This window comes from Microtus pennsylvanicus, chromosome X (genome assembly GCF_037038515.1).
Source record: "Microtus pennsylvanicus isolate mMicPen1 chromosome X, mMicPen1.hap1, whole genome shotgun sequence".
NCBI classification, from domain to species: Eukaryota; Metazoa; Chordata; class Mammalia; order Rodentia; family Cricetidae; genus Microtus; species Microtus pennsylvanicus.
Genome location: NC_134601.1, coordinates 141,040,501 through 141,112,589, shown reverse-complemented (window position 1 = coordinate 141,112,589; position 72,089 = coordinate 141,040,501). Strand labels below are relative to the sequence as shown.

The window sequence follows — 72,089 nt, the reverse complement described above, 5'->3', positions numbered from 1 at the left end:
GAATTATTTTCTCACCTATTTGAAAAGAAAAAGAACTGACAGTTGGTTATTTTAAAAAGCAAGATTTAGTTTAACTAAACTGAATGTCTCCAAGCCATTTAATGCTTATTTTTATACTATATATAAAGCAAATACAGTAATATGCTCAAAAACCTGTGTTATATGCTTTAATGAGAAAATGTAATTTACTTTACTTGTTGAGTGATCAGTTTGATAGGTAAGAGAGTCATGAGTGATATCTACTCCGAAGTCAACGTATGGTGGATATTTGCTGTTCACAAATAAGCATTTCAGGGATTTGCTGAGAGGGATACTTTTTTTTCTGTGAGTTAGAGGACACAGTCACAGTTGAGCTAAGTTCCTGTTCATCTCAGAGTTGCATAACAGCCTTGTAGAATAATAAAAAAAGAGCACAGATTGAAATAAGATAGGGAATCCTCAATTACAGAACGAGGTAGCACAAATAGTGAAGTGTGTGCGCTTGTCTGTTGATTAATAGCGCGTATTTATTTATTTATTTTTCTGCTTATCTATTATGCTGAGGGCCTGGCCAAGGGCCTTGTACAGGACAGACAATGGTTCTTTCACTACATCACTGGCTTCAAAGAATGAGCACTTGTTTTTCAGAGGAGCTTCCAGGTACAAACTTCCATTCATGTACAATCATGGGTCATCACAGTCTTTCTGATTGCTTTCCTTAGGCTGAGAGCTGCTCTGGTAACATTCATTCAACAGAACCAGGTAATAACAAAGATTTTTTAAAACCCCTTAAAGTGGGAGCTCTTAGAAAGGGAAAAAGGTAAATTCTAAGAACAGGTGCTATGAAACATACTCTTATTAAAATTAAAAATAAGTTCTCCACCTGCCTCAGGATTGAAAACAAAATTTCATGCATGTCTGGCTCTACTGTAGAGCTGTAAATAAAGAATAAATATTCCAGTCAATAAATGGGCGAATGAAAGTAACAGATACTTTTTCAGCAGATGGAGTAACTGGGCTGGAAAGTGGTTTGGTGGTTAGGTGAATGTACTGCTCTCTCAGAGAATCCAAGTTCAATTCTCATGATCCACTTGCTAATTTTAGCTCTATGGGATCCAATGCCACCATCTGGATTATAAGGGTACTTTCATTCATGTGCAAATACTTTTACACAAACACACACACACAATTGAAAACAATGAAAATAAATCTTTTAAAAAGATGAAGTACAAATGGTCATCACCAGACTCTGGGTTCATGTACTTGTGGCTGAAGACACGCACACGCACACACACACACACACACACACACACACACACACACACACAATGAGAAGGAGAAATCAAGTTTATGGTGAGTGACTGAGTCCACATTCTATACTAAGGACTCAGAGCCTTTAATTGTATCTGCTCCAGTACAATCTATAGAAGAGTCAGGATGTGTTTGGACGTGTGACAACTTCAGAGGACCCCCAGAGCATCTTAGAGGAACCACTTAGGTTCATTTGGCTCTTTATTTCTAGAACTAGCTGGATTCTTCCTAACCCTAGATTTCCAAGTCTCTGGGTTTTTTTTTAAAAAAATGCTGTTAAAACTCAATCTTCATGTTTCATCTATAACTGTCCTTCATTCCCAGAAACATTTCCTGAATTCCCATCACTCAGGATGCAGAGGCAGGTGAATCTTTGTGAGTTCGAGGCCAACTTGATCTACAAGAACTAGCTCCAGGACAGGCTCCAAAGCTACAGAGAAACCCTGTCTCAAAAAACAAACAAACAAAAAGAAAATACCACAGATAATTTATTTTCTCAGAGTTCCAAAAGCTAGAAGATGAAGTTGAAAAATATGGAAGCTGACTCTTTCCTAGGCTTGTCTTCTTGGTTTGCAAATGTCCAACTTCTCTTAATATGGTCTCTGAACATTTGTTTCTGGGTTCAAATTTCTTCTTTTAATAAAGACAGCAATTATAGGAGATCAGGACCTACACTTATTTTCTCATTGTAAGTTAATTATCCATATAAAGATCCTATTCCCAAATACAGGATCATTCTGAAGTTCTGAGGTTTAAAATGTCAACAAACAAATTTGAAAAAGGGACATAAGGAATTGTGTAATTTTCTCATTGCCCACCTCAGCACCTACAACAATGTCCATCATACAATAGCTTCTTAACAATTGTTAATAAAGAAGAAAGAATCTATTCTTTCCAAATGACCCAGAACAGACCTTCTTTTGTGGTTCTTGCATGCTGGGAAATTCTTATTCTTCCACGTTTATTCTCTGCACTTTGACCAGTTCTGAGTTTCTGCATTAACTGCTATCTACTGAGTGAAGAAACTTCTCCAATAGGTCTGAGAGCTGCACCAATAAATAAATAGGTGCAAAAAGAGTACTTTATATTATGTCCATTTAGCAAAATAATAATAGCAGATATACATATTACTTTACACATATATCCTTATAAATACATATATTGTAACCTTCCCAAGAAAGACAGGTTGACTTACTGAAATATACAAAATACACAATCATGGATTTTAAAATGGAACAGAGCTGGGGGTGTACTTCACTGGTAGAGTGATGCTTCTGCCTATGTTAAGCCATCTCTAGTGCTGAAAGAGAAGTGGGTAGAGAAAAAGAGGAAGGAAAGAAGGAAGGAAGGAATGGGGGTGAAAGGGAGGAAAGGAAGGAGGGAGGGAGGAAGGAAGGGAGGGAGGAAGATAGGAAGGAAGAAAATAACTTCAAATTTGAAGATTTTTAAAGAAGTAGGTCACTAATTTTCCATATAAAATGTGTACTCTAGACAGCTCCGTTTAATAGTACTCAGTGCTTGCACATTTACCAACACTTGGACAACCTTGTTTAATTTTTGTCAGTTTGATACACAAAATGTGACAGATACTTCATCTTCATTCTCATCTATGTTTTATTACTAAAGAAGTTAAGCTGTATTAAAAACTGTTAATATCACAATCTTGATTTGTATTGTTTTCATTTTGTTATATATTTAATATAATATTTTTATTAATCTTTGAGAATTTCATATATCTATACATGTATTTTTATTGTATTTGCTACCCACTCTTAAGTCCTCCCAGATACAACTCCCATACCAACGTTTTGTCCTCTGATTTTGCAATACAGTACACTGATCCCAATTTGTGCCTGCTCATATTCATGAGTGTGGGGCCATCCACTGGAGGGTGATAGACCTTGCAGGGGCCACACCCAGTTTTTACTCCTCCAGAAACCCTAAAGTGTCAATAGCTCCTCAGCTAGGGGTAGATACTCAGGAACACTTCCCCTTCCATGCTGGAATCTTAACTGACTTGATCTTGTGCAGTTCTTATACAGGCAAGCACACTTGCTATGAGTTCTTCCACATAGTAGTCCTGTCATGCACAATAGGCACTGCTTCCCAGTCCTCACATCAAATGTCTGAATCTTAAAATCTTCCTGCTCCATCTTCTGTGAAGATCCCTGGACCTCACAGGGAGGAAGTGCAATATAGGTGTTCCATTTTGAAGTTTAGCACTTTGTATTAATACTCTGAAGCTTAGTTCAGATGTAATTTTTTTTGTTAACTACCATCTACTACATGAAACAACAAGAACAAGAGCAACAATAAAAGAAAAAACAGAAACCTTCTCAGATACAACTGAAAGCAATAGTGATCTATGCTGGCTTTGGCAGCACATGCACTTAAAAATGGAATAAGAGCTGTAGTAATCCATAGGTATAGAGATAAAAATTTAGAGGGCAGTTTTTGCTATTCCATTTAGCAAACTAATAGCAAATTTACCTCAGAGGCTATGAATTCCCCAACCATATAAATAAATATTGGCCAGATTTATTTTGCTAAGCATGTATTTCACTCTATTAAGTGGGCACTAAATCCAATCTTAAAGCAGTTGGCTGCTCCTATAATATTTGTGCCAGAATTGGACTCATGAGCATATCCTACAACCTTGGTCATTACTGTAGTATACAGGGTTCACAGCTCTTTAAGGCTGTTGATGACAGTCCTACTCAGGAGCCTACACAGCACCTTCTAGTAGATGAAAATAGCCAGTAGGAGTGTAGATTTCTGCTCAGTACCATCTTGAATTCTCTATGTTCTGTGACAAAAGTGTATGGTATTTTCAGCAAAAGGGTCTTTCCCATCAAGTTCTTGTGGACAGACAAGAATGATGTCAAAAGTCTATATTATTTTGGAGCAGGGTCTCCAGGATACTTTTGAGCAGGTAGAATTTATTTGGAATATAATAATGTCAAATTGATTTCTCCACAATCTTTTAGCCATATTATATAATAAATTTGTTTTCTTGAGTAAGGAATGGGGCCTGAAGATCACCTTACCTATCTATGCTGAGCTACTTTCTGGTTCGCTCTTATACAGACCATGTGCAGGTAAACACATGTGCTGGAAGATATGTATGTAGAATAGTCATGTCATATTCAGAAGATATCATTTTACATCAAACCTTCCCATTCTCTGGCTCTTCCATTATTCCTACCTCCTCTTCTGTGATGTTCCCTTAGCCTTGCTGGTGGTACTAGTGGTTGATGTAGATGCTCTGTTTGAGTCTGAGCGCTCAATATTGTATTCTCAGCACTTTTAGTAGCTATCCATCTCTTCATTGAGTTTTCCTCACTGCATAAACAAATTTCTCTGACCAAGGTTGAGAGCAACTCAGGTCTATGGTTATTAATACAAATATTTAGAAGGTCCTTTGACTTATACCATGCGTATATTTCCCATTCTCTAGTGGATGATCCCATATCACATATACTTATAGATAGCACTAACTAGATGGACCTAACAGATTGTCCCCACAAAAAGAAAGTATAAATAGAAAGACATGAAATTGTAAGGGAAGTGTGTTAGAGAGGACATGGGAGAAGTTGGAGAGAGGTAAATATCATAGTTCAATGTATACATGTATGAAAGTCTTAAAAATAAAGAAAAACATAAGTAAGTGGGGTTTTAAATGCCACAACTATAATGCAGTGAATTCTTAAACATCTTTGTCACTAAAAAGTATGTTCTGAATTTTTAATTTTTGATGATTTGTTTATAAGGTTCTGTATTGCTAGCATTATTATGACCTTATGGTGCATTTTATCACTTGGTTTCAAGCCTCTTCTCATTTTTTTCTAAAAATCTGTGTCTTCCTGTATGTTCATTCTTTTTTGATAAACTTTAAAAGCATTTTAACAAGTTGAACAGTATTTATGTGATATTAGATGAGATCAGAAATATACTACATTCATAAGCAAACTAGAAAAATAGTAATAATCATGGGGACTTTGTACCAAGAAATATCTATGTCTACAATGCTTTTTGTACATTATTGGCCTTTTCTTAAAATCATTGATAAACACGGTATTTTTACTTATTTTGTAAATTAAATAATTGCTTTATTGTGAGTGTATATTAACTGTATAAAATAATGGGATTCATTGTGATATTTAAATACAGTACTTTGATCATATTCACCTCTTGTTAGCATTCTGTATCCCACACCCTCCATTCTCTTCTTTTCCATGGTAATCTCCCCTTTTACTTTAATGTTTGTATTTTCCAGATTTTATGTGTAAGAATACTTGTCTTTCTGAACCTGGCTTATACTTTAAAAGTGAGTGTGTGTGTGTGTGTGTGTGTGTGTGTGTGTATACACCATTGTGCACACATGAAGGTCAAAGGACAACTTTGTGGAATCATTTGTGTCCTTCCACTTCTACCTCATGTGGTAGCTGATTTTGGTTATCAACTGATTCTAGAATCATCTAAAAACTGCAACCTGTTAAGCCTTCTCATGAAAGACTTTTCTTTGTTTCAGACAGGGTCTCACAATGTAGCACTGTTTAGACTGGAACTTCCTATGTAAAATAGGCTGGCCCTGAACTAACAGAAATCTTCCTGCCTCCATCTTCTGAGTACCCAACCACACAAGGAATTTTGAAATTTAATTGTGTGTGTGCGAGTCTGTGTACATTAAGTGCAGGTACCTGCAAAGGTCAGAGGCATCATAACTCCTTGGAGATGGAGTTACAGGTGGTTATGACCCAACATGGGTTCTGGAAACCGAATTCATGTCCTTTGCATGAGTGGTACATGCTCTTAACTGTTGTGTCTTAGGAACTTGATCAGATTATTTGAAGGCACCTACTTGCCTTTAGTTTTGCTGGCAAGTTCATCTATGCTGTTGTCACTGCATTCCTTCACTGATATTAAAACCAGCTCCTCTTGGGTTTCAATGCAGACTGAATACCATCAGCCCTCTAGGAATCCTCCAGATCTTCAGGGCCATAATGGGACTGCTGAGATATTCATATTGGTGGACTGAACAACTATACAATCTTTTGCCTCTCCAATATAGGAAAGTCACTGTTGAAGTACCAACACCATATCCTATAAACCAATCTAACAAATATTCTTTTAATATATGCATTCATTCTCTAAGTTCTGTTTCTTTAGACAATCCTGATTTATACACAGAGGCTCCAGACTTGCACAGCAAGTGCTTCTACAGTGATGGGGTGAGTGACAAAATTCTCAACTGAATTAGTTTTAGCAGGATAAGTAAATTTTCTCTTATTTGGCTTCTCTGAAAATAACCTTGATATTCTTCATGTGACTCAGCTTTGCTTCTGTATTGTTCTGTTTCTTTAGTTTCCAGTATAGAAAAACCCAAGACTGTGCCATCACCCAGTGAGAGCTTCTATATTATTTTGTAGAATTAGAAGCTATCTTGATTTATGAATTGCAGTTAAAAGACAGTTGAAATTATAACTAACTTAGTCATATTTTTGCCATTTAAGATGAATAAATTACATCTTGATTTTTCCTGACTTGGGGCAAAGTCCTGTGTTTTACTGTCCTGTACCCATGCATTGTTGTCTAAGAATTGTAAAGTCAGTGGTGTGGTAGAGGTGAGCTTAACCCCCTGGTACTTTCTGTCCTAATGCCTGTGAGCAAAGTGGCCCTTATAGCCTTTAGTCAACTCTCCCTAAAACAGCTGCAGAAGTCGGGATGGGTTCGTGCTGATAAAGGAGATCTTAAGAGTCCTGAGCAGAGTAATAACAGTACTCAAGTTGGATTCTCTAACTGTTAAGTCATCTTTTCCAATGGTGTTTGTTTTGGGTAAACACTAAATTAAAAAGAAAAACAAAGAAATTAGGGTTCCAGAATTTTTCAAATTACTCCGTCTGATAGCCTATAACAACAATTAGTTCACCTATGCTGGAATGCTTTGGTAGAAGACCATGGTGATCTAGGGCTAGGGTTGGCATCTTTTTTTGAAAAGCAAAAAGCCACCTAGCAAGGTACATATACCATATGTATTTTGAGTTGAAGCTTGGGAAAATGATGGGTAAGATTAAGTTTCTCTGAACATTATTTTTCATTTGCATTGTATAGACATGAGAAAAATAAAATCTGAAATTATTCATTATGTAATAGGTTTGGAATACCCTTTGCTTAGGAGTTTGCAAAGTTTTTATCAATAAAACTAACTCAGTAGAAGACCCAAAGTAAGTTATCTCCAATAATAACAGATAATGCAGTAAAATAATTTATGTGGAAATTATCTATATAACTAAAATGTAAGTTGAAGAAAGCCTCCTAAAACAAGGCTTTAATTCTAACAAAGCTTATTAATGCTTCCGTTTTCACTCAATTTTAACTAGAGCTTCAGTAATATGTTCAAAATATAATATACATACATGCTAAAGTGTTTTGTATTGTGATCTCCATAGTAAGAGAGTATTCATTTACCCTGTCCAAACATTGTATCATAACCTTAAGAAGCAAATTACCCATTCATAATGTAACAGATTGAAATTTTCAAAGATGACTGAATATATTGCCCCATCCTCTTTGAGATGATGTCTCATGTAAGCCAGGGTGGACTTAAATTGTTATGTAGCTCAGGATGAATTCGACTTTCTGAACCTCTTTTGCCTCCACCTTCCAATAATTAAGAATATAGCCATAAGCCAATATGTTCAAACTTCATGATTTTCTTATAGTATGATATGTTGACAGTTCTCCATTAAGAGATAGCATCTGATTTCTTCTCTTCAACCTAGGTGGACTTCTGTAACTGCTTTAATTGACAGAATATGCTTAAATGTTACTGTGTGACTTCTGGTCACAAATGGCTCCCTAGAACTAACTGACTAACCAACTCTCAAGCCTAGTCACCGTGTTGTGAGGATGTCAAGAATTTGTAGAAGCCACATAGGTATATTCCAGGTGATGTTCCATAGAAGTACTCCTTAGATGGTATGTGAGTGGACAAACATTCTTAGAATTTCAGCCTCCCGTCTTTTTCTGTCCTAGATGAGACCTAGGCATTATTGTATAACTACCACCTGTATATAGTGTGCTCTCTGTGAGGTCCTAACCCACAGAAGCCACAAGTACACTTAAGTTATTGTTATTTTGAAAATTAGGTTAGTGGTTAATTTCCCGAGACATGTACTAGTGATCCATTGTTCTTTATTGGTTTAAGACTTGATTGTCATATACTAGCCTTCCAAATACACACAGGTCTGTTTAGGGACCCATTTATGTTTCATCAATATATTTAATAGTATCTATTGAGTAATGAACACTTCTCCTTGTATTATTATATAGTCTATTGAGTATACCCATGTACGTCCAAGGTAACCAATCAAAAATGGACCAAATATATGACAATTGTTCCATAAAATAATACCACAGAATGACACAGTGGTTATCACAGTTTGTTGTAATTATATTTTGCATAAAGAGTAAGTCACCTAATGAAACAGTTCTCACAATATATCTCCATTGTTAAGCACTCCAATACTGTGATAGTATATATGGAGTCAATGTATAGAAAAAAAGATCCCAAGTCTTTCTTGCAACAAAGGCTTACTTCACATACACACTAACTCCACTGTGGATCACTCCTCTCTCCAGATAATTAGGTTCCACATAGAGATTCAGTGATTTAGGCTGCTTTCATGTTGTGATGCCACAATCCTCATATTAAGCCTCCAATTTACCCAAGTATGATAAGAGGCAGCCAGAATTTGTGCTTGGGATCTTATACATTTTCATCTGAAAGTGACATCTTTCCTACCAAATGGCAAGATTTAGTTATATTGTCCCATTAACAATGAAGTGAACTAAGCAACATAGAAGAACATATGGATACTGAGTGAACAGATTATTCATTTTTTTCCAGAAATTTCATAGACAATTCTCATCCATATATCACTCCTGACAGATTTTAGGATCTGATATATTGAATTTTAGGTTTTTTTTTATTTTTAGTTTTAAAAAAGGAAGTTTCAGGTGACCATGGTGGTGCTTTCTTGTAATCTTAGCACTTGAGAAATGGAAGCAGGAGGATGAGGAGTTCAATGTCATCATTGTCTACAGAGTGAGCTAAGGTAACCTGAGCTACATGAGACTTTGTCTCTAAAATCAAAACAAACTCAGAATAGTTTTTATTGGTGCAGGGAATAAGTTAAAACATAGAGGGACCTAAACTCTTCCCTACTTAATTAAATTGATTAGTTTCTCTATTTATTTATTTTGCACCTAGTAAGAAAAAGCTTTACCACTCAGGAAATCCTGCTGAAGAGAGGTAGGAAGGGTTGCAGGAGCCAGAGGGGTCAAGGTCATCACAAGAAAACCCACAGAAACAACCAACCTGGGCTCATAGGAGTCTGTGTGGGACCTACCTAGGCCTCTAAATATGTGTGACAGTTGTGTAGCTTGATCTACTTGCAGAAATCCTAACAGTGGGAGCAGGGCCTGTCGCTAATGCTCTGGCTGGCTTTTGGAAACCTATTCCTCATAATCTTGCCCAGCCTTAATACAGGGTAGGAGCTTAGTCTGACTGCAACTTAATATGCCATGTTTTGCGACACACACGGTAGGCATGCTTCACCATGAACAGAAACACAGAAGGAGCGGGGTGGATGGGAGGAAGGGGGAAGGAATGGGAGGAGAGGAGGAAGGGGAAACTGCGGTAGGGGTGTAAAATAAGTGAATCATTTTTTGAAAAAGAATGAACTCTTCTATCATTGAACTGTTCTCCCAAGCCCTCAAGTTTCTTATTCTATACAGTGAGAAGTTTATATTTGTTATGTCACGATTCCTGCTGATCAATAATTTGTAGGTCTTGATGAGGTATCATGAATCGTTATTTAATATTTACTTCATTTAGCTTAGTATATAACAAATTCTTAGATCTATACCCTAAAACTAATGATGTTTTCAAATTTCCTTAGGGGTTCTCCTCTCACAGTTATTGCTTCCTCACTGAAGTACTAGTCAGAGAAACTGATCTGAAGCAGAAAATATAGCACATGATGGGGAGTTCTCAATAATTTAAGAGTTCTTTGGCTTTAAAAGAATAAAAGATAGCTCTATGAAAGATAAGATAAAACGCTGCTTTAAATAAGGAGCTTCACTCAAAAAAGCTTTGGAATGATTACATAATTTTATTTGGAATGTCTAAAACAGTAAGCAAAGTATGGACCTTTGTCAATTTCTTCTTGAGCTGGCATACCATTCCCCTTGATGGAGGGGAGACAAACTTGTGCTTTTAATATTTATGTACTCATCATCACAGATAGACAAGACTGTAGAAATACCACACCATTGCCTAAAGGTATATGACCCTTTAGTCTTTTGTTGACCCACCTCATTTAGTATATCATTGGCATTATTGGGAGGTTACATTGTGCTTTCGTGTTTCTTTTTCCTTTTTGGAATGGATGCACACCCTACGGCTGCTCGAAACTTAAATATTAACTGACACAATCTGGGCAGAAGGCAGTTTGTGTGCCCTTTCTTTTCTATAGCTTCCCTTGATGATCCGTCTTCTCAGCTCCCACATGTTTCTGAAGCCCTCAGTTCTAGCCACTCCTTGACTTGAGTGTGTGCTAGATACTTTCTAATTAAAATCTTTTTTTGTTGTTTTTTGATTGAGTTGGGTCTTGTATGTATTCCAGGCTGGTCTTGAACTTACTACCCATGCTGCATAGCCCAGGATGGCTGTGAATTTCTAATTTTCCTGCCTCTACCTCCCAATTGCTGGGATTACAGGTGCACACTACAATGCCTGTCCTAACACAAGTCTTGATTTCACCTCCATCCCTATGACAAATGTCTTTACTTTTTCTTATTTCTCTAAATAAAAATGTGTTTCGGTTGGTTGTTTAGTAGAAAAGCCTGTACATTCTTGAATCCCCCTTTACTCCTTATGTAATACAAAGCTAACCCATTAGCAAGTTCTTCAGGAAACCTTCATTCAGAGTCTTTCCAGAATCCAACAACATTTCACCACTCCACCACTACTAACCTAATCCAAGTTTTCACTAAGAGGTAAGTGTTAATTTGTCCATGAATTATCCCATGCAGAGATGGAATTGGCCTCCTGCTAATCTCCATAGAAACTGGCCCAGGCCAGTACTTAAGGCAATCAATCTTGGTCAGCCCTGAGGCTTGGATCCCAGCCTTCTGAGCTCTGCAGCTGGGATAGGGGTTGGTACTTCTCCAGTGGTAATCACTAATATGCTAAATCCTGCTGTCAGCTCCTCTCCTCTATTGTAATTGGGGTTCTGATATATTATATAAGATTCTGATATATCATAGTGTTATTATATTCAATTCCCTCATTAAACCAGAGGGGAGATTGACAAAAATAGAAATAGAATCTGGTATTGCTGAAACATATTCCTTATTTTTCCCTGTAATTCAGGAAATGGAGTCTATTATCTCAGGGCATGCTATGCAAGCATTCTGCCCCTGAGTTATACCCCTTGCTCTCTAAGTCATAACCTATAAAATTCTGGCCCCTTATCATATCAGGAAAGATTCTTGGGTTTCCCCTAATGTTATTCAGCATAAAAGCCCTGTTTCACCAAACTTCCAATCCTTTTCACATCTGGCACCTGATATAAAGCTTCCTCCAAGTGTAAGGAACATGGAGAACTCACATAGATGCTGTGAACACAGTATCAGAATATGTGATAGCTTGGCCTTCTGAGCATCTGTCTTCACTGTACAATAGATATTCGATTATGCCCAAATCAGAGCTCTTGGCTTTGCCTCCTACATTCAATTCATTGTAGCCATATTTTAATTGTTCCTATTTTGATTCAATGGAAACACTATTTGTTCATTCTAAAATGCTAACTGCCATCTCTACTATCTCTTCTCCTAAACTGTTAATTCAGTCTACCAACAATTTCTACAAAGATCCTGCTTTCAAAATATAGCCAGAATTCTACCATATTTCATTCCATTGTCCTTCAAAACATAGAGGACTATTTACACAAAGAGCCTAAGGTAATTGTCAATATGAATTATGTCATCCTCTAGTTCACTTCTCCCCAAGGGTTTCCAATCAGACTAAAATATACTCTAACTACCCAAATGTCCATAGACTTATCTGCCCATTGATACTATTTTCTCTTGCTTTTGTTCACTTTGCTTTAGCCACATAAGTCTGTATTCACAATCTTGAATCTGCCAAGCTTCCTGGCCTTCTAAGATAGTTTCCTCTGTCCGGAATGGCCTCCTAGTCATTAAGACCTCTCTTCTGCCACCCAAGTCTCCATTCAAATACTGCTTCCTTTTGGCCAAGTGTATACGCTAATCATTTCAGCTGAAGTAATACCCCTCTTTGTTCTGTATGTTTTGGGCCTTTTTCATTTTGCTTTCCTTGCAATTATTGTCACGTGGAAGCACAGAACTTCTGTTTGTGGCTTGTGGTCTGTCCCTCTAGTGGAATGTAAGTGTCATGAAAGCAGGTGCCTTACTTGTCTTATTTGTAACTCTATCATCTCTAAGGATTAAAAACAGAGCTGACTTGCTCAAAAGGTATTTCTTGAATAACTGAATAAAAGGTGTTAAAGAAAAAAGGTTGGAAAGACATTCCTCAAATACCAAGAAAAATCAGGAGCAAATAGAAAAACATAACTATATATTAATCCAATAATAATTAGATTCTTAATGATTCTAATTGAATAAATAAACGTATGGATAGATTAAAACTGCCTTTGTGCACCACATAGAAAAACTATAGAATATCTTTATACCTATTATTTTTATTTACTAAAGCAACCAATTGTTAAAAAGATTTTTAATTGAAAAATGATAAGTTTGGGGCAGAGAAACTTCTATATATGAAAATTTTCTTTAGGGAAAAGTAAAGAAGTATCAAATATATTGAATAGCACTTTTTATATTTTTTGCTGGAATAAAATGTTTATTTGAATATTCAATAACTAATCCTCATTTCACAAACTGTCAGAATAAACCCTGAGAGTAATTTGCCTATGTGAGATTGGTCATACTGACCTTACAAATTTTTTGAGTTTCTAGTATTATAGTGATATTGAGATACAAAAGTTAATTAAAATATATTTCTAATTGAATGTCACATTTTACATTAAAAGAAGTTAATAGTTTTAGGATTTTTGAGAAATAAGGCTTGAAAACAGGTTCTTTTATTTTGAGCAAGCAGGCTAGGTGTACTTGTGCCTGCAATCACAGCACCTAAGCAATGGAGGCAGGAGGATTGGGAGAGCAAAGCCAGCTTTGGCTTTATAGTCAGTGTGAGGCCACCTGATCTACACGGGACACTGTCTCACAAAACACGCAAAAAAAAAAAAAGATGATATGAGGTGAAACTTCAAATTTGAGTATAACAGTTTTGTCTTGTTCTATGGAGGATGTCCTTTTCTCCAATGTTATGGGCCTCAGAGCACATGAGTTAAACACAGAGCAATGCAACTTGAGATCTAAATGAGTAGCAGTTCAATGTCTCAAGAAACATGCACACAAACTTCTTAAATCAATCTCCCCTATCTGTAAGACATTCTAGAATAAGTTGCCTTTTCAAAATTTTAGAGCTCCGTTGGCATTCTTAGTCTGGGGCAATTTTGGTGTGATTGAAATAAGGATGCAATACTTGGAACCTTATGAGAGAAGCAGGTGATTAGGTCAATTTGATACACCAGCGAAAGGTGCCAGTAGGATATTTAAATAGAGACTTCTTTTTTTTCTCTTTACATTTTTTTATTATTATTATTAAAATTTTCCACCTCCTCCCATTTCTTTCCCCCCTCCCCCCAGTTTCCCTCCCCCTCCCTCTCCAGTCCAAAAAGCAGTCAGGGTTCCCTGCCCTGTGGAAAGTCCAAGGTCCTCCCCCCTCCGTCCATGTCTAGGAAGGTGAGCATCCAAACAGGCTAGGCTCCCACAAAGCTAGTACATGCAGTAGGATCAAAACCCAGTGCCATTGTCCTTGGCTTCTCAGTCAGCACTCATTGTCTGCCACGTTCAGAGAGTCCGGTTTGATCCCATGCTTTTTCAGTCCCAGTCCAACTGGCCTTGGTGAGCACCCAATAGATCAGCCCCACTGTCTCAGTGGGTGGGTGCACCCCTCGTGGTCCCGACTTCTTTGCTCATGTTCTCCCTCCTTCCGCTCCTCATTTGGACCTTGGGAGCTCAGTCCAGTGCTCCAATGTGGGTCTCTGTCTCTATCTCCATCCATCGCCAGATAAAGGTTCTATGGTGATATGCAAGATATTCATCAGTATGGCTATAGGATAGGGTCATTTCAGGATCCCTCTCATCAGCTGCCCAAGGAACTAGCTAGGGACATCTCCTTAGACACCTGGGAACCCCTCTGGAGACTTCTTGAGAATAACTAAAAATTATTGTTATGAACTTCCATTGAGCTGCCTGATATTTGAAACATGAAATAGAAAAAAAAATCCCTCATTTGAGTATTAATAGAGAAGACAAGTAAGTTGCTGAAAAAAAATGAGATTTCGAGATTAGTATGGATCCTATAAGGACATGTTTACTAAGAGAAGAAAGAATTTTTCTAGAAGAGTAGCTCACACATGCTGGACATTATGGAGAAATCTCATAGGTTGAGGAATAACAGCACTGAAATAAAATGGACCCAGCAGTTGTTAAATGCTAGCAGGGAAGCCTTCAGCAGCAGAGCAGAATACTATGCTGTGACATAATTTCTCATGTAAATAAATCAGGACTAAGTTTAGAATTGTATTAAAGCAAGATGACACACATTTTTGGAGGACCTGTTTTCTTCCTAAATTTGTCCTTTTTTCCCTCAAATGTTCTTAAGACTGCCTTGAATTCTAGCATTTTAGTTCTCTGTATAAAGCTATTTATTATCTTTTGAGAATTCTTCTCAGATAATCTATTTAGAACAAGAAAGACTAGATAAAAATCTTGATTTTTCTATTATGCCAACAATATTGCTCTTTAAGCAATTTCTACAAAAGTCAAAAGGTGCATAAATTTAGAGCCCAGAGTCATTTTCCTTTCAGTATCTTTTTTATCAAAATACTGATTTATGCCTTTGATGAGATTACAGTATGTTGAAAGAAGAAATGTCTTCTCAGGGCTTTGAAGAAGCTCGTAAAATGGTAAGGAAGATGCCAAGAGAGATTATTCACTAAAATGTGTACATACCTAGTAATTTTTTAGCTCAAATGAGTGCTCTAAAGTTGTTTATTGAATTGATGGACTGAGTACATTTATAATGTCTAATGCCTGCTTTTTGGAACAACCCAAATTGCTGCTTTGTTTTCTTGAAGCAGACTCCATAGCTCAGTAATCTTAGGAGAAATGGGAGATGTGCATGTTTTGGGGTTATTGTTATTGTTTTTCATAGGGATTTTTAAAGAATAGTTTTAGATTTACAAAAAAATTGAATTGTAAGTAAAGAGAGTTCTCATATGCTACCCATAATCAGTACTATTGTGTACTGATTATCACATGTGTTACAAATGATGATTCAACAGTGATATATCATCACCCCGAGTCCACCGTTTACATTAGGATTTGTTCTTGATATTGTCCATCCTGCTGATCTAGACAAATGCACTCACTATTACACTAAGCTGTATAATGATGGCTATCTATCTCTAGACTACCACATATAGTAGGTTCCCTGATCTGAATCTCCTCTGCACTCCATCTATTCAACCTTCCCTCCCTACAACTACTGGAAACCATAGTTCTTTTTACTGTCTCCATAGTTTTGCCTTTTCTGAAATTGCATGGGATTAGAAGCACATACTATGTAGCGTTTCAGATACCTTTTACTTAGTAAGATGCATTCAAAATTTTCTATGTCCTTTAAGGTTTGATAGCTATCATGGTGAACTACAATGATACCTGCTACCTAGTGACAGTTTTAATCTCAAACATTTTATTTTCCCCATGGGAGGCCAAAAATGTTTTATTCTACAATTAAAAAATTGCCAAGTGAAACAAATATAGTTCCTGAATTTACTGGTTTACTGTAAGGCATGAAAAAGAAGAACAACCAAAAGATATACATGAATATACAGGAAAAGTATGTACATGAAAAGCACATGCACAAAGTACTGGTAGATGAATCAAGCACCATAAGGCATGGAAGCAATTGTCCATGCATAACCCAGGTCAAGGGAACACTATGACAGATGCTAATTGACAGCACCAGCTAATTAAAATAACTCTTCATTCTCACAGAGGTTCTAGTGGCCAATGCCAATCAGACCCGATACTCAGACAAGTGAGTATTCAAAATGCACTGGGATTCATATTTCCAGAAAGTGTATTAACTGAGCATTTAGATGTCAATTTTGGTACCAAAAATCTTGTTTGCACATTGGTACATAGGTGTCAGCCAACTGTCAAGGAGACTATCAACCAGTCACTTGATTGAGTTGTAACGTGTTTCAAATAAGAAAACTCAAAATGAAGTACTATTGAAGAAGAGTCCATATTAGTTCTGATTAAAGTACCAACTTACTTAGATTTGCTACAATCATAACATGGGAAAATGCACCCTGTGGCAATTGCTTATTTCTTTTCAGTGCTGACAAATAGCATGTGGATATACCATAGTTAATTCATTTAAGCATGCAGGGTGTTTAATTGAATTCAATTTTTGACAATTACAAATAAAGCTGTTATGAACATCTGTAGATAGGTTTTGTGTCCTAAATTTTTATTCATTTGATCAATATCAATCAAGGAGTGTGACTGTTGGGCCACTCAGTAAAACTGTATCTAGTTTTGTATGAAATTACTAAACTATCTACAAAAGGCCTGTACTAATGAATGAGAGCCCATGTTGGTTTTAGTACTTGGTGTTGCATTGTTGTCAATGACTTGTATTTTTGGTTATTTAATAATATGTAAGTAGTATCTTATTTTCACTGTGGCTTTCTTTTTGTCTTTTTCTTTTTCCTCCTTTTTATGTGGTGATAGATATAGGATTGCAACTTTTGGCTTTGCAGGCAGCTGTCCCACCACTGTGCTGTATTACTTAGCCCTCTCATTGCCATTTCCATTGGGAATTCTAGAACATACGATGTAGATCATTTTCTAATGTTATTATCTGCTCTCTATGTGTGTACTTTGCTGGGATGTCTATTCATATAGTTAGCTTTACTTTTATTTTATTTTATTTTTTACTTTTTCAAGACATGTCACGGCACTGGCTGTCCTGGAACTCCCTCTTTAGACCTCAAACTCACAGAGATCCACCTGCCTCTGCCTTTCGAGTGCTGGGATAAAACGTGCACCACCACCGTGTAGTCCAGTTAGCTACTTTTTTATAGCAAGTTATTATTAATTTTTGTTGATTAATTTAATTGTTATACAAACATACATCAGATGCATCTTTTACAAATATTTCTTCCCAGTGTATGGCTTTTCTTCTCAATTCTCTTAATATAGTCTTTCTTTGAGCAGAGCTTTTCAATTTTAATGAAGTCCAACTTCTTAATGAGTAATGCTATTAGTATTACGAGAGGGATTTTTTTTTAGGAAAAAAGCACAATCCTTGGTACTTTCATATATGCCAGTAATCTCAGTGCTATGAAGGGGTTGCTGGAGGTTTATCATGAGTTAGAGGCCAGCCTGTGCTATGTAGCATGACCTTGTCTCAAAGAAAACTGGGGTAAAGGGACGTGTTAATAATGTTAACCGAGCATAAGGATGTATGGAACAGCTATATAGAAATCCACTGGTTTATAAGCTAGTTAAAATATAATTAAAAACAGACAAACAAACAAAGAAAAATAAACAACTATTTCCAGTTCCTACCCCCTACAAACTGTTTAAATGATCCTGGATGAAGTATGAACATCAGCAGTGTCAAAGCTCTCTTCTCAACTCTGAAGTTAGGAAGCACAGATCTAAAGCCACAGATTCTGTACCTTTTGTCTGGTTTCAGGCAACAGCTTTCTAAGATTAAAATACAAAACCAGTCCTGGAGAGGTGGCTTGGTTGTTCTTGCAGAGGACTTGAATTCAGTTCCAAATACACACTTCAGATGGTTTACAGCCACCTATCACATTGGCACATTGGCTCTAGGTCATCTGACACCCTTTTCTGGTTATAACCTCTCCCCCTGACTCTCTTTCTCTCTTTGACCTCTTCCTTTTGATCCCAGCATGGCTGTCCAGCCTTCCCTCCAGATCCCCACCCTTCCCTTGGTGGCATCCTTTCTTTATCAAGGTGATCTCCATCAGCCACATTGTTTTAAATGCCATTTCTAGGTTTATAGTCTGCAAATGCATAGCTCCAGCTCTGAAGTAGTTCCTGAAAAATCAGTCTTGAATATCAAGCCATCCTCTCTACATTTTAATTTCTTTGTCCTTGAAGAAAGTCACGCAGAGCCTGTTCTGAACTGAATAATGATTTCAATGCTATACTCTCACTCTGTACTTCTTCCACTGCACTATGAGGCATGACTCATCCCTGAAGCTTCTTTTTTTAAAATCTAATCCAAATTAGAACCTAGTTTTCTGCATTCTATCCCCAAAACATATCTGAAATCTGTCCCTTTCACCCTGTCTTTAATAATTCAGCTTTAATGAAAACCACTACCTTATTTTGACTGGGAGACTTCAATGGCCTCTCCCTGTAACTCCTCCCTCCCTACCATTCTGTCCATGATTCATATCCACCCAGGATTGACATTGAGCTTCTGGAGACACAAATCATTGTTTTCAGCCCACAAAAGAATGTCCTTCCAATTGCAAACAAACAAACAAACAAAAATATAATCATTTTCTAGGGCTGCTATATCAAAGTATCACCAAATGGGTGGTTTCAATCAATGGAAATGGAATGTCTTACAGTTCGGGAGGCTGAAGTCACTGTGCCAACAGAGCTATGTTGACTTTGGAACTCTAAGGGAGATCCTCCCTAATCGATTCCCGTTTCTGATGGTTGCTGGCAATCATTGGCATTCCAAGGCTTGTGGATACATCACCCCACTTACATGACAATTAAGCCCCTATGTGTCTTCACATCACTTCCCCTCTATTTCTGTATCTTCATCTAATATTTTCTTCTTTTTATAATAAAGACATTAGTCATAATATACTAATATTTTATTTGATTACCTTTACAAATTCTCTATTTTCAAATAAGGTCACACTCTGAGATGTAAGGGTTAATATGTCAGCATATCTTCTTGTGGAGAAACACAGAGCATGCCAAAACCCCAAACTTCCTATTTTGTCTTACTCAGCTTTACGATGCCTCCCTATGAACAGGTTCCACATTATCCTGCATCAAAGGTATTTAAAAAAAAATTATCAACTATACTAAATATGTGTAATATATTTTTTCTTTTTTTCCTTTTTCTTTTTTTTAGTTGTTGAAAAAAATGTGTAGTATATTGTTATCTTACCTTTATTTCATAAACAATGCAATCCAACAGTTATTTACATAACAGTACATTGTGTGGGGTATTATAAATAATGTAGAGATTATGTGAAGTATATAAAAGGATATGCATAACTTCTGTGCCAATATTATGCCATTTTATGTAAGAAATTTTAGTTAGCACCAATTGATTTTACTACCCTATATTTTCTGAAGTTCCACTATATATATAACTCCTGTATTCGTCTCTTACATTGTTCAATCAACTGCTCCCCTCATTCTGTTCAAATGTACTGGCATTTCTGCTTTTAACATTGAAACATAGATGTCACTTCTACACAGAGACCCACTCAGATCATCCTATTAACTCAGCCCTGGTAGTGACTCTCTATCTCATTATTGCTTCATTTTTCTAATTAGCATTTGCTACAATCTGAAGTCACCCTGTGCACATATTGTCATGCCCATGGTGGCAGATGCTACTAGTTATCTGCTTAGCTGTCATTTATTCTGTCTCATGGCTAAGAATATGACTAAACACCCAACCCCCAAGTCATGGACTGTGATAGGATCAGGCCAGTGATGACAACTGTGTTTACCTTTGCAGAAACTGTTGCTAGACTGGCTCAAGTCCAGGTCAATGGGATGGAAAAGAAAGACTGATGTTTCTGGAAAATTCTTCTTAAGCATGCAAAGAAGAAACTGTTCTGTTCCCCTTTGACACCTACATTTCAATGTGGTTTCTAGAGTTCTAGTAGTCATCTTGTGCCCATAAATTGATCTGCCAAGGAAAACAGAAATTACCAATGGTATGATGGGAGAGAGAGCAAAAATCTTGGGTTTTTGAGGAGCTCTCTAACCTCAATAAAACTACACACTTCGTGATAAAGCATTGTGCTGGATAGTTTTATGCTAACTTGACACACCATATAGTCATGTGAGAGAAAGGAACCTCAACTGAGAATTATGCCTCCATGAGATCTGACTGTAGGCAGGCCTGTAGAGCATTTTCTTAATTAGTGATTAATGGAGGAGGAGCCAGCCCAGTGTGGATGGTGCCACCCCTGGGCTGGTGGTCTTAGGTTCTATAAGAAAGCAGGCTGAGGAAACCATCTAGAGCAAGCCAGTAAGCAGCACCCCTCTGTGGCCTCTGCATAAACTTCTGCCTCTAGGTTCCCTCATGTGGAAGCATAAGCCAAATAAACCCTTTCTTCCTCAAGTTGTTTTTGGTCATGGTTTTCATCACAGCAATAGTAACCCTAACTAAGAGAATCATCAAAAGTGTCCTTATGTTTTAATTCATGAATACTTGACATGTTTGTCATTTACCTTTAATATTTCCTTCGGAACATACTGTTCCACCATGGTAGCAATGAGAAACCCTGGGAATGAGAACACAGGTAGCTAGCTAGGAGGCACTAAAAGAATTATTTTCTAGATATCAAATTTTATTTCCACTTACTAGGTATTGTTTCTGGACAGTGATCGTGCTTTTTGGAAATCAGTTCTCTTCATAAAAGAACAGTTGAATTTGGGTTAGATGTGGAGCTCTGTGACTGTAACTACTCGGAATATTGAGGATGCAGGGGATCCTGAACCGCATTGTGAGACCTGCTTCAAAATAAGAAGGAAGTCAAAGACTGAAAATATGTTGGTAAAGGCTTTGCCAAGGGTGCATAAAGTCCTGGGTTTTCTCCTCTGTAGCAGAAAGTGTCCCCTGTCCCCAATGCTGCTGAGTGAATGAAAGCATCTGGCTGTTTAATCTGTCTCCCTCTGCCTCCATTCTCTTATCTATATAATCTCTTCTTAGGCTCAGATTGACTTTTCACTCTACCTTCTCCTTTTGCTTTGTTTTTTCTCTGTTTGTTTTGCAACATTGGAAATTGATAACCAGACCTGGTACATAGACCAACAAGAACTCTGCTACCAAACTTTATTGCAGCTGCTTTGTTCTCCTCTTGAGCCCCATTTGGCCTCATCTTCTTAGCTTGGCTCTATGTTGTTTATCACATTTTCCTGGCTCACCTTGGCATAAATTTAGGTCAAGCAAAAATGACTGTGTATTACTGCACAAGCATATCTTGCTCCTCTGCTTCCCACTGTATGCCTTAAAACCTCAGACCCAATGGAGGATGCACATCCCCGGATGTACCACCTCTTTTGCTTTGCTCATGGCCCTGTTCACATTAAGCCAGGCAGTATCTGCAAAAGCAAACATTTCTTTGTTCCATACAATTTCATAAACACATTAAGAACTGGTCCACATCGGACTGAAATCTCAAGGTCCAAATCAGGAGCAGAAGGAGAGAGAGCACGAGCAAGGAACACAGGACCGCGAGGGGTGCACCCATACACTGAGACAATGTGGATGTTCTATGGGGAACTCACCAAGGCCAGCTAGCCTGGGTCTGTAAAAGCATGGAATAAAACTGGACTCGCTGAACATAGCAGACAATGAGGACTACTGAGAACTCAAGAACAAGGGCAATGGGTTTTTGATCCTACTGCACATACTGGCTTTGTGGGAGCCTAGGCAGTTTGGATGCTCACCTTACTAGACCAGGATGGAGGTGGGTGGTCCTTGGACTTCCCACAGGTCAGGGAACCCTGATTACTCTTCGGGCTGAAGAGGGAGGGGGACTTGATCGGGGGAGGGGGAGGGAAATGGGAGGCAGTGGCGGGAAGGAGGCAGAAATCTTTAATAAATAAATAAATAAAAAGAGAAAAAAAGAATTAAGAGCTAGCTAGAAATCTGCCTAAGCTATTGGCCAAATACTATTGTAAAAAAAAAAAGCTGGTCCACATCTTCCCTTTTTTCTTCCATTAATGGCAAGGCTGCTTAGAGAACACCTGCTGCGTGGGAGCAGCATGACATAGTGAGTGGTTATGCTTCAGCCTTTGAAAACGAGGAAGCCGAAAGTTATACCTGCCATCTGCTTGCTGTGCCAACAACAGGCAAATCACCTAACCTCTTAGAGCCTCGATTTTTTTCCACTGGTGAAATAGAGACAACAATAGTGTATATAGTTGGGTATCATTCTGAAAGAAAAGATGCTTATGGAACATTTGGCACATAGACTAGCAGAGAGTAAGCACCTATTAGGTGATTGCTATTATTATTAATGCATTTTTGAGATGAATGAATGAAAATTATGTATGGAAGGGCAAAAATGATTAGTATTCTCACAGATAAATATAAACTGTGTCTAGTACATTGTGATGGTGGTTTGAGGACTCTCTCTCTCTTTCTTACATTATTCATATAAGAATTTCCTTTATACCTAGGGTGTCATAGCAGAAACTATAGCAGTCTGAAAAGTTACTATTAATGACTTTGGTTTCTGTAAATTTGGAAAAATAGCATTAAGGACAGGACTTCTGGTTACCTATAGCTAATTAAACCAGAAAGGAATTTATTAGCAAGTACGTGGAAAGGCCAGGGTTGGGCTGTAGTTCATGGAGTCTTCAGGAAAGTTCTCCAGTCTTCAGATTCATAAATGGTGGTGAACACAGATACAGCCAAAAAAAAAAAAGATCAAACTGCTGAGATCGCCCACCCACGGACTATGTGTCCCCAAGGCCACCCACTATCACATTAATGGGCTCTGCTTTCCCTAACACTGGCCTGCTGCAGCCTCCAGGTTTTCCATTCCTGTGTAACCACAGAGAATAATTTCTGAATGTCTGTATGTACTGTTCATTCTTTCTCATCCAGTCTAGCAAACCAGACTTGATCACACTGGATTCCATCTGCTCTGAGGAAGGGAAAAGAATGACCTGATCCTTTAGTTTTGCAGTAAGGAGTTAGGTCTTGTCTCCCACTTGCCTTGGGCTTAGTCCTCCATTAGGGGTGTTTAGATGATAGGTAACTACTCACTGTTTACTAAAAACACTTAGAAACAAGAAATCAGGAACAGAAACAAGATTCAGAAATGGTCCCTTGGAGCTGAGGTGTAGTTCAGTGACAGAGTTCCTCTTTTCTATCCCCAGCACTGGGGTAGGATGCCTTTGAAGATTATCCCCCTGTGCAGCTGAGAGATGTCTTCTTCTGTAAATGTTTTCCACTCCAAATACATATGAAATAGCAGCAAAAGAATCTTCATTATTTTTCATAGATGGAAATTTAAAGAAAATCCTCTTTCTCAGCAATGTTTATCATGGCTAGTAAAGTAATTGCACGACATACTGACATTTATAAAAAGCGTGGTGAAGTGCTGGAAACAGTTTCTGTTGCCAGACACCTATTGGCAGGCTTAGAAGCAGGTCCCCTGGAGCCTGATGGACAGAGGCAAAGCCTCCCTTTTTAAAGGAGCAGCAGATGGTAGTCTTTGCCATCCTGACAGGGTAAAGCAGAAGGAATCCATGGGGCTCCCTCCATCTGGGAAAGAGTCTGTCTACTGAGGCCAAGCAGTCAATGTGTTTGCATTCTTTACACTTTCTGCAGTGCCCTTTCAGAAGGACAACTTGTAGAAGGCTGGAAAAGTCCATCCAAAAGAACCACAGCATTTCATGTTGTTTCAGAGCAGATAGGCCAACCCCGAGAACTCCCAAGCTAAAGATGGCAAGATGGAACAGTAAGAACCACCTGCAAAAGTCACTAATTGTTTCTTAGAAAAAGGAAGAGGTTGGGGACTGACAAACTCTGATACTTGAAAATGTTGGTGATCTTAGACTTTATTCTCCCTCTGAATCTGATCCACTCAGTTAAGCCAGAAAATGCATTCATGACTGTTTCCATGGCTCTTAGTTGGGGACAAGTCATTTCTGCTTGAAGATTATTCCCATTTTAAAGGTCCATTTCCCATTTGCTTGTTGAACATCTGCTTTCAAGACATTTAGCCAAATCCCTTTCCTTCAAGGTACTGAACTTGTCATTTATCCTTAATCCTCGGAAGGAAATTCTGTGACTGCTCCAAGGTAAACAGGGCTTCACTCAGAGAGCAAAAGAAAAAAAAAAAACCTCATTAAAAGGTTGAAGCAAAGCTGAACAAATTTACATCCTCGAATAAAACACCAATGACTGTTTGAAGTAGTGCTTCTGTGGGGGAAACAAAACACAATTTGATTACCAATTTATTGATCATAAATAAATGATCAGATATAGCATAATATGATGCTTTTGACATCAGAAGTTGACTGGCTGGAGCTCTCAAGAGAAATTTTTCCTTAAGGTTTATGATATATTTGCATTTTAATAAACTATCTTAGAGTGTTTTTCATTTCCTTGGTTTAAGTTTTCATCAGTATTAATAAAATAAGTTATTCTGGGTCTGAATCTGCCTGACATTAGAAAAATTATACATGGTTCTTTGTATTGTCCTCAGTTTTTCAAAATTACAGATAATTTTGTCTTTAAGCATTTTAACGGCAAGGTTTATGAAATGTTTCCCTTTTTGGTCCCAAAGCTCATAACAGGGCAGTATACAGCAGCAGGTGCTTAACCCTCACACCTTTCCCGCTTTTCTGCTAAATGTGATCTGGTGGGTTGGCCTTACCTGTTAGTCACGCCCTCACATGTCTCAAGGATTCATGGACCAAACGTTTATGCCCTTTGTTTCTAAATCTATTACAAAGTTTTGCTCTAAATTATGTCAGTGAAGGCACTTATTAAAGTGCCACAGAGAGCTGAATCGCATTTATGCTGCTAAAAATCATTTAATGGATGAACAACTTGGAAAAAAAGAACTCTCACCACCCACGCACATCACGCTAAAACAGGGCAACGTTTTTTGCACTTGCTTTCCTGCTTAGCCTGAGAAAGATTACTGATGTCCATCTTTCCCTCCCTCAGTATTTCAGCTTCGTCCTGGCCAGCTGCTGAAACGTTACGCAGTATACCGCCCTGTCTTTGTAATTCCCAAACCATGTGTCTCTATTGCCAACTGCACCGCACATCTTTACGGCAGTGACATGTTTGCAAAAGAATTAAAATCAGAATATTCATCTAGCCTCTTATTTTTTGTAAAAATACAAAAACAAAATGGGGAGGGAGGGAAAGAAAACTTCCGTGTTCTGTGCTGTTGTTCTCATGGTAAGATGCTCCATGGAAGGGAGCCCAGCAGTGGGCAGAGGCTGTGAGTCCCCGATAACGAGCGCTTAACATTTCCGTGGTATTCCCATTTGCTGGTGCACTGCAGCGGCCACAAGCCTGATTGATATATGCCTGCAATGGCACTTTTCCATTTGACTCTCTCTCTCTCTCTCTCTCTCTCTCTCTCTCTCTCTCTCTCTCTCTCTCTCTCTCTCTCTCTCTCTCTCTCTCTCTCTCTCTCTCTCTCTCTCCCTGGGTCGCTTAAACAACAGTCCTAACTTTTGTGTGTTGCAAATATAAAAGGCAAGCCATGTGACAGAGGGACAGAAGAACAAAAGCATTTGGAAGTAACAGGACCTCTTTCTAGCTCTCAGAAAAGTCTGAGAAGAAAGGAGCCCTGCGTTTCCCCCAAGGTAAGCAGGAAAACAAGCGCTGCCGGCTTGCCTAGGAAATTACTTCTTTCCAAACTCAGCCTTTCATCCTTCTTGCAGACAAAGAGACAACCTTTAAATATCACTTAAATTTGCATCACTTTAATTTGCATTAATCTGTAGCTTGCTAGCCGTGTGAGCTTTTTGTTTGTTTGTTTGTTTTAAATGAACGGGTGTGTGAAGTCTGTGACAGAGCAGGAAGCGTCCCAGAGAAGCTCGAAAATATCTTCGGGATTGATTTCTTTTCAAACTCTGCGTAGTTAGCTGTAACTTCGAAATGGTTCTTCTATGTGACACTATGAAGGGGGATGGAGAAGCAGCATTTGCTGACTTGCATTTGTGAAGTCCCGTATCTTCCCCACCGCCGCCTTCATCCCACTTACAATGGGGGCACTATTAACGCAGGCGAGTCTGCGAGGTTAAACGTGCACTGTTTACTTTTATTGCTCCTTATGTATGCGGCTGATCTCCTGCCAGGGCTGTGCCGGAGTGCTCAGAATGACTTCAAACAATAGGCAACATTTATGCCTAGCTTTCAGTGTCGCATTGCTCCTTAGCGCTCTTCTCCCATCCCGCCTTGGGACTTTGCTTCCATGGATACATTCAAGAGTGTCGGGAGATGAGGATGGGTTCGCCGTATGATTATGATTGGGCGAAAAGTCTGAGGAAATGCATGCTGTTTGCCTTGGCCTTATTGCAAGGGGTTATTTTTAGTAGTCGGTTTGTCCCTGCAGCAAGACCAAAGATCCAATGTCCAAGAAGTGACCAGGAAAGGATGCTCCTGACAGCACAGGGACCAGAACCTGGAGGAATGACTCCCACAGACACCTGAGGAATAATCAGAGGGTCCTTTCCAATTCCCGAATGCAACTTCTCTCATTAAATGAACAATTGAACTGTAGGAGGCCCGGGCATAACTCTCTTGAGGGACGGGAAGTTTGATTGTGTGCAGAATGTTAATGACTCAGAAAGCACAGTAACTGAGGCTTATTGTAATGGACAAGCCCAGATAAGCCTCTGTGAAAGAGCACCCCCACACATTCTCTCTCTCTCTCTCTCTCTCTCTCTCTCTCTCTCTCTCTCTCTCTCTGTCTCTGTCTCTCTCCCTCCCTCCCCTCCCTCCCTCCCCCCCTCCCGCTGAGATTCAGGTACAAAGAGTAATCTATTTAGCAAGATGAGAATTCCTTATACCTTGTAACTGTCATTCCTAGCAGGTATGGCTGTTGCAGAGCATGTATCTCTCCATTTCTAATATTAGTGTGTTCTAAGTACAAGATACAACACGGCAAATCACTTCAACACAACACTAGTAACCAGCTGCATGTGGAAACACAGAGACGCTGCAAATTCACTGGTGGTTGTGGGTGTCAGCTCACTACATCAAGAACCGTAGACTGTCTCAGAATGGCATTTAGATTTCATGCAAGTATCTGCTCACTTCCCCTACATTAATTTTCCTTCTGAAAGTGAACCTGAGGGTTCTGTCGGCTAGCTTGCATTATGGACCAGGGGCACAATTTATGGTGATTCCCCCCCCTCCCCCCGCACACACACACATCATTTTCACAAATAACTAGCCTAAGGAGCTTTGTGAAATAAAAGTCAGACATTCAAAGGAGTGAATTTACCACTGGGTCACTAATCAAGAAAGACTGTAAAAAATAATATGGATTGGATTGTTGTAATATTTTATGACAATTAAAAAAAATACTGCTGTTAGCAAAGCATTTAAGTGACTGCAAACAATTCTCCTAAGCTGTCATTCAGGCCATTATAGGAGAGCGTTTGGACACAAATATAACACTGTGCATCATTTCTCTTAAAGCACATTTGCTTCAGGTAATGGGAGGACTGGTATTATTACTGTGTATCAAGCAGCTGACACCCACAGATGGAAATATGCCTGTGGAGTTCTCAATCTTAATTTGAGTTCCAATGACACTGTCAAGGGAAAAATAAATCATTTTTCAATACATTTAACAATTTCCAACTCATTTATTTTCCTGGGCCCTTGAAAAATGACTTTCTCAGAATTCTAACCACCAATGGTGGCCAGAGACTGTTACTGTCTTGAGATTTCAAAATTTCAGTACCATTGTTCTTCCTGTGTCATTCATGCCATCATCTTTTAATACGTATTTATTAAGCATTTGCCATGTGCCTGGCACTATCCTTATCCTGATGGATGCACAAGTGAATGGGACATTGTGCCACATTTTTACCTTTGGTCTGTATGCTCTTTTCTGTTGAATCTGGGAAGAGAAACAGCATTGCCAATGGGTAATTGACAAGAACTTTCTGCTTATTAGGAACCATATCCAATAGCTGCTAATGTCCTAGATTATTGAAATACTTATCAGCAGGTTTTCTATTTATAACGAAGGGTTCTCCTCTCCTTTGGCTGTTTGCACGAGATCCTGAGTATATCACACTTGCACGGCTAATCTGCTCCAAATTTTTCTTGGGGTTGGGATAGAAGCAGTTTGGAAAAAGAATAGCATATCCTTCTTAAGTTCTCTTGATCACCCTCTGGAAGGGAACTGTATGCTATCAGGAGATGGGTGTGAGTCACCTCTCCAGCAGCTGGCATCGGGGCTACTTGGTGAATCACTGTATTGGAAACATGCACAGAGGAAGATGCAATCACTCTCTCCCATCACTTACTTATCCTATTCCCTAGACTGAGGAAATCAGTGACCTCTGGGCTTGGCCTAAATTTAAGAGGGCCCTGGGATGAGTAGCTGGACGTTGTTTTCTAAACCTAGGTCTCTGTCTGAGCAACACACAGTGCCACTTTCAAAGAAGTCAGTCTAGTGTTTCATCACATGATTAGGTTCCTGGGGAAAATCCTGAAAATGTCATCAAAAGTGTCCTTGATTTTGTTGCCTGTTAGCAGAAATGTCTGGTAGTTGGAGTACCTCTGATCTCTGAGGTGCCTGACTCATCCCAGGAAAGCCACATCTTCTTGCCATTGGCCTGGGTGCCCATGTTCATTTTTTTTCATGACTGTCACTTAACGACACTCTCCTGCCTGGTCAACAGGAACAGAGGGGATGGAGAGGCAGGTGGGAGAACTAAGAAGCAGGAACACTGAACAATGAGAGGGAAGAAGGCCCATGGGAAGGTGGATGAGCTCCAGGGCCCAAATTTCTGTGGCCTGCCCTGTCTGTGATCAGCTGTCATTTCCTCTTCGTGTATGACACTGTGGAACATATTAAAATTTCTCTGGGATGGTATGTTTGGAATTCCTCTGATGCCCCACCTCACAAACTAACCGGACAATAAAAGCGAGGTTGTAAGCCATTGAACAGCTGGCTGGCTATATATTTCCCCTCTTTCTTTCCCATAATCTAATACAGAAAAGAATCCTGTTAGACTGGCAGTGCCATGTCTGGGTACTTGTTTCCTGCAAGTGCTTCCTTCACTACCTCCTCCTGCACACCCTGGAATCTTCCTGGGTGGCAAGTGGCTTCTTTTCTTTTGTTCACCACTGCTCTCAGCCCGCCCCCTTTTCCCTATGCCTGATCTCCTTCCATTGTGAGCTGCTGTTTGCTCGCCTGTTTTCCAGACAGCCTGGGTCCTGTTCCATCTGGGGAGAACAGCCCATGAGGTCTCCTCATCTCCATAGTATTCCCAGGATGTCATTCTTGGCACAGGTTCTGCTGGGCCGTTAGGATATGGGGGCTTTTTGTAGTCCTGAGCCTGAACCCACTCACAGAGAGGAGCAGCCACGTGGCTCGCCAAGAGCAGGGCTGGAGTGACCCGGGTTGGCAGAGACAAGCATACCATCACAGTGACCCGGACATCTCGGCGAAGGCCTGGGGGTGGGAGTGCTATGGGAATGCCTGGATGCACTTCGGCCCACATTAAGAGAAATGTGGTGATTCTGTTGCAGACTGAGAGACAAGTGACTTGGACCAAAGATCCCTGGATCTTTTGGGCTCTGCCATTCTCCTGGGTTCCTTAAGTTTCTCTGCTGTCTCTCTTCCTCAGACAGAAAGGAGGAGAAAGAGGACTTTCAATTTGGCCAGCATAGGCTGATGACTTACCAAACTCATTGCTGAAAGGAAGAACTGAGAAACCTCTCCTGATTGAGTTCGCTGAAAATGTGTAGGAATTGAGGTGAGAAAGGAGCTTGCCCTTCCTTCCCTCCTCTCTCCCTTCCTCCCTCCATCCTTTCCTCCCTCCTTCCTTCTTTTCACTTCTCTCACGACTCCCCCTTTCTTCCTCTTTCTTCCCTATCTCTTTACCTCAGAAGAGCAGTTTGATTCATGAGTATCGAGCAGAAGGTACTGAACTTTTTAATTAGAGATTCCCATTTAAAACTTTCATTGTGTAACATACCAAAAGACGCTGCTAATGTACATGGGAGTGAGAGTCATTATAGAGAAAACCACAAGGCAGTTTCTTATTTTTTTTATTTCTTGGGAGCTTCAGATATCTTTTTTCAATTAACTAAAAATTCATTAAAAGACTCAAAAGGAAAAAAAAAAACTAACATAGCTGAATTAAAATGAGCCTTTTCCTGTTAACTTGACAAGAAGAGAGGGAGAGAGGGAGGGAGGGGGAGAAAGAGAGAGAGAGGGAGAGAGAGAGAAAGAGAGAGAGAGAGAGAGAGAGAGAGAGAGAGAGAGAGAGAGAGAGAGAGAGAGAAACTTTCTACCCTTCACTGCCAGTTCTTGGGATTTAATATGAATTATTCCATACAAGTCCCTAGGCTAGAGCATCTATTTAAAGAAGCCTGGCAGCATGAAGAGAGAGGGTAAAAATACAACCACTCTTTTGTCCCATCAAAGGTTTTCTTTGGGAGGACATTAAGAGCATTTCTGTTTTCCTGTCTGCCCCTGCCAGTGGCAGCATTCCAGCTGGTAGTACCCACTCTCCACCCATCAGGTCAACAACCGTGAACTTTTCTGATTTCAGGAGAAAGTAAAGGCTGAGAAATGCTTTAGAAAGTCCCATGTGTGGGCAATATGCAGGGGAGGCTGGGACTGGAATGAGTGCCTACTGGCTAGACTATACAAGTTGTCTGGTGAAATTCACCCCTGACACACACACATTTTCAGTCTTTGAGGAAGAATGTGCCTTTGTGCTGGTCGCATTGTCTGGCCTCATATTTTCAAAGCTGCCTTCTCACATCTCTGGCAAGGCTCTGCTTGGTGTGTCCACTCTATCTCCTTCATGGGGGTGTCTATGAGCCTAGTACTTAGGTATATATTTCTAAGTGTCCCACTCCCTGGACCCTTTTCAGCTGTTCCGATCTAGCCGCCTAGAAGACATTTACAATCTGGAACAATGACTTTCCTGTTAGAAGGCGTGCTGACTCAGAAGATTCAAAGAATGGGCTAGTTCAGTTGGCAAGCCATCCTGAGTACTTAGAATCAGGATTTCATCCAATGGAGGTCCATTTCATCCTCGTGTCAAAATCTGGACATGAATGCTGACTGGTAGCGTGGTATAAGATTTTCTGTTTTCCACAAAAGCTAAGGCTTATTCAAACAATTTGCTCTCTTCCAAGGCCTGGCTATATCCCAACTTTTTCTTTTAAACCATGATCCAACTGATTGAGGTATCCTTTATAAATGAGAGGGCAGCAGGTTAAGAACAAAAGTGGACCAACTGTCAGAAAATGCTAAGGAGTGCTCTTTCTTTAGCACAGTAAAGCTACAATAGGCTGAAACCTGGAGTCTCCTTCCATATTTTCATTCATAGGTAAGAAAAATAATAAGCCACACATAAAAGTAGAAAAGAATATTTTTGATGTTAAACTTGGCCCCTTTGTTTTTTTTTTAAACAGCTCAGTTTCAGAAAGAGAAAGTTTAGCTCTCCCACTCCCCCAGAAATGGGTTTGAAATTGCCTTCCTGACTTACTTGAAAAGTGATCAAACCCCCAGGTGAAAAATATCCCCAAGCTCAACTTTAGGTACAAATGTAGGTACACCCATTCCTGAAACAAACATGATGAATCAAAGGAACCAACCCTTAATCAATTTCCAATTTATCTTTAAAACTCAATTGGACACATTAGACTTGATACATTTCTGTGATCCCTTCCCCTGCCTCAATTCTGAAAATGGGCTCCTTTCAAAATGTAAGTGTTTCTTTTGAGATTTGGGTCCAAAGGCAGCAGAGTAGAATTGTGACAGGAGAACTGGCAGTGCTGAATCAAAACAAAAGGCAGTGAGAAAGCCCATAGTCCAACCACTGCGGGATGATTAGCAGCTCAGCTCGGGGGGAGGAGGGGCATGCTTTTCACATGATGCTTGTGCTAGCCAGTCTCGGCCCTTTTCATGAAGGCCTGCACCAGGAGTGTTCCGATTTGAATTTCACATTCAGTCCCATCATGGCGCAGAACAGGCAAATTGCATGAGCAACAGAAAAGACTGACGCTCTTATTGTTTATTACTGAGGACTCTCCAGCTGTTAGGTGAGATCACTTCCCACCATTCCAGAATGTGGGTTCTGGGTGAGGAGATGGCAATGCAGCTTTAGAAATACTTTACTAGACACTTTGAAGAAAAGCCAAGACACCCATTTGGCTTCTGGGTGAACAGGAGCTAGTGCCGAGTTAGAACTGGTCATCTCTTTTCTCCTAAGACCGTGCCACAGCTAGCAGTCAGGGAAGGGCAAGTATTGCATTATATCAGCACATAGGTCCCAGAATATCTTATCTTTTCTACCAGAAGGGTGCATCTTTAGCAAGACTGTGTCCTCTGGGTTTGGTTTCTCAAAACTCTGGATCTTAGCAAGGTGAGTAGTAGCTTGTATCACACTAGTCGCTAGTATTCTGGCTTGGATCTCACTTCTGTAGTAGGGAGCAGATAAAATAAAGTGAAACTTTCCCCTCTTGAAATTGTGATAGTTGATAAAATTTGAAAATCTATGGCAGATTTGGGGCATCCAGAATAATTTCTCCTTTTCTTCTGTTACTATTGAGGAATCTATAATGCTTTTTGTTGTTTCTTTTAGTTTGTTTCTTTTTAAGGCAGGATATCATGTAGCCCAGGATGGCCTTGAATTCACTATGTAGCTGAGAATAATTTTAACTTCTTGTCCTCCTGCCCCTGCCTTCTGAGTACTGGAATCCCAGACATGCACCACTATGCCCATTCTATTTGTTCCCCATGTCTTTATAAACACTACGAATTGAGCTACATACCCAGATCCAACCCCATTCTGCTTATTTTTATTCCTTGTGGATGAAAGGATAGCACAGTACTCAGAGTTCAGAGCCACTGGTGATTTGTGGCACCATAGAAAGACTACCGTTGAGCATTTTTTTGACAGCTTATCACCACATCAGTCACAGTTCATAGTCTGTGTCTAGATTTGCAGAAATAATCCAAACCCCCAGAGAAAAAGATTTCAACAGAAAAGTGCTTCCCAATACTCTGGTAATCATTTCCAATTTGTGGGAAATTTATATCCTAGAAGTCAATTAGTTACATCAACTGTTAAGAACTCAGAATTAGTTTTTTTCATGAAAACTTAGATAAGTTAAAAAATGCCTAGTGGAGGATCTCACAGCTATATTCAGTGGCCTACTCTTTTGAACTCAAGCCTCAATCCAAGACTTCAGGTTTGCCCTTCCCTTAGGACAGAAGTTCTGCAGATACGGTACCAAATAGGGAGACCTATTCTTGATCCCCTAAGACCTTAATAATTCACATCTCTTTTGTCTTCTCCTGGACCAGAGCCCTGCACATGGTAGCTTAGGCTGCAGTCCAGTGTGGGACTACAGGTCATTCTAAGAAATGAACTGGCAGATAGAATTCAGCCTATAGCATCACCATCATCAAACAAAAGATGCTGAACTCTAGAGTGAATGACTACCTTTGACTGTTCTCTCCTCCTGATGGATGCATTAAATGACACTGGAGAAAATGGCACAAATTTTAAGAAAAATAGAAACTGGTTAACTATACTCACCAATAATACATTATTATTAATAAAACATGAGCTTGGTGTGGTGGTACACACCTATAATCTTAGCATTGTGAGGGCTGGGTAGGGAGGCTCACCCAAGGATTCAGTGTCAGCTTAGTCTACAGAGTGAATTTCAGGCTATCTGGGGCTAAATATCAAGACACTGTCTAAAAAAAGCAACACAAACAAAACCAAGATATTAATAATTTATGAACTGCATTTAGTAAATCACAAGCACCAAATCAATTGGATATTGGAGAGTATTTTTATTTCAGGCCACCCAAATGGCCTCATGGAAGAGAACATTCTAATAGCTTGGCCTCCGGTTGGCTCAAGTACATTCATTAGAATGTTCTTGGAATCTTGAGTGATCATTAACTCCTTAAAGAAGAAAGAAAGTCTCATTGTAAGATGTCTTGGGAGACTATCTAGTCCCAGAGCAGTGCTATATCATCTGAGAAGCCTGGGAAGAGACAGACATGATTGAAAATGGACAAAGCTGTGAACTAGTACAACCAACTAATTGATTTTATATAGAAGGAAACTGAGTTTTAGAGAAAACAAATAACTCAATAAAGCACTCATAGCCAATCATGGAAGGCATGCTGCAGCTTGACCATCTCAACAGATCAGCCTTCCTTCTAGTGGATCAGACAACAGCAAAATGTTCTGCAGCTTGCAGAATGCAATGAAATAGTTACTGATTATTTCAGACAAGTGAATGCATAGTCTGGAGATACAGAACACTAATAACATAGGATAGCAGAGGTCTGGGGAAGGAATCATGGTGTTTCAGGTAAGTGGTAAACTGGATAACAGTGAAAGCTTTCTTTCTTCACAAATGTGTCGAAGGTCAGGAAATTTAGCTACAGTCAAGCTCAAGGTCAAGTCCTCCCACTGCACTCCTCCCCAGGCAGTGAAACTATAAAAAACAAACAAACACACACACACACACACACACACACACACACACACTCGCGCACAGGCAGGCACACATGCGCAGTTGTGGTCCACTGACTGTTGACTCATTGTTGCTCTCCACCAAGTTATATTTATTCTCAGACCTTTGAGCAACCTTATCTACAGGGGTTATGATATATTGCTTCTTCCCCTGGTTCTATTCCTCCTCTGCTTTTGCTTTCCCTTCCTCCCCTTACACACCTACCTGTTGCTGTGGAGCTCTGTCACAGATGGCTATTCACACAGTGGGAAGAACACAGTGTCTTATCCTAGAATAGAGGGCTATTATTTAACTGCAAGAATATTTTCTTCTTTTACCCAAGGTAGCACTATGGAGGTGGCCATTGCCTCCTACTACAGAACAGACACCCTGAAATGAAGGGAGCAAGAACCACATTCTTCCCCATTGACCTTATGGCTGCATCCATAGAGATCCCCAGAGACCTTGTATCTTTTTCATTGAGTACTATTGCTTCAGAGTCAGCCCAGACTTGGCTTCTTTACTGTTACTCTTGTGTTGCTAGATAGAAATAATTTTAAGCTATTCACTGAGAGCAGGGGATGCTTTCTACAATCCGACATCCTGTTTACAGTTTATAAATTAAGTATCTTGGTAAGAAGCATCTGACTTTTCTCCAGGGCATCTTGTTGACTAGATACCATTGAAATTTTGGGGGTTCCTGGGAAAGGGCTACTTAGCATTTTGCATTCTGAATAAGATCCAGCATTCCTTGTTTTTCCAATCCTTGTATGAAGTATTATCTAGTATCAAACTTTCTCCCATCCATACAGTTTTAATTTCCCTCTTTTTAAAAAAATTCTATGCTTCGGTGCACCGCAACCTTATTCCTGACTCAGAAGATTTTTTAAAAAATTAAAACAAATATTTGGGAGTAGTGTTTCACACCTTTAACCCCAGTGTTTGGGAGGCATATGCAGGTGTGTTTCTGTGAACTCAAGTCCAGCCTGGTCTTCAGAAAGAGTTCCAAGAAGGCCAGAGACAGGTGAATCTCTGTGAGCTCAAGGTCAACCTGGTTTATAGAGAGAGTTCCAGGACAGCCAGAACTACATAAAAAGACCTACCTGGTCTCAAAAAACAAAACAAAAATATTTTAAATAATAAATATTTCTGTATGATACACTGAGTTTATTTCAAAGTCAATATATTTTATTCACTTTACTAAATCTTCTCAGAGACGATGCTGCGCATGCTAAACATAAATTAGTGAATGGGATGATGTATCAATGGGGCCTCAAAATTAAAAAGGAAAAAGCGGGCTAAGACTCTTTACTTATAAATGCAGTGAATCTATTTTTTTCCTCTTACCTTTATCTATTTTACCTATTTTTAGTGATGGGAATTTAACCCTGGGCCTCAGCATGTGAGCCACACCCCTGAACCCTGATCCATACATTTTATCTGCTAGAGCGAAAGGAAGCCCATGGTAAATGCTCAGTGAATGGATATGTATGGTGAATAAACAAATGTTTGTTGAAAGAAGCCAGGGAAAGAACATCTCTCTATTTCAGTACGGAAAACAGCTCAGGAGAAACATAGATATGGAAACACTGCCCTCCTTTGCCTCAGAAGTAGGGCAAAAACAAGGCCGTTCTTGGCACATGACACTTGTCTTAGCCTGTTGCTGAAATCACTTGTGCAAAGCCAGTGCTTTACTCTCTGCCAGGCAGAAGGTCAGCCCAAGAATGAGCTGATCAGTGGGCACAGCACCATCTCTCACCCAGGAGGCCGCTCTATTATTTCAATGAGGATGACAGGTGGGGAAATCTGGGCACCAGTTGTTCTTTTCCACTGGTAGCGTTTGAGAGGTAGCTCCAAAGTCGGGCATGCTGGCCTACGTGCTTCTCCTGCTGCAAAGGCTCTACACTGAAGTCAGGAGCACATGGCTCTGTCCTGTGGCCAAGTTCAGGACTCAGAGACTGTCCCAGAGCACATAGCACAAAGGACTACTGAGTTCTGTTCTTCAACTCATCGTGGCTTGGTTGGCTGAGGTCCTAAATCCTGATCATCACTATTTGAATTTGTTACATATGGCTTAAAATTAAAGACAAATGAATTAATTTAATTTCAAGAAAATGCGAGGAGCTCCCATAAAGCTGAAATGTCCTAGCATGCCAGAAAGCAAGCGATCCTGTGGTGGTGTGGGTTTTCTTAATTGGCCATGCTCCTCTGTGTAAGTCGCGGCTCACACTGCAGACCCTGCTCTGTTACACCATGGCTGGGCTCAGTTGTTCTCCGTTCTCGAGCTTTATTGTCATAAACTGCTATTCAGCACAGCACTGCGGGCTCATGCAGTTTGTACAGTTAAAGCAGAAGCAAAATGCAACAGAAGTCTCAGACTCTGGTGCGGTAGAGGCCTGCAATTTCAGGGTGCCTTGAGAGCTCAAGAAGTCTACACCCTAAGAATCTGTACCAAAACAAACAAACAAACAATGGTGGAGCTGGAGAGATGCCTCAGTGCTTAAGAGCACTTGTGTTTGCAGAGGACCTGGGTTCCATTCTCAGTATCCACATCTCATGGCTCTCAAGCATAAATAACTTCTAAAGCATTTGATCACATCTTCTGATCTTCTCCAGCACCAGGCATGCACTTAATACATACATACATATATATATATATATATATATATATATATATATATATATACATGTAAGCAAAATACTCATATACATAAAAGAAACTGAAAATAAGTAAGTCTAAAAGACTAGTACTGCCAATAATAATAAAACCAAATGCCAGGGTTGTGCTATAAAGATCTTACCTGTACATTTTGAAGATTTTATGAATTCTTTATTATCATAGTTTGCAATGCTATTTCAGTGTAAACAGAAAGCTGAATGAAAATGTCATGACTTGTAGGACTGCACTGAAAGCAAAAATCTTAAAACTACAGGTAAAGTCACATGTCCTTTGTTATTTTTCTGTCATTTTTTTTATTTTCTATTTTATGTGTGTGGGTGTTTTGCCTGCATGTATGCCTATGCACCACTTGTGGGCCTGGTGCCCATGGAGGGCATCAGATTCACCGATACTGGAGTTACAGAAGGTCGTGAGCTCTCTTGTGGGTGCTCGCAATGGAACCTGGGTTCTCTGGAAGAACAGCCAGTGTGCCTAACTCCTGAGCCCTTACTCCAGTCTTCTTTGTCCTTTATAACTACTTTGGTGTTCAGTTTATCATCTCAAGAGAACAAACCAGTTCACAGGATTGAGGATATATGCTTCAGTTAATAGAGTATCCGCTGCTCAAACATGAGGTCCCCAGCGAGTGTAGACCCCCAACACCCATCTAAAAACTCATGTCTATACCCTAAGAAAGGTAATTCCCTAATGATCAGCACTGAAAGGGTAAGTAGACACAGCCCACATCTCTAACCCAAAAGCTATCTTCAATTGATATCCTCCCTCAAATGAAAAAATTGTTTTCTCCAAAGGAGTCTCACTGGGTATACAAACCATACTTAATGGCAGACCCCAGCAGTAGATGAACAACAAAATGAACTCAATGACATATTTTGAAGCTTGTTTTGTCTCACAGTGCTTTGTCTGAGCTTTTTTTCCCCATTGTGACTTCTGGGTTTGTGTTTTTGTGAGATCTCTCTGCACAAGTGTGTGTGTGCCTGCATCTATATGTGTTCCTTGTGCTTTTTCTTTGGCTCTTTTCCCCGATTTGCTTGTTTTGCTCTATTGTGGTTTGTTTGTTTTTATTTTATAGTTTTTTAGATGCTCATTTCTTTTCTAATGAGAGCAAGAAAGGGTGTGGTTTGCGGTGGGAGGAGGTAGGGGAGGAGATACTGTAATCAGAATATATTGTATGAAAAATCCATTTTCAGTAAGAAAAAAATATTCCTCAGCCTTGACCCATTGAGCCATTTGGGCACAGGCTTGATCCATTTTAAGGAGAGGTTATTGTGAGCATGTGCATAAAGGAGAGGGGTACAAGGCTATCTGGGAACAGGTTCTTCTCATCTTTAGGATTACCCTCTGCGTAGCGAAATGATGGTAGCCAAATCCATTGCTATTCATTGCTGGCATTTTAGAGCAGGAGGGAACAATGTATGCTATTGCTGTCAGTTCTTCTGTCCTCTAGGTGAGGAAAGGAACTGGAAGAATTTAAGTGAGCTGTGCAAGACATCACAGCTGATTAATGGCTGTGCCATGACTGAGTCCAGGTGGTTCCTCTCATTATTGGTCCATGGCCTTCCTGAAATTTATAGAATGTCCCAGAGACACGTGCTCCTAGCTTTTGCTAACAGGGATGCTCTGCTCTGAGATGGTCTTATTGCTACACCCTTCTCCACTCAGAATGCCCTGTCCCATGCTCGCAATTTGTCTAATTGCAGCTAAGTGGGTCTAAGGATACTCTATTTTATCTATTACAATAATAATCTAATGTATTGGCTTGCATCACCTTGAACTTGTTATCTTGATCACATCAATACTTTCCCCTGTTTATTCAGACTGTTCACAAATAGGAAGTCAAAGAAATACTTGCTCTCTGAACAAACAATCCAACTTTGATCTAAAATATCTTTGAAAGTTTTTCTGAAGCTTTAATTACTCCATTCCTTTGGTTTGGTATGTGCAGTCAGGGTCTCTCAATTTCCCCCAATTTTTGAAAATATTTTGATATTCTGTGTCTTCTGGTATAATACAAAGCATCATTGAGGTAAATTAGTAGATTGCAGAACTCCGGTCCCTTGACCAGGAGCTATAGTTAAAAGAACAAAGCAAACTTTAGGGAAACCAGTATAGCATAATCTCAGTTTAATGGAAAGTCTCTACTCCGATGACCACTCTTTTCAAATTACACTGTGGGCTTCAGCTACAAAGGTTGTGCAGCAATGTGTGACTCTGTTAGGAAATATGCATGTGGTGCCTTAGCCACGCTGGAGGCCAGGGATCACAATGTGGGTTTCAGATGCAGTTGGCCACTGACGCTGGGTGGCAAGGACTTAAAACAAAAACAGGAAGAGCCCAGAGCACAGCAGTGGAAAATTTAGGTGGGTGGGTGTTGAGTGGAAAATGTACTCCCTCGGGCCACGGCCTGTGTTCATTAGCAATGACCTTCCTTTGCTCTAGCCCTGTAAACTGATGTTGATAGCAAAGCTTCGAGAGAATCTGAATAAACCCTTCTGCCTTGTCAACCAAGGACAAAGATGAGACCGCCCAATTTAGTTAGACTGTGGCCAGAACCATGTATTTTTAATCGCAACCATGGGCTCAAACTATTCCGGATCTTAGGCGCATAGATTCAAGCAATTCAAGTCAGCATATGCTTCCATTCAACTGTCATGTCCATTTCCAAATGGTCATAAATATGTAGTATAAACACTAAGGTCGGAGGACATGAAATGGATGACAGCATAAACTAATAAGGCTCCAGAAACCAGTGTTCTTTACCCGAAACGGCATGGGAATGTTTGACTTTGTATCTCTTGTGTTGCATCCATATTTCTGGGAAAAAATAATTTCTGCCTTCATTCCAGCTGTACAGTAGCTACTGTGGTGATCGGTTACAAGCGAAAGGAGCAGGACAAAACTCCAGCATACAAAGGACAATGACAACCAGAAAGCGACAGCTCCATCCTGTCCTGGCCTTGAAAGAAATTGGATCCTAGGTGGTGACAACATTTCCAATCTATTGTCCTCTGTCGCCCTCTGCTGTTCTTCTGGAGAAGTTTCCCCTTACAACAATGAGAAATCATGTACTAGCTGCATCCATTTCTATGCTCTCCCTGCTGGCCGTAATGGGAGATACAGACAGCAAAACAGACAGCTCCTTCCTGATGGACTCTCAACGCTGCATGAGACACCATTATGTCGATTCTATCAGTCACCCATTGTACAAGTGTAGCTCAAAGGTAAGATCAAGGTCGCTCCAAAGTCTGAGAAGATACCCCTTTCCCTCATTTACAGAAGAGAGGCTATAGTTCCTTGTCAGGTGGCAGAGAACTGTGACTAGAGCCCAAAGTGTAGCTCTATGACTGGCTTGTAAAACTCAAAAGGGAATCTTTCTTTAGAGTTTTTCCACCATGTTTTGCAATACCATGACTGTAATGGAGCTTGTACATGCTGATCCTGTTGTTGGGTATCCTGTGTCCCTGACTGGGAAATTTATGAGCAATAATGTTTATTTTTCAATAAAGAAAAACAGTGATTGGAAATAGGGCTTAGTGGGTAAAGTTAGGACCTCAGTTTGGATCCCTAGCACCCATGTAAAAGAGCTGCCATGGTGGTACACACCTCTAATCTTAGGGATGAGGAAGCAGAAACAAGAGAACCTGTGGGGCATGCTGGCTAGTCAATCTAGCCCAGTAAACGAGCTCTAGATTCAGTAAGAGACTCTGTCCATCAACCTCTGACCACCACAGTCATCTTTGTAAAAATGCACACATGTGCAGAAACATACACACCACACACACACACACACACACACACACACACACATGCACACATACATGCAAGAAGAAAGAAAAATGGAGCCTCCAAGTTATCATAATTCCTTCTACCTGCATCAACAACCAAAAGAAGGGGAAGAAGTTGAATACGATTTGACAGTGGAACACATTCTTGGAGGCTCCTCAAACAGTTTTCTGAACTACCCCAGAACGAGCTGTGTGGTCTAAACCTTCCTCGCTGTGCCACATTTATATTAAAATGACCCCAGAACTAAAGATGACAATTCAGTTTTTTATCATTTTATCTTGCTTACCAGTTTTGTCTTCTTTGCAGTGGGTAGATCATCTATGTCTCAGTGCTGAGAAGAGGTATGCAAAGTACTAACACCCTAAAAGACCACCAAGAGTGGCGGCCATGTAGACCACCCAGAAGGGAGGCACAACGTAGGATGGAACGAATTCCAAATTACAGTTCTCCTGACTATCGTTGCCTCAGCCACGTGCACTAAATGTGGCCACACTTAGTAAATAAGATTTTGTTTAGCTCTGCCTCAAAGGATTCTCACTTTAGTCCTGAGACTAAAACAGCAGCAACAACAAAACCCATTGAAACATTCTCATATGTTAAGTATTTTTAAAATTACCCATATAATTAAGAATTTTCAAAACAATATAAATCACTAGAATTAAGCTCATAGAAATAAATCTCTCCACCCTCCATTTCAAACATGTCTGTGTTTCCATTTTCCATAACTTACATGATTGTAGACCTAGGAAGATCCCTTATTTTAGTTTGAGGAGATAAGGGTTTGAAGGATCAAAATTTAAGTTAAATCAATTTCACCATTGTATTAATAAGACCTGGGACTGTAGGAAAAGCAATAGATATTTTTCCACTTAAGAAAATATCCTGGTTCTTATTTATACTTGAGGAACAAAACTGAAGAGATGCTGAGCAGAAAGTTTCCTTCTTGGAAATGGAGAGCAGGAGCTGGTGGAGCTGGTGGGGATTGGGGGGGACACACTGGCTTAGGGTTCATTTTAGCACCACAGAAGCACAAAAAGCAGCAGCAACAACTAAAACAACTATGAGGAAAAGATAAGAGAAACATTTTTATAACCATGATTGCTCAGAAATTACTTCAGAAGAGACAGCACTTGTGTTCACTGCTTGTTAGTTCATGGACGATTTCTTTCTTTGTTGAACTGTTCTTTATAATCATGTTTCTTTAAAGGAGAGAAAAGGAATTCAAATTTAAGAAAGTGTCATTGTGATGAAAGGGAGGATAAAAGAAAATAGTGGCATCTATAAAAAGTTGAGAGTGGATGGCAGAGCGCTTGCCTGGCATGTTTGAGATCCTAGGTTCCATCCCCAGAACCAAAAGAAAAGTTGAAAATAATCCAGAAGATTGGACAAAATGATTTGTGATAGATGGAAGACTATCTTAGCATGTTAACCTAAGAGAGGAAAGTTCAAGGAAGAAATACCATTAACGCAAACTCACAGGATTTGAGCAGGACTCTTAGAAACAACTTTTAGTCAAATGTTGTTCAACTTTGCTTCTCCCAGAATGCCACCGTGCATAGCAGTGTAAAACTTGATCATAGAAAAAAAATGTTTGCCATTTCATGGAAGCAATCTGTTTTCCAACTTCCCAAATGACCCCAAATATAGCAACGGTTTTATGTAAATGCTGCTTGTAATTATTAACCTTCCTTCCTTGGTCACAGAAATTTGAAACTCTGCCTGGCAGAGTTTCAGTTACCAGCCCCTTTCTGGATTAAATTTTCTTTATGTATTCAGGAAGAAAATGATTTTCATTTGGAAATATTATACAGTTTTAAATTTTTACAGACTTAGGCTGATAGTCCCTCTAATGGGTCTTGTAGCATGAATAATAAAAACCCAAAGACAGAAATTGGGGTTCAATCTGAAAGTCAGAAAAACAAAGGAGCCGAGCCACCAGGGAAGTCTTACCTCTACCAAAGCTAGGTGACTGCAAAACTAAGCTTCTCTTTCATCCCATTTTATATTCCCTTTAGTGCTGGGATTAGAGGCATGTGACTCCCTAGGACTGGGATTAAAGTTGTGAGCCACCACCACCTGGATTTGTTTCTGCATTGATCTTGTGTAGCCCAGGGTGGCCTTGAACTCACAGAGATCCTCTGTCTGGTCTCCAGAATACAGATGAAATCTATGTGTGGTCAAAGGAAAGGAATGTACTGCCTTACTGCCTTGAACACCTAACCTGTGTCAGTCATTTCAATACACACACGCACACGCATATACACACACACTCAACACACACACACACACACACACACACACACACACACACACACATATATATATATATATATATATATATATATATATATATATATTCATTGCCAAGAGACCTGCCATGTAGGTATTATCATTCCCATGATGAAACAAAGAAAACTTGTGGTTTCTTGATGCCACACAATTTGGGAATGGCAGTATTTTCTTTGTAGAGTTCATTTTTCTGAACCTGGCTCCTCATACCTCATATTGAAGAAATGCAGTAAGAATATAGGAGCTATTATTTAGAATTAAGATCTAGGTGCCTGCATAAATGTCATAGCTTACAATTTTTTTCTAGAAAAAAAAAGAAATAATGGGTAAAGGTTTTCTGGACAACTTTTGTGGGACTCTCTGTTCACCATGGCCCTAATCTTGTATTTGCCCAGTTTTAGGTCCTGTCAACTTTCTCCTAACAATTCAGTAAAGAACTAAGATACACTCAGCAGAAAAGACTGACCTACCAAGAAAGACAGAGTAGCCACTGTTTAGATTATACCCAGTGTCTCTGTTTGTAATGATAATTCATGGGATTTGGTCCAAAAGGGCCTGGAAGTGGCAAGCCATTTCCATTCTTCCTAAGAAATCACATTTCCCTGAAATTCTGCGGAAAGGTCATAAAGCAAACAAGTTTAGGATCTGCAGCCAGAAGAAATGGGCTGTCTGTAAAATGGTGACGGACACTAAGGCTTTACTGCAGTAGAGATCTGCTATTCAGTTCTTGATTCACAGCTTTCCAAATGAGTGATTTCAGGAAGCCAAATCATTGTTTGGTGCCTCAGTTTCCTCCTCTGCAAAAAGAGCTACTTGCTCAAGGACGTGGCTATGTATGGCAGCGATGGTAATATTTGTAAAGCAACTAGCACAGAGCTTGCCATATAACAGACCTTTAATAAAGCTGTTATGATACTGATGAAGAAGTTGTAAGCTAGACAGGTGTTTCAACTCACTCTTCTATTTCAGTCACTACTAAGACTTCCATAACTGTTGGGATCCCTGCAGTATTAAAGGATTAGGAATGTGAACTTCCCTATGACTCTGCTGGCTATGGGAGGGGTGGGGAAGAACAGAAGAGCAAAGTAAATATAAGCCCCTGTGCTGGGTGCTGAGAGAGAGGATGAAATAGAAGCAGACTACTGGCTACCTTCACAAGGGGAATGGAGGAGGTGCAACGGTGAGTTCTGACTCCTGACCAGCTTGTATTTCTGAGATCCTGGGTTGGAAATGTGAACTGGCTCCATGGGTGTTTGAAGCCCAAGTTGTTGAGAAGTAGGGGACGGTGGTCCAAGGTAATGGAGTAGAACCAGGTTCTAAGTGAGGGGTGAGGGGCAACCACTTTGGGCAAGATGAGACAGCAGACTGTGAGGAAAGAAGGAGTTGAGTTGAGGAGACCAAGGTTGTAAACATTCCGAGAGAGAAGGTTTTTCATGTCAAGGACTGAGCTGCAGGATTGGGAAAGAGCTGGTAGAATCCCCAAGCCCTATTCTGTTGCTGCCCATGAAGTTCAAAGAAAAATGTATGGGAGTTAGAGATATGGAGTTTATAATATAATTGATCACCTGAGACATGTGGCATAATTTTTAAAATAAGAAATTTATTTATTTATTTAATATCTGCCAGCATGCCAGAAGAGGGCACCAGATCTCATTACAGATGGTTGTGAGCCACCATGTGATTGATGGGAATTGAACTCAGGACCTCTGGAAGAGCAGGCAATGCTCTTAACCACTGAGCCATCTCTCCAGCCCCTAAAATAAGAAATTTATACTGATGGCTACTGTGTGCAGGCATCATCAAAGTTGTTAAAGACAAAAACAATAGGAGAAGAAGACAAAGAAATATTTACCCCTCATAATGCTTCAAGAGGATATAGGAAAAGGAAGTGTTCTGGATGCAAATGCCTCTTCACATCTGTTTGATTTTTGGCTTGTGTGACAGTAACAGACAGCAGTTGGAGTGATGTGAGTTCCCATCCAAATCTTCAAGTCTCACCCCTATGCTACTTTGTTCCCCTGGTTGTCATTTTGTTGCTGATCTCAGCTGGTACAGGTGATTCTTTAAATATTGACCTGAGTTCCTAGAGATGAGCTGAACAGTCATGTCTTGATGTCGCAGGTAAAGGAAGGTGTGGGAAATTGACATTGATGGATCTTGTTCCTGGTATATATATATTGAGATCATCTGAAAGAAAGACATACTCAACTCAAAGTCATGAAACATATTTAGAAAGTTAAAATAATAGAAAAGAATGTTTCTGGACATGTTCAGTTCTCATTATAAAGGTGAATTTACTCTCCTTCCTCTGTCCCTCCCTTGCCCTCTCTACCTCTTTGTGTGTGTGTGTGTGTGTGTGTGTGTGTGTGTGTGTGTGTGTGTAATAAGGAGGCTGCTTGTTGGTTCCTGGCTGCTTAGCCTGAAATAATCACACAGAAACTGTATTAATTAAACCACTGCTTGGCCCATTAGCTCTAGCTTCTTATTGACTAACTCTTATAATTTAAGCCATTTCTATCAATCTGTATATCGCCATGTGGCTTATCGGCTAAAGTTCTATCTGGCTCTGACAGGGATACATGGCTTCGCTCTGACTCCACCCTTCTATTCCTGAGTATTCAGTTTAGTTTTCCCCACCTAGCTCTGCTCTGCCCCACCCTGCTCTGCTATAGGCTCAAACCAGTTCTTTATTCATCAATGGTAATCACAGCATACAGAGGGAAATCCCACATCGTGTGTGTGTGTGTGTGTGTGTGTGTGTGTGTGTGTGCATGTGTGTGTACTGAGAACACCAAAAAACCCACTAACTGTTTCAGTGTTTGGAAGAGGAGACCCACAGACAAGATATAGGAAGGTTTTCATTAGACAAAACCAAGTGAAAATGACGTCCCTGGGAGAGTAAAGACATGCACAGAGGCAGGAGGCAGGAAAACTAAGGGCAGTCCCATGGGCTCTTAAGTAGTTAGTTCGACTTTAACTGGAGCAGGGAGCAGATGATGAGAACAGCTATAAGACAAGAAGTACTTGACATGTGGGACAGTCACGGTAGGTACTGACTGTATATCTCTGTTTATTCATCTTGTGTAGAAACAGTACATGAGAAATAGGGACTAGGCCCACTGAAGGTGGACCTAGGTCCTTCCATCCTAGAGATCTTGTCCTTCACGGTAGACTGGGCATGAAGCATGATATCCTAAAACTTTTAGTTTAATCACAATTAAGGTAGCTTATCTTCAAGTTACCCTGTATTGCAGACTTGACTATTTTATGGACAGCTAATATCATGTTCAGTTAGGGCCATATTTGACTCACCATGTATGTCTTACTGGGATATCCCATGCTGTCTTTGACCTTTTCTAATTATTCTTGTTGGAACAGGTTTGTTTTATCCACCTGGATCTATAAAGACTTTACTTTGGAAAGTGACAGAATGATTGCTTTACTCTCCAATAGGTAATCTGGATTAGAGAGCAGCAAATTTTATGCTGTTTCAGTGTGTGAAGCAAGTTTCCCCATGTACTGGCAGATACAAGGAGAAGGAACTGGGGAAGTTCTAGGACTCTCAGAGAAATGGGGTAGACACCAGAGACGGGCCAGATATTGTTTATCTACAGCATAATCCTCTCAAACCTGGTTGGGATGATGTTTATCTTGCCTGTCAATTTTAAGAACAGACAGAATACCAATACAAACTTTAATAGAATCAAAACAGCTTACAGTAGCCATTTTCTTTCTGCCTTTGTGACCTTGCAAAGAAAGTAATGTTAGACCAATCGAATTTATTCCTCCCTTAGTCCTGCTAGCTTTTTCTGCTACTATCTCGTAGTTCCTTCATGTGTGTGAATTAATTATTGACATTTCTCCCAGTATTTCCTCAGATAATGATGTTAGTAATCTTTAACTATCAGTTTAATTTTTTCCCATAGGATGATGTCAGAAGTCATCTATAGTGAGTCTTTAATATTAACTGCTAATTACCAAAATATTATAAGGTTCTGTATCACCAGGGATCAAGCTGCCTTGGTCCATCTCACTCATGCCTCCCATCCCTAGTATTCAAAGATCATTGAACTCTATGAGCTGTCATTTATCTTTGTGGGGCAAACTCCTGTCTTAACACACATTCAAAGCACCTTTTCTTTGGGTTTAGCTCAAACTTTTTGGGAAAGCAGAGCAAATGAGTCTACCTGCCTACTGTTATAATTTAAACTAAGCGTGATCAGAAGAGTTCTTGCACATCCACTCGCTGTCTTTGACCTGGACATGCCAAGGAATGTGGTCAGCATTTTTCCTTCTTGAACTATGACCTTAAAGCAGACATGTTTGGGAATCTGTTCCTTATGCTCAGTGTGATCAGGAATATGCCCACATCTAAAGTGCTTTCCAGTGTGAATACACATAGGCTCCCATAAGAAACCTCCAGACTTCCTTTGTTTGGGAAGGCCATTACTTCAGAAATTTCCTCCTGAGTTCCTTACTTCTACTCAAAAAAAAAAAAAAGAATCAAAGGAACCTTTTGGCCATCTCCTTAAGCTGTATGCAAAATGGTGAGTATGTACATTTTCCTGAGGGTAACTTTATACTTTTTAAACAGTCTTTCATTTTTAGATTCATTTATTTTTCCTTTATGTGTATGTGTGTGCCTGCTTACCTGTATGTACATCTTCTCAGGTGTCTGAAAAGATCAGATGTTGGACTTCTCTGGAACTGGAGTTACAGGCTGTTGTGAACCATGTGGTATAGATTCTGGGAATAAATCCAGATCATCTGTAAGACTAGCAAGTGGTCTTGACCATGTAATCAGCTCTCCATCCCCTTAGTTAATCTTAATAGAGTCTTACTATAAAGAACACACAAGCTCTGACACAGCAGCCCAAACCTCTGGAAATGGAGAGGGTCAGGGTGAATTTTCTCTAAATAATTCTGAAGATGCTGACATAAACTGTATAAATGACAGGTACCTCTTTACGGTACAACCTCAGGTATAAACTCTCAGACCTGGAAATGTATCCTGTCTCTACTTCACTTTCTTCTTCTAAGTTACACCTAGAATATTTCCTCCAAAGCAACACTTAGATAACTCCTTTTTCTTCTGCAGAGACTACATTCCTTCTGTTTAGTTATTTCCCATTGAACCCCCAATTCCATCATTCTCTGTTTGAGCCTGGATTTCAATCTGAAGTGACTTTCTGCTTGTTGGTGGTGGGAGAACTGCAGTACTTTTGGGCAGTGGTAGTCCTCCATCCATCAGGAGAAACTCATTTTGGACTCAGATGTTTATTTGGCTTTGGTTTTGGAGGCAAGATAGTTTTGAACTCATTTATGTACTTGAAGATGACTCCTGATACTTCTGCCTCTACTAAATGCTGAGATTACAGGTGTGTGTCACCATCCCTGGTTCATATGGTCCTAGAGACTGAACCCAGACATGTGGGTGCACTAGGCAAGCGCTCTATCACCTGAAGTACATCACCAGGCCCGCTCCTGGATTTTTTTTATTCACATCATAGTGGTACATCTTCTTAATTGATTCTAAGCCATCACTGCACTTCAGTCACCAAAGGAATCTTGAAAATCATGAAAGCTTGGGCCTTACTATAGGAGTTAAATTCAAAATCGTTTCAGATGGGGTAGTGTTGAATGATTTCCTACCAATCTCCAGGTGCTGGGGATTGAACCTAGAGCCTTGTGCATGCTAAACAAGTCCTCTACTGCTGAGCCACAATAACTTAAATACATATTTTAGGTTTACCAATAGATTCTGAGTTGCACCCACTGGTCTGACCCAGCAGGAATTGGACAGGAGTGTTACAGCCTTTCAAAGGATGCTGTGGTAACTTGAGATTTGGGCACCTGCACATAGTAATCACCTCCCGTTATTTCTCCAGATGGTGCTCCTGGCCAGATGTGAAGGGCACTGCAGCCAGGCATCACGCTCTGAGCCGTTGGTGTCCTTCAGCACTGTCCTCAAGCAACCTTTCCGTTCCTCCTGTCACTGCTGTCGACCTCAGACCTCCAAGCTGAAGGCTTTGCGTCTGCGCTGCTCAGGGGGCATGCGACTCACCGCCACTTACCGGTACATCCTCTCCTGTCACTGCGAGGAATGCAGCTCCTGAGGCTTGCTGCTGAGTGAGTGGCTTTCTGGCTGGGACAACCACAAGAGCAGTTCAACCAGCCAGAGGAGGACTGGCAAGAAAAGAGTTAAGGCAGATAAAGATGGAGCGAGTCCCACAGGATTGTGCATATTCTAGTCCTAAAGACTCAATGTGCTTTCAATGGAGAGTGACTCTGGGAACTCGTCTTTCATTGCCATCTCCTTTCCCTGAAGGAATTTCTTTGGTTACTTTTCAGATTCAGGCATTTCCCCTGTTGGCTCTGAATGTGGTTTGGATTTCTGACAATTCTGCATTAGTGAGAAAATGTGGGGCCCTGTGCAAGAGTGTGTCAGGCTGTCCCTAGTTGGTGCATATTAGGGAAGAATTTGCCCAACTCTTCTTAGGAGATCTTCGGTTGTTTTTCACCTTGTCGTTTTGGTCTAAGAGTTGTCTCCGAAGGTTACCGGTTTCAAGTTCTGGACAGCAAGTCCGTGGATATGTTTAGTGAGGTTTATTCACAGCTCGCTGATACTAAAATAACTAATACACGGGTTCTTTCATGTGACTATGGAACTCCTGACAGCTATAATTCTTCATAAATGACTTCGGGGCTATAGAGGTGGCATAAGGAATTTATTTTCTGGAGGCCTTTGCAGGTAAATGTTGCTAAACTTTTGTAAGGAGGTAGATGTTCAAAGACACACACACACACAGATGGATACAGTACTGACTCTGGAGAAGGCATAAATTACTAGTGGCATGGGAATACGCCATACTCATAACTGAGAATTAGTCAAGCAAGTAGGAATCTATTCGTGGGTATTCAAAAGCTTCAGTCATGTCTCAAGCATCATTCTCTAGCATCCACCTGTCTACGTGAGGCTGTCTGGTGGTGGCCTAGCTTATTCTCTGAAAATTTTGTTCCAATATATTTTTGGTCATTGAGGCTCAAATTTTGAATTCTCCCAATGTTTTGAAATAAAAATAGAGTACCTTCAAATTTTGGCTGCATAGGTATTGTTATTTCTTCTTCTTCCTCCTCCTCCTCCTCTTCTAGTCTTCGGTGATGTGGATATAAGATCCATGTAACTACTGATTGGAAATCTCCAAGGATATGACAGAAGTAAGAACAATTCGAAGGAAATTGAGTCTCAGGACACATGATGGGAACTTAAAATAAAAAAAAAAATCAATATACTGTGGTGCGTAAACTTGGCTGCTGATCTCAAATTTTAGTACAAAATATGATGTGTTGTGGCTTCCTTAGGTACTACTGTGTGAAATAGACATGACACATCCCTTTTGATCTCTTCATTTTTCTCAGGAAAGATTGGGTGCCCATAAGTCAGGTCAAGAGAAGCAGCAGGACAAAGTTCACAAACAACACTGTTGCTCTGTGCTCCAAACCTAATGATACTACTTTGATCTTCCTCAGCACTGCAGGAAGTGTGACACTGGAATGCATTATATATACTAAAGGCACCTCAATGTGAACACCAACATGAAAATTCAGTTTCCAGAGCAACCCTGATACCACACTGTCTTGACTATCCAGGAGTGACAGCACTCCCCACTGTTAACACAGCTATCCCGTGAATTATTTTTCCTGCAGAGATGGTGGTTTTCTTCTCTCTTTGGTACTACTTCCACACAATTTTGTGAAAGCCAGTGGGATTAAATTTTTATTCATGGCTTTGAAACAGAATTTTTTAAAAAGAAACTTTAACTTGATTTTAACCTTTATGGTGATAGAGTCAGCCAATTCACTGAATTGGAAGATGTCCTTATCCTGAAAGCAAATTTAAATCGGCAATTTGGACCATTATATGAAGAGAAAAATTGTCATGTGAAAAACTAAATTTAACACTGAAAGTTAAGTGGGTATCTAAACCCCTCGCTTGGTTTGAGATAAGTTCTTGCTATGTTTCCCATGCTGGTCAGGAATTTTATACACTCCTGTCTACCCAGCTAAATAGTTATAATTCATACCGGATAATGAAAGAATGCTGGCCAGACCTAGGGATTTCTTTCCTGTTTGCCAATCAGAAGTATAAACAGTCCTGGAGAGATGGCTCAGCATTTGCTGTCCTTTCAGAGGCCTGGTGTTTGGATCTCAGCACTCGTATAAGGTGGCTTACAAATGCCTGTAACTTCAGATCTAAAGAATTCAATTTCCCCTTCTGGCTTCCATGAACAACCATGAATAAGTAGATACACAGACAGACAAATAAAAATAAAATAAATATTTTTTAAGTAGAAATGATACTCCTAATAGTAAAATGTCTCTTCTTGGCTTTGAAATGTCATTTGCCTTTGAGCCTCTATAATATAACCCCCAAAGTCCAGTCTTTATTTGCTTCTTAAGTATATATGACTGTAGCAGAAAGGTGTTATATAACTCTTATCTTCTAAAACATCCAGAAGCTATGGAAAGGGACTGGTTCATATCCCATTACAGGACCTACCGTTAAATCTTCCTGCATAATAACCAGAAAATACTTGGAGCATTTGAGGGCCTTTAATAAGAAATCAGCATCTTCTTCAATTATATGGACAAAAAGATGCCTGCAAAAGCTCAGGGACTTGATTTGGAACTGGAGACCAAATTTCCTGCTCACCACGGCCACGAATGCTTTCCTTCCCTTCACTAGGCAATAGCATCCTGCTTTTTTTTTTTTGAGATCTTGCATGCTGAGTAGAATGGAGAAGCTAGAAAAGAGTATGGGGAGACTAAGTGAAGTTTAATGGCAACATACCAAAGCTGAGAAAGAAAGAAAAAAAGAATTATATTTTCCCCTAAAGACTTTAAAATAGCCCTGGGAACCCAGAGAATTAAGATATTATTGGGTATTAAGTTACTATGGAATTTGTAAATCTTTATGAAATCTTTTAAAAAATTAAACATATTTAGCTCTATTTTAGTGTTTACCCCTAAGGATGGTGAATGAACCAAATGAAAACATTGATCACTTAGGAACATTATTTCTGGAATGCCTAAGGAATGTTCCTTGCCTTCTCCATTTACCATGCATGAAAAAAGGAAATTAAAATATGTTACAATTTTTACAGCTTGCATCTTAGAACTCTATATGTTAAGTAATAGTACTGGAGAAAAAGATTCCTGTAAATTGATCCAACTCTCATCATTTATGAGCATTTAATAATAAAAAGCTGCTGTTGCAACAGAAAAGACATGGCCTTATGAACTAATATGATTTTCTTCATATCCTGGCTTCCCAGAACTATTTCTTATGTCTTATGTGTATAGTAAGCTCTTGAACATTTTCCAAAAGTTTAGAATGAAGGACAAGTCAACCTTTCTTTGTTCTGATGAAATTATTGTTTAATTTCTCTTAAATTCAGGTGCTTACTAAACTACCCAGTACATTAGTTTATTGTTATTTATAGCAGGCTGTGTATGCATTTGGGTCAGGGGACTGTAAGAGTAAGTATATTTCTTCACCATGACCTAGGAGAGATTAAAATATGGATTTAGTTTTGGTGACTGCCTCAGGCTCTACTGAGGCACAGCCCTTGAGCATGTGAGCTTCCTACTACAGAAGGTCAAGTGTGTTGACACCAGAAGATATGACAATGATGGAAAATTAGGTCAGAGAAGGAAGCATATCCTGCTGCTGGTGTCTTCTTCGTGACTCTAGAGTAAAATTCATCCTGGTGGACACATGCACTTGCTCCTTTTAGCATTAGGACACTGGAACACCTTGGGGCTTAGAAGAGTTTTACATGCAACTGTATGGAAACACCCAAAGAAGAATTTTTTGCTTAGTAATGCCTGTGTCCATACTACAAGTAGATACCCAGATCCACTTAGTGAAAGAGGGCACGTCATAAGAAGATAACATAACATACCAAAATGTCTATGTTAGAGTCCCCTGTCTTTCTTTAAGTCAGATTACATAAATAAAATGCTTTAGTCTACTCTACTCTAAATATACAAGAGCTCAGGTATTTTCTTGTATCCTATGGCAAATACAATTTGAAATTTCTTGTTAAGATCATTGTGTATTCTTAAGGATCAACTCCATTATTCTAGGGAAACAGATCATTCAAAATTGAATAACTATAGTAAACATAAAAATGCACCTACCAGGTTAACCTTCAAGGAAGGATTTGTTACCTCACTTGTTTCTTTAAGGGGACTTCTCATCTTCAGAGACACCTTTCCCAAGGGTATGCTCTTGAAAAGGAATACATTTATATCCAATGCCTAATAGAGGCCTGCCTCTGTCAGTTCAGTGAAGGACAACTCTTATGAATAGTCCTGGCTCCAGACCTGTCCACAGAGTTCCCTTTGTACTCACAGGTCCTTCTCTATGCAGGAGTGCTTATCCTAATAAGTAGCAGCCCCATAAACTCCATCAGTAGCATTCTTACCTATAATTGAATCAAACCCATCTAGTCTCATTTGGTGACTCACGATATTCAAAATAGTAATTTGAGCTGAGTGTTGTGCCATACACATAATCCCAGGGCTTAAAGGTTAGGGTAGGAGGATTTTGAGCTGGAGGCCAATATGAACCACATAACAAGTTCAAAGCTAGCCTGGACTACATAGAAAGACCTTGTCTCAAAAAAAAAAAATGAGTCTTCTGGTATTGTTGTGCCCAGATTACGACTCCCATAAAGAGACCATCAGAGAGGCCCAGACTGTAATAAGCAAGGTTTAATCAGCATAATACAACACGTTTGGAACTCATCTCCATCCCTATCCCCATTACAATAAGGTAGAGAGGAATTGTTTTTTTTTTTTAAAGTAACTATTTTTATTTTATTTTTTTACCTGAATGAAAATTTAAATAATTTTGTTAGTAACTAAATATTAAGAATACATATTAATTGTTCATATATACTTAAACAGGTACAGTTAGGTGGAAATGGGATTTGCTAAAAGTAGTGACAAAATTTACATAAAACATATCTCAAAATATATTTTATTATTTTAGAAATTTAAGATATGTTATGAATATGATTTGCTTTTTTTTAATTTATTTATTTATTAAGGATTTCTGCCTCCTCCCCGCAACCGCCTCCCATTTCCCTCCCCCTCCCCCGATCAAGTCACTCTCCCTCATCTGCTCGAAGAGCAAACAGGGTTCCCTGACCTGTGGGAAGCCCAAGGACCGCCCACCTCTATCCATGTCTCCTAAGGTGAGCATCCAAACTGCCTAGGCTCCCCCAAAGCCAGTACGAGCAAGGAACTCAGGACCGCGAGGGGCGCACCCACACACTGAGACAATGGGGATGTTCTATCGGGAACTCACCAAGGCCAGCTGGCCTGGGTCTGAAAAAGCATGGGATAAATCCGGACTAGCTGAACATAGAGGACAATGAGGAATACTGAGAACTCAAGAACAATCGCAGTGGGTTTTTGATCCTACTGCACGTACTGGTAGAGAGGAATTGTATCTCCTCTGTGGGGTAAGCTTTTCAAGGCATAACTACAAAGACAATCTTTGAAGCTGCTTTGGCATGGGTACAAGGACTTTTGCTCCCTCCCATTCTGTTAAGTCAGCTTTCTCCTTGTTCTTAGAGCAAGGCTACTTTTCTTGAGTTAGGCCATCTTTATCAGCCTGTACCAGGTGTTTGGCTGGGCTGAGCTAAAAGACCTTGTGCTCAGAATGTCCTGGGTCGGAGAGGGGAAGGCCACTATCTTCCTGGGAAAACATCTGCTAGGAAATTTCTTCTTGCCTCTTTGAGAATAATGGTGAGGGTCTCATAGTATCTTTTAAATACAAAGTTTAAAAGTCTGTTCCAATACCTATGTCAGTAAGAATTCTAAATACTAGAGATGTTGAGGTGAGAAAGTCACAGCTTTGTTATTTAAAAAAAATAAAAAAATGCATATATACATCTGTGAATGTGGGTGCAGTTGCCCACAGGGGCCAGAAGAAGACATCAGATAACCCCTAGAGCTGTAGTTACAGGGGTTATGAACCACCAGATATGTGTGTTAGGGAACTGAACTGAATCCCAGAAATCTTCATTCTCTTCAAAATGATAACCAGAGATAATGTGCCCACCACTATCTCAAAGTATGCATGCATATATATTCTCAAACTAATTTTAAAGTGAGAGGTTCCATCCTCATATGAGAGCTCACTTCTAAATCCTGTTTATAGTTTCAAATAATTAATTTTTCAGACATGAGTTCTCTTCAATCTTTTATGTCCTTTATATATTTCCCCCTTAATCATGTTATTTGCAATTCCCCCCTTTGGGGGGGCATTTTCTTCTCTTTCCCTTATTAGATTCAACAACTATACTTCATGACTCTTTAGACAGCCATTGTTGGAAGAAACTATGAAAAAGCACAATACCAGTGAAGACTTCAGTTTGAGCAAAACCAGAAAGCATATAGCCCAATACTCATCATTTCTACAAGGTTCTACATCTTCTATCATTTGAGCTTCTAACACGTGCTCGCTCACATCACTATGTTCTTGATTCTTCTTGCAAGACTCAAGGTGGGCATCAAATGGACACTGAAATGAGTGCTTACTGGTTTTGGAAACAATAGGCTGCTGTGAACATAGTTGAGCACATGTCCTTGTGGCACGATTGAGCATCCTTTGGATATATACCCCAAAGTGGTATTACAAGTCTTGAGGAAGGTTGTTTCCTAATTTTCTGAGAAATCGCCACACTGATATCCAAAGGGGTTGTACCAGCTTGCATTCCCACCAGCAATGCACAAGTGTTCCATTTACCCCACAGCCTCTCCAGCACAAGTTGTCATCAGTGTTTTTGATCTTGGCCATTCTTACAGGTGTAAGATGGAATCTCAGAGTTGTTCTGATTTGTATTTCTCTGATGATGAAGAATGCTGAACATTTCCTTAAGTGTCTTTCAGCCATTTTAGATTCCTCTTTTGAGAGTTCTCTGTTTAGGCTTCCACATCTTTAAGACAGAGATGAAAAAATTAATAAGTTTTCCGGCATTATTTTAAGGATTAAAGATGCTAATATGTCATTGTAGGACCTAAAATCATACTTGACAGCCAGTGAGCACTCCTGAGTAGCCATTAGCAATGATTCCTACTTATATAATAATATTTTAATAGGCTATTATTTCTCAATTATAGATTTTGTCAAGCTGAATACTATATTTAGTGAATTTTCCCAGCAAAAAATTTATTATATATTATTTTTATTGTGTTATTTCTTAAACTTCTTATTCTTTTACTCTACTGAATTGATAGGAGAAATTAAAGCTCATTGTTCTTTCATAGACTATTTTTATCTTGTGGACTTTGCCTTCAAGTTACATTGATGCAATGACAGAAAATGCCTGAGATCATTTTATGTGCCCACCTACCTACATGCTGAACCACAATTCAAACAATGAAATATGCAAATTTCTCAGAATTTCTTCTGGGAAACATTCTTCTTATTAAATAAGTTCATGACCTTCATGTCTTTCCATTATCCAACTATTCTCTAATGTTGCCATCACTCCTTAATGAGTTCTGTTACAGATGGGTGTTAGGGAGCCTATTCAGAAGTTTGCTCTGCAAATGATGTAATGGAAGAACCTCATAAAAGAAAATTTTATTTATTTATTTTTTGCTTTCTTTTCAAAGTGCTGGGGATAAAGTGCAGGCCTTTTCAAGTTCTAGGAAGATGTTCTATTCCTGAACCATATTCTTAGCCTCAATTTTAGGTTTAAGACTACAGAAAGTAAGAGAGAATGTGTTCCATTTCAAAGTAAGGAGGATTAGAGTACATAACACACATTTATACATTTAATCTTTCTACTCATTTTTAGTCAGTTTTTTAAAAAAAATTGTATAGCTATTGATTGGTATCACGTAAGCATTTTCTAAAAAACAACCCAATTATAGAATGTCATACAATAGTATCTCTTGGCCATATAAATCTTCCATTAATGTCCATTTCTCTCAAACCCTAGTCTACTCTACTGGTCATTTGTCCAGAGCCAAAACTTTTACAGCAAGTATTTTGTTTACAGAAACTGTAGAAGAAGAAATTAAAATAAACAAATTATATTTAAATATCACATAAGTCACTCCTGCTTATTAGATATGTATCATGAGCTACAATATGCAATTTTATATTTTCTTAGTTCTCTTATTTTTATAAACAAAAATAAAGTCTTAACACCTATACTACCAGAGTCCCATTCAGAAAGTTCTTTCCTGTGCTTATAAGGTTCAAGTGCATTCCCTACTTTCTTTTCTGCCACATTCAGGGTATCAGGTCTTGTGTTGAGGTTCTTGACTCATTTAGAGTTGAGTTTTATGCAGAGTGAGAGACAGGGCTCCATCTGATATAATAATGGCAGGAATGTTATGGGAATAAACAACCACTTTCTGGCTGAATTTAAGGACTGCTACATGAGATGAAGTCATACCTGACACTATTAAAAGGGCCAAGAACTTGTGGTTAGTTAGGTTATAGGCCCCAGGGGAGAACCCAATACTACAATTCCATTAAATGAACACAACAATAAAATGACTTTTAATGATGTATTGCTAGTTTCAGGGAACAGTACATTTCTCAGCCCTCATCAGAGAAGCTTCTCCTTGCAGCAGATGAAAATTGTCACAGAGACCCTCCACAGGTCACCATGAAGAGAATAAGAGTCTGTGGAACTGGTATGCCTAAATGGGACATACATATCACAATCTTCCCTTCAAGGCTCAGAGATCTTTGCAAAAAAGGAGAGATGGAGTGAGTGTAAATGCCAGGGTGGTTGAGAATATCAAAGAAACTATTTTCAGACACAACCAGACAGTTGCACACAGGAACTTACAGTGACTGTGACAGCATGTAGAGGAAATGCACAAAGCCAGGCAAACTCTCAGCTTAGAGGGGGAGAAAGTGGGCATGAAATTTTATTACTAGCTGGGGAGCTATTGGCTTTTGATAGCTGCCGAGAGAGAGAGAGAGAGAGAGACAGAGAGAGAGAGAGAGAGAGAGACAGAGACAGAGAGAGAGAGACAGAGAGATTTTTAAATGACAGACCCCTGGTAGGTAGAATTCAAGCCAGGAAAAGCCCCACTTCCAATACATGTTGGGATACAAAAACTGGAATCAGTAGAACAAAAAGGAAGTGGAGGAGAAATAAAGCTCAAATTTGGGTGGGGTATGGGATAGGGTAGAGAGGGTGTTTGTGAGAGAAGTTGGAGGAAAGGTAAATATGATTAGAGTGTATAAAATTTTAAATATATTATTTGTAACATGAAGACATAGGAAGGTGTGATGACTCAGTTTTGTAATTTCAGCACAGAGGAGGCTGACCTTGAGAGAAGCTTAGGATACATAGAGAGCTCCAGACCATCTTGAGCTACTCAGAAAGGATCTGCTTCAAAAACTAAAACAAACAAAAACCATACCCAAAACCAAAAAACAAGCAGAAAAATTAATATTAATTTTAACACATAGTTTATTCAGTCCAACATCTCCAATATTATTATTTCAATACATAATCAACGTGAACCATAGTAATGAGCCATTGTATATTTTTACACCAACTCTCTGAAGTCTGATATGTATTTTACTGTCAGTGTATAGCAGCTGTCACTATCGACATTTGTGAGATTTCAAGGGTACACTGAAGTCACTGGGAAAAAAGGACCAGTAAAGGGAGACCATATAAATATCAGCAGCAAGCGCACAGACGCATGCGGCAGAGAAACCGGTACCCAGACGCGGCTGATGCGGGATGGTCCAAGCATGAAACAGTGAAGCCCACACTGAGAGCAGATCGTCCCACTACAATTAAACTAAGTAGGTTTTTTGGGGGGGCTGGCCTGCAGAGTAGTAGGCCTTTAATTGGCGAGGTCCCTGGCGAACAGGGAGGCTGGTCCTGTCCCTGGAGACCCTCCTGAGTGGTGAAAGTGTTCTTGGCCTGCGGCAGGACGCAGGAAACAGAGCAGAGGCATTCCCCAACCCCCTTGACTCCCCGGTCAGTCTGTGAGGGCTGCTCCCCTCTGCTAGGGCTGCTCCTCTGCTGCAACCTCTCTATTCCTGGCCCATTCCAGATTGCGCCCAGGGGCTTCCCTCCTTCTCCATCCCTTCTGCGGGGCCACAGGATCACCCAGTTCAGCCTGTTTGGGCACTGGGTCAGGTACTCAGGGCAGAGGGCAGCAGGAATTTCTTTCTTTTGGTGGCTGACCTGCAGAGTGGTAGGCCTTTTGTTGGCGAGATCCCTGGTGAATGTCCTGTTCCTGAAGACCCTCCTGAGTGGTGAGAGGGATTTTGACCTGTGGTGGGAGCCAGGAAACGGAGCGGGAGCATTTTGTAAGCGAGGCCCCTGGCCAGCAGGAAACCTGATCCTGTTTTAGAAGGCCCATTAGATAGCATTGGTAGGAGGAGATGGGCGGGCGCCAAGGCAAGAATTCACCCAACAATCTGAAAAACAACATGAAAACACCAGAACCCAATGATCTTACAACAGAAGGACTTGAACAACCTAACACAGAAAAAGTAGAAAAAATTGACTTTATGAAAGCAATAGAGTCCCTTAAACAACATGTAAAAAATGCACTTATAGAAATAGATGAGAAGTATAACAAAAAGTTTGAAGAAATGAGTAAATACGTAAATGATATCCTGGGAAACCAAGGAAAAGCAATCAAACAGGTAATGGAAACAGTTCAAGAATTGAAAACTGAAATGGAAGCAAGGAAGAAAACAGAAACTGAGGACCAGCTGGATATGGAAAATCTAGGTCAATGAGCAGAGACTACAGAAACAGGCATAATCAATAGAATACAAGAGATAGAAGAAAGAATCTCAGATTCTGAGGACACCATAGAGAAAATAAACGCTCTGATCAAAGAAAACAGCAAAGGCAACAAAAGCTAAATCGCAAAGCATTCAGGAAATATGGGACACAATAAAAAGACCTAACCTAAGAATAGTAGGGATAGAAGAAGGAGAAGAGTCACAGCTCAAAGGCCCAGAAAATATTTTTAACAAAATTATGAAAGAAAACTTTCCCAACATAAAGAAAGATATTCCTTTGAATATTCAAGAAGCATACAGAACACCAAATAGACTGGATCAAAAAAATATCCCCTCGCCATATAATAATCAAAACATGAAATATACAGATTAAAAAAAGAATATTAAGAGCTGCAAAGGAAAAAAGGCAAGTAACTTATAAAGGTAAACCGATCAGACTTATACCTGACTTCTCTATGGAAACCATGAAAGCCAGAAGGTCCTGGATAGAGGTACTGCAAAAACTAAGAGACCATGGATGCAAGCCCAAACTACTATACCCAGACAAGCTATCATTCACTATCAATGGAGAAAACAAAATTTTCCAGGATAAGAACAAATTTAAACAATACGTAGCCACAAGCCCAGCCTTACAGAAAGTAATAGAAGGAAAATCACAACCCAAGGAATCCAACATTGCCAACAATCCCTACAATAACTTAGGCATCTAGCGAACCCTTCACCAGCACAACTCAAAGAAGGGAGACACAAACTCTACTACCAAAAACAATAAGAATAACGGAGTAAACAACCACTGGTCATTAATATCACTTAATATTAATGGACTCAATTCACCTATAAAAAGGCACAGGCTAAGAGATTGGATCTGAAAACAGGATTCAACATTCTGCTGTTTACAAGAAACACATCTCAACCACAAAGATAGGCATCTACTCAGAGTAAAGGGTTGGGAAAAAGGTTTTCAAGCAAATGGTCCTAAGAAACAAGCAGGTGTGGCCATACTAATTTCTAACAAAACTGACTTCAAACTAAAATAATCAAAAGAGATCGAGATGGACACTTTATACTCATAACAGGAACAATTCATCAGGATGAATTCTCATTCCTGAATATCTATGCCCCTAATATAAAAGCACCCACTTATGTAAAAGAAATATTACTAGAACTCAAGGCAGCCATCAAACCACACACACTAGTAGTAGGAGACTTCAACACACCTCTCTCACCAATGGGCTGGTCAATCAGACAGAAACCTAATAGAGAATTAAGAGAATTATTAGAGGTAATGAAGCAAATGGATTTAACAGACATCTATAGAACATTCCACCAAAATAGGAAAGAATATACCTTCTTCTCTGCAGCTCACGGAACCTTCTCGAAATTGACCACATACTCAGTAACAAAGGAAACCTCCACAGACACAAAAAATTTTCAGTGTGCACCTGTGTCTTATCAGATCACCACGGATTAAAGCTAGAAGGCAACAACAATGCTACCCCCAGAAAGCCGACAATCACATGGAAACTGAACAGTCAACTACTGAACCACATCTGGGTCAAGGAAGAAATTAAGAAAAAAATTAAAGTCTTCCTTGAATTTAATGAAAATAAAGAGACAACATACTCAAACCTATGGGACACGATGAAAGCAGTGCTAAGAGGAAAGTTCATAGCACTAAGTGCCCACATAAAGAAAACGGAGAAAGCATACATTGGGGACTTAACAGCACACCTGAAAGCTCTAGAAAAGAAAAGAAGCAGATGAGCCCAGGAGGAGTAGAAGACTGGAAATAATCAAACTGAGGGCTGAAATCAACAAAATAGAAACACAGAAAACAGTCCAAAAAATCAATGAAACAAAAAGTTGGTTCTTGGAGAAAATCAACAAGATCAACAAACTCCTATCAAATCTAATTAAACGACAGAGAGAGAACACACAAATAAATAAGATCAGAAATGAAAAGGGGGATATAACCACAGACACAGAGGAAATTCAGAGAATCATTAGATCTTACTACAAAAGCCTGTATGCCACAAAACTGGAAAATGCAAAAGAAATGGACAATCTTTTAGATGAGTACCATATAGCAAAGTTAAACCAAGACCAGGAGAATGATCTAAATAGACCTGTTAGTCGCAAAGAATTAGAAACTGTTATCAAAAATCTCCCTTCCAAAAGCCCAGGACAAGATGGTTTCAATGCAGAATTCTACCAGAACTTCCAAGAAGAGCTAATACCTATACTACTTAATGTATTTCACAATATAGAAACAGAAGAGTCATTGCCAAATTCCCTTTATGAAGCTATAGTTACCCTGATACCAAAACCACACAAAGACCCAACCAAGAAAGAGAATTACAGGCCTATCTAACTCATGAACATCGACCCAAAATTTCTCAATAAAATACTAGCAAACCGAATCCAAGAACACATTAGAAAAATTATCCATTATGATCAAGTAGGCTTCATCCCAGAGATGCAGGGCTGGTTCAACATACACAAATCTATCAATGTAATCCACTATATAAATAAACTGAAAGAAAAAAACCATATGATCATTTCATTAGATGCTGAAAAAGCATTTGACAAAATTCAACCCCCCTTTATGATATAGTTCTTGGAGAGATTAGAGATACAAGGGTCATACATAAATATAATAAACGCTATTTACAGCAAGCCGACAGCTAACATTAAATCAAATGGAGAAAAACCCAAAGCCATCCCACTAAAATCAGGAACACGACAAGGCTGTCCACTCTCTCCATACCTCTTCAATATAGTGCTTGAAGTTCTAGCAATAGCAATAAGACAACATAAGGGGATGAAGGGGATTCGTATTGGAAAGGAAGAAGGTAAGCTTTCGTTATTTGCAGATGACATGATAGTATACATAAGCGACCCCAAAAACTCTACCAAAGAACTCCTACAGCTGATAAACACCTTTGGTAATGTGGCAGGATACAAGATCATCTCCAAAAAATCAGTGGCCTTCCTATACACTAAGGATAAGGAAGCAGAGAAGGAAATCAGAGAAGCAGCACCTTTCACAATGGCCACAAATAGCATAAAATCTCTTGGGGTAACTCTGACCAAGGAAGTGAAAGATCTATTTGACAAGAACTTTAAGTCTTTGAAGAATGAGACTGAAGAGGACATTAGAAAATGGAAGGATCTCCCTTCCTCTTGGATTGGGAGGATCAACATAGTAAAAATGGCAATTCTACCAAAAGCAATCTTTAGATTCAATGCAATCCCCATCAAAATTCTTCACAGACCTGGAGAAGACAATAATCAACTTTATATGGAAAAACAAAAAAACCCAGATTGCCAAAACAATCTCATACAATAAAGGATTGTCCCGAGGCATTACCATCCCTGACTTCAAACTCTATTACAGAGCTACAGTATTGAAAACAGCTTGGTATTGGCATAAAGCAGAGAAATTAACCAATGGATTCTAATAGAAGACCCGGACTTTAACCCACAAACCTATTAACACCTGATTTTCGATAAAGGAGCTAAAAGCATACAATGGAAAAAAAGAGAGCATCTTCAACAAGTTGTGCTAGCATAACTGGATGTCAATATCTAGAGGAATGGAAATAGATCCATATCTATCACCATGCACAAAACTCAAGTCCAAATGGATTAAAGACCTCAATATCAGTCTGAACACACTGAACCTGATAGAAGAGAAAGTGGGAAGTACTCTACAACACATGGGCACAGGAGACCACTTCATACATATAACCCAAACAGCACCACAGACATTAAGGACAACATTGAATAAATGGGACCTCCTGAAACTGAGAAGCTTCTGTAAAGCAAAGGACACTGTCACTAAGACAAAAAGGACACCCATTGACTGGGAGAAGATCTTTGCCAACCACGCAACTGACAAAGGTCTGATCTCCAAAATATATAAAGAACTCAAGAAACTAGACTGTAAAATGCTAATCAACCCAATTATAAAATAGGGCACTGAGATGAACAGAGAATTCTCAACAGAAGAACTTCAAATGGCCAAAAGACACTTAAGGTCATGTTCAACTTCCTTAGCGATCAGGGAAATGCAAATCAAGACAACTTTAAGATACCATCTTACACCTGTCAGAATGGCTAAAATCAAAAACACTAATGATAGCCTTTGCTGGGGAGGATTTGGAGTAAGGGGTACACTCATCCATTGCTGGTGGGAATGCAAACTTGTGCAACCACTTTGGAAAGCAGTGTGGCGATTTCTCAGGACATTCGGGATCAACCTACCCCAAGAACCAGCAATACCACTCTTGGCAATATACCCAAGAGAGGCCTTATCATACAACAAAAGTATATGCTCTACGATGTTCATAGCAGCATTGTTTGTAATAGCCAGAACATGGAAACAACCTAGATGCCCTTCACTGGAAGAATGGACGAAGAAAGTATGGAATATATACATATTAGAGTACTACTCAGTAGTAAAAAACAAGGACTTCTTGAATTTTGCATGGAAATGGATGGAAATAGAAAACACTATCCTGAGTGAGGTAAGCCAGACCCAAAAAGAGGAACATGGGATGTACTCACTCATATTTGGTTTCTAGCTATAAATAAAGGACATTGAGCCTATAATTCGTGATCCTAGAGAAGCTAAATAAGAAGGAGAACCCAAAGAAAAACATATAGGCATCCTCCTCGATATTAACCTTCATCAGGCGATGCAAGGAGACAGAGACAGAGACCCATATTGGAGCACTGGACAGAAATCTCAAGGTCCAAATCAGGACCAGAAGGAGAGAGAGCACGAGCAAGAAACTCAGGACCACGAGGGGTGCACCCACACACTGAGACAATAGGGATGTTCTATCGGGAACTCACCAAGGCCAGCTGGCCTGGGTCTGAAAAAGCCTGGGATAAAACCGGACTCGCTGAACATAGAGGACAATGAGGAATACTGAGAACTCAAGAACAATGGCACTGGGTTTTTGATCCTACTGTACGTACTGGCTTTGTGGGAGCCTAGGCAGTTTGGATGCTCTCCTTACTAGACCTGGATGGAGGTGGGTGGTCCTTGGACTTCCCATAGGGCAGGGAACCATGATTGCTCTTTAGGCTGACAAGGGAGGGGGACTTTATTGGGGGAGGGGGAGGGAAATGGGAGGCGGTGGCGGGGAGGAGGCAGAAATCTTTAATAAATAAAAAATAAAAATAAATAAATAAATAAAAATATCAGCAGCAAAAATCATGGACCAGCAAATTATGAATGAGACAAAATTTGCAATAGCCCTTGCCAAGAAAATAATTCCTTAGAATTTTAGAGATTATTGTCCATGCTTAGAAGTCTCCAGAAAGTCAGAACCCTACTATATCTGGCAGTGCCACTAAACAATTGTAATTCCAAATGAATCACTTAGACTTCTTATCAATATTACCTGAGACCAGATTTTGACGATGTCTTCTTGTACACACACTCACACACAGATGAATTCACACACATGCACACACAATCCACACATACTCATACACACATGCACACATACATGCACAGTACACATATGTATACACACAAGCACACACATATGCACACACACATGCGTGCCTCCACTAATATTTGTTCTCAAGTTAACAGTACTTTAAATAAAGAGATTCTGTTCCTATTTTATTTTCACCATTAAAAACTCTTATATTTTTGCTTATTGAGTTTCTTCAATTTTTTTTATTCCAAGTGTTGTGCATGGGGCCAGGTGGCTATAGCTCAGTGGGAAAGCAAACAGTTGGCATGAGTGAGGGCCTAAGTTCCCCCCAGCATTGCCATAAAAACACCCCAAGATAAATAAATAAATAAATAAATAAATAAATAAAGTAAAGCACTGCATATAAGATGTGTTGTATGTGCAATTAAAAATCAGGTTCTTATCCTGAAACATCATTATGCCAGCCTGTTATTCCCCCTTCCTGAGGCGGGGGACCGCAAGTGGCAGTTGCTAGGCAACACCAACTGCTCTTTAGCTTTTTATCAGCTCTATGAACGTTGCTTGCATCCTCAGTGCAATAATTGGGCCCTCTCTTAATTAATTTATACCCCAAAAGAAGATTTTTAAAAATTATTATAATCTAGTAATCTAATTAAAATAATACTTTAAAGGAGTGCCCAGTGGCACAGGTCTGAAATCTTAGCTTTTTTGGAGACTGAGACAGGACAATCAAGTACAAGTTCTGCCTGGGTAACTTAGTAACACTGTGTCTGAAAATAAAAAGGAAAATGTGAGCTGGGATGTAACTTAGTGTTGAACTACTTGCCTGCTATGCACAAGGCCTGAGGTTCAACCACCGAAACTACGAAAGTAGTTGGGTTAAACCAATGACGTAGTAACTTTATCTTGTTACATAGGGTAGAATTCTGGCAGTGAATGTATCATTAATTCTGAGAAAGAATGTTTTTTTCTTTTAGTTCTGAGGATGGGAACTAAGGTCTTGTTCACCCTCTGCTCTTTGGGTATTTTTTTTTTAAGGAAAAAGTGTTTCATTTCTTTTTGTTCTTCCTGCCTTAGTCTTCTTTCCCTTTTCCTTTTAAAAAGCCCAAGCAAGGTAAGGATGGGGGTGTAGACTAGGAGTAACTCAGCAGTGGGTGGGTCAGTCATTGCTTTGTTTTTGTCTACTGAATGTCTGGAGGCATGCCAGGGTGTTTGAGGAAGAAACAAAGAGAGAGACACAAGCTTTTAGGTTGAGTGCTCATCCATAATTGTGTTGCTTAGTAGTAGGGCATCAAAGAAAACTACAAATACTCTGACAGGGAAAGCCCCTAGGTGCTGAAAATGAAGTCAGGATTCTGCAGGACCCACGGCAGAAATCAGTGAGTAGGGAAGACTTATGGAAAGACAATGTCAGTCAGATACTGGTCATCATGTTGGCTATGCCTGAGACTTCGAATCTGTTTGGATGGCCTGTGGTCATAAACAAGAGCTTTTAGCCTCAAGCAGGAGACTGCCTTTATAGTAAAAAGCCTATGATCTGGCCCACAGCATTTTTACTCTGCATCAAGTATGGAACTACATATAGTAGACATGGTATTATATTTAATCCTTTCAATAATTCTGTTACTAGTCACATATACAGACAAGAAACCCAAAGCCTAGAGAAATGGCATCATTTGTCCAGAGACTATGTACCAGTAAAAGGTATATGGTAGCTTTGAGCCCATAGCTCTGTTTCTGTACTTTTGTTCTGTGTGTTCCCTGATTTGACCCTCAGACAGAGTACATTCCAACAGATGACTACATTGAGAGGAGGGCTTGGGTCAAGATCAATTTGTTCTAAAATCTCCTACCGTTGAAGTTTTTCATCAGATGAACTTTATTTCTAAATGGTCCTTGGGAGCACTTTAAATTCTAGGAACTTCAGGGACTGCAGAGAACCACTGGGGTCTCTGTAAATTTCCCAAGGAAAAATTTTCCTTGGCCTTGACACTAAAGGATTTGGATGAAAATTGGCCAGGCTTAGGAATTTCACAATTAGGGACTGGCCTAGAGTGCTTCATGCCATTCTCTGCAATGACATGAAATAGAGGTAAGAGGTAGGAGGTCATTTCTATCACCATCCCAGACCATACTGATGGCAGAACTGGAGGAGATCTTAGTCCTTACTGGCATTCCAGTAAATGACCTTTTACTCCAGATAAGAAACTCCGAGAAGTTCAGGTCATAAACCTTTCATGCACTGCAGCTGTTCAAAGCGGAGCCCGAACCTCCTAGTCCTGGAGTGATGGATGGCTTTTGGGTGCCTGCCCCGCTATTAAAGGTTCTGACTAGACCAACTGGTAGAGTGAATTTCCCAAGCTGAAAAAATAATAAGGCACCTGCACAAGAAATCAGGCCAGTGCAGCTTTTTGATATACAAAGCCCATTGTTTGACCTTTTTAAAAAGGACAAGCACTCCAGGAAAACATTACAGATACCATTCACTTCTGCCAGCAGTAGAACAGGCACAGAACATGACATGTCAGCTTCCTGCTGCATTTCTAGTAAGAACCAGTTTTCAGAGCACGGTTTCTTCAAAGAATCCTACTATATTCAGAGCAAAGTATACTGTGAGATGTATGCTTGCAAGTCATTTGGTATGCTGCCTTTAGATGGTGCAAGCGTTCTACTCTAACGCAGAGTCTGAGATAGCTGGTGCTTAGAACCACGGAGGCAGAGGAGACTTCAAGGAGGCAGATATCTTTTTACTGTTTGTGACAGGCCCGGAGAATATTTTCCCAGATGAATCTAGCGGCATCTCAACACAGATAAAGTTCTGGCACTTTGACTGCCCTTACTAGGATTCAGTACTGCTAAATGACTCCTCTAGAAAGGGATCATGCAATCTGTATCATAGATCAGCACGCAAGGATGTATATCCTTACCATTCCAATTTGCATTGTGTCTGGATCAGGTGGGGATCCTGGTTTAAAATGTCCAACTGTGTCGTCAGAGTGTGTGGTAGAACTAACACCATGTGAGACAGTTGTCTGCAGGAAAACCTGATTCACTCACTTGAGAAAGAACTGATGAAAAAGAACACTATTCTTTTTTGTCTGACTCTGAAAAGGGGCCAGGGAAGAACACATCACAATATAACAACTTTTCTGCACCATGGTTTATTTTGCACAGGTCTTATTCTTCATTTTTCTATAATGTGACATCCTTATGCTCCATCAGTCACACAGTCTTGACAGAAGAAACAATGGGCAGTAAAAAATGTTTTCCTACCTACCTATTCTGTCAGTACCATGAGTGACAGACTGTGTCACAATTGTATTTTTTTATTAAAGGAATGAAGCTCAAGTCCATGTCCATTTCTATAGATGGTTTGTACATGTGGGAACTGGCAAGGGTTCCTCACTCCAGATGTCATACTTAGAAAATAACATGTGCTGTTTGTGGTGGTGTATACTTGTGTGCATGTATTATTACCAGATTACAAGGCAAAGACTTGGGAATGGGAACCCATCTGTCAGACCATGTTCTCATCGTAGGGGGATGATGAAAAAAGAAAGAGTCATGGTACCATTTCTGAAATTTCATTTTAGCAGAAAAAAATTATCTAGAAAGATCATCTCAGGGACAGAATTAGAGTTAAAGATATACGTCTTTTTAAAAAGACATGAGGCCGGGCGGTGGTGGCGCACGCCTTTAATCCCAGCACTCGGGAGGCAGAGGCAGGCGGATCTCTATGAGTTCGAGACCAGCCTGGTCTACAAGAGCTAGTTCCAGAACAGGCTCCAAAACCACAGAGAAACCCTGTCTCGAAAAAACAGAAAACAAAACAACAACAACAACAAAAAAAGACATGAGAATGTAATTTCAACCATATTTTAACAGCTTAAAAATGAGCATGTTGCATTTAAGAATAATGCACACATATATATGCATGCAAAAATTAATGAAAATAGGCTATGAATTTGAAAGAGTGTAAGAAATGGTATATGGGAAGATCTGGAGAGAGGAAAGGGAAGAGGAAAATCATGCTATTATAATTTCTAAATATAAAATAAATCATTGAACACGAAAAATAGCAAGAGTTCTTAACCACTAAACCATCTCAATAGAGCCCAACTTACAACTTGTTAGTTTACAAAGGACTAAGTTTCTGGGGTTGGAGAGGTGCTGCAGAAGTTAAGGGTACTTGTTGCTATGGCAGAGGATGTAGAGTAGTTAGCTTCTGACATTCCTAGGAGACACTGTTCCACAGAAAACTGCCTAATCTTCTTGTTCATTCAATCTTTCCACCTTTCTGCAATTATCCCTGACCTGTGGGTGAGGGAGTTGCTTTGTAGATGTAGCCTTTGGAATTGGGCTTCCAAATTCTGCATTTTTACTGGTTGTGGTTTCTGTCCTGCTTTCCATCGGTTGCAAAGTGAAACCAAATGCACCTACATGGTGGCTCACAATTATTAGTAATTCCAGTTCAGGTGATTCAATACCTTATTCTGACCTCTGACTGTACCAGCATCTGTGTAGTGCATAGATATATATGCAGGAAAAATGCTCACATACATAAAAAATAAAATAAGCAAAATCTTCAAAAAAGAAAAAAAAATTAAAATAATTTCTGAGTACTAAATAATTTCAAGAAAACTACAAAGAATGCCCAAATGCTGCTCATATAGATTGCCCAATTTTTAATTTGTGCTCCATTAACTTTGCCTTGATATTACTATGTGTACATACATATTCATTACTGAATCATTTGAAAGTAGATGACATTAAAATGTCCTTTTATTTGGACGAGTCCCTATCCTTACACAATCAAGCTAAAACTCTACACTTCATGATCAAAGCAACCTAATTTTCTCAATTATCTCAATAGCACTCTTTAATCAACATGTTTTCCCTGATCCAGGACTCACTGAGATTTATTGATAATAAATACAAAATGTTTTAAAATTTAGGATTTCTCAGAAATAAAAGAGAATATATCAATCAAATTTCAAGTATCACTTTGATAAAGATGCTATCTGTGGAATACCCATTTAGTCTGTGTGGCAGAATAAACGACCTAGCAAAGTTAAATAGCCAGTGGTTGGGAGTATGATACAGTGAGAAAGTATGCTAGCAGTATGTTTGAGGTCCTAGGCCAATCTCTGTAATTATAATAAGTTAAATTAAATGATGTAAATATCTAAAATCTTCATTGTTAATTGTGTGTGTGTGTGTGTGTGTGTGTGTGTGTGTGTATGTGCGTGAGGACTTGCACATGCCCGTGTGTGATGTATAGGAAAGTTTGCTTTGAACTAAAATTCAGGAATTGATGTAGCTCCTGGGACAGCTCCCTATTTTTGTAAATTAAATTTTATTGAGAGACAAACAAGGGCATTCATTTAGTACCATCTATGACTGTTAGGCAAAGCTGAGTAGTTGTGACAGAGACTGTATAGCCCACAAGTCCTAGACTGTTCCTTAGTTGGCCCTCAACAGAGTAAGTTTGCTGATCCTTGTCATAGATACACGAGCCAGTCTACCCAAGACTAGCAGAGGAGCATCCCTTGCTGATTCCTCCCCAAGCCTCTGAGCCACAAAATCATCATCTAATGTACAGTTGTCTTTACCAGCTTCATTTTGAAGTCATTTGTTACATAGCAAAGATTAGTTGGTCCAGTCTCACAAAGGCTCTTTAAAGAACCATGAGACTGCCACACAACAGAAGGAAGTGCATGGAGTTCTAGAAGTCAGATGAAGATCGCAAAATAACAAACCCAATAGTTTTGTCTCAAACATTTGACAATGCTTTGTCAGAAAGAATTGATTTATTTTCATATATCTCTGCACCCATTTATGAACTGAACAAAGCAATTTGTCATGAGTCATATACAGCTCTACAGCTATCAGCCTGTCAACATCTATCAATCTTCCCCTATCTTTTTCATTGGAAAAATGTTGGCTACATTAAATAACCAGATGGTATATTCATAAGAGATAGCAGGAAATTTAGAAAGAGAGATCCTTGGATATTAAATCTTGATAAAATGTCTATTAAAA

The 72,089-nt window shown here is 39.5% G+C and overlaps 1 protein-coding gene across 2 annotated transcripts; it reads left to right on the top strand.

The window, feature by feature from the left end:
• Nucleotides 1-25,795: 25,795 nt before the first annotated feature.
• On the top strand, nt 25,796-50,861 carry Ndp (norrin cystine knot growth factor NDP). 2 transcript variants are annotated; one of them, XM_075958231.1, is made up of 4 exons: nt 26,036-26,127; nt 30,139-30,267; nt 40,538-40,912; nt 49,655-50,861. In XM_075958231.1, the coding sequence occupies exons 3-4, from the start codon at nt 40,745-40,747 to the stop codon at nt 49,880-49,882; spliced, it is 396 nt and encodes a 131-aa protein (XP_075814346.1). In that variant the 5' UTR covers nt 26,036-26,127; nt 30,139-30,267; nt 40,538-40,744; the 3' UTR covers nt 49,883-50,861. The 2 variants fall into 2 exon arrangements, with proteins under 2 accessions (XP_075814345.1, XP_075814346.1); XM_075958230.1 differs by lacking the exon at nt 30,139-30,267 and having other exon boundaries at nt 25,796-26,127.
• Nucleotides 50,862-72,089: the final 21,228 nt, after the last annotated feature.

Excerpts from the sequence above, each read along its gene's own strand:
- Ndp (XM_075958230.1), top strand. The coding sequence starts at position 40,745 with ATGAGAAATCATGTACTAGCTGCATCCATTTCTATGCTCTCCCTGCTG. Across the intron at positions 40,913-49,654 it reads TGTACAAGTGTAGCTCAAAG|ATGGTGCTCCTGGCCAGATG; the intron begins GTAAGATCAAGG and ends TTATTTCTCCAG.